The following is a 72,089-nucleotide window of genomic DNA, read 5'->3' on the forward strand; positions in this document are numbered from 1 at the left end:
GCCCGACGCAGGTACTCTTGCGCCCGACCTGAGCTATTAGGGTATTGAGGTGTATTAGGGTATTGTTAGATGATTTTTGGGTTAACTTTATCTGCACATAATTGAATCAAAAAAGGAACCATTATATTGCAAGAGTGGGTGGAATTGTTAAATAATTTATATATGCAAATAAGTATAAATGAGACTTAACATATATATGTGTGTTGGAGGGACCAAACTACACTAGTGTAACTATAACAACTATTGTATCGTTTAATAACTTTCAATTCGATGATGTTTCCTCAAAATCCATTGTTAGATTGAAACTTCATTTTTCTCACATTATATATACAAAATTTATATGAATAAAAAATTATCAATACCTCATTCATGTATATCAAAATTGACGTAATAGATATTTTTGTTCATTTTTTTAAAAAAAAATTGGCTTGTTCAAGGTAATACAAAATTTCAATCTAACAGTAAGTTTTGAGAAAATATAATTGTGACACCCCTCTATACTAAATAATTAAATAAAGAGTTAATTAACTTAATATAAAAATTTATAAAATACTAATAATTTTTTTTGTCTCAACACTTTGTAAAAGAGTTCATAATACTTTTTCACAGCTTTAATAAATGAAATAGAATATAAAGAAAATAATGCTTGAATCAAAATAAGGCACAAACCGTCTAATAGAATAAACTCAAAAGTAAAACATAAGAAAATAAAATTTAAAACAACTTCAACTAATTACTAAAACTAAAACTTTGCCCTCATCTCACACTAATCAAAGCAAAACCCCCAAACAAGTGATGCTTTTTAAGCTTATCTTTCCATCAAATACTTATTCTTGTACCTGATCTATTCTTGCAAATAGTGATCAACCCAAACACAAGCAACACAAATATAGGGAGTGAAAATATATCTCATCTATACATAACATATATAAGGCATAAGGATAAACACACACATCAATAACATCTCACATCCATGTAAGTTTCCTTCCATATTTCTACAATATCCATTTTCATACATCCATTTATCATCCATAACCAGCAAGTCATACAATTTATCTCAATCATAAATTAAGACTTGTGTAATGAATGTTTCTATCTCTATATGCATGTGACATCAATCTTCTTATCATCATTGAGAACACAAAATAGCTTAGGAGTTCATAACTGAAGTTCTAGACCTCTTTTTTGGGTGATTCCAGTGTCATTGGAAAGATAAAATCCAAGGCTACAACTTTCATGAGAGATCAAGACCAAATTCGGTCATCTACCCTCACCGTTGCAATGCTCAAATCAGTGCTTTAGCACTGGACTTTTGCTATCTCAGTTTCTTTTCCATAAGCATAACTGTGAATCCATGGCCATGGCTGCAAGTTTCTGCCACTCCATTTTTCCCCACGGCCATGGCCGTGAATCCATGGCCATGGTTACAAGTTTCTGTCACTTCATTTTTCCCCCACGGCCATGGATGTTAGTTTCAGCCACTTCATTTTTCCCCCATGACCATGGCTGTGAGTTTCACCCACTTCATTTTCCCCCACGGCCATGGTTGTGAGTCTCAGAATTTTTGAAATTTCATGGTTTTCACATTCGATCGTCTTCTTCTCTTCACCAATCTTTCGTTTAAACATGATCTATACTCAAAATCTCTACCCAATTTGTTCATACAGCCTAGAAAGCGCAAGAAATTCAACAAGCATGCAGCCAAATCCAAAGAAAATCATCAATGTTCAAACCTTTCATCAAAAAACTAGAACCCCATTGTTCAATATGAAAATCACTTCGGATTCATCCCCCATTTACAAATTTCAGAATCAAATCTCAATTTATTCAAATAACCTAACATGTAAATCAAAAACTCAAGTTTTCTAGCTTCCCTTACCTCAATCTCAAGCTCTACGAGGAAGAAGAAGAGAAGAATGAAGATGAAGAATGGAGAAGGAGAATCTGTGCAACTCCGGTGCTCAATGTAACGTAATTAGTAGACTGGAACGGGCCGTTTCAAACTACTAAATGGACCTATAAATCCTAGTTGAGAACGGGGCATTCCCAAACTGGAACGGGGTGTTCCCAATCTGGAACGGGTCGTTCCAATAATGGTCGTTATGAGTAAAACTCAACTCCATAACGGGCCGTTCTAGTTTAAGAACGGGTCATTCTAGATGTGAAGTTTTACACATGATGAGTGAGTGCAGAACGGGTTATTCCGAATCCGAAACGGGCCGTTCTGGCCACTACTGAACTTCTATAAATAGGAATTGTGGGCAGTTGAGGAGAATGAGAGGTTTTAGAGAGAAGTTCTAGAGAGAAAGACTCTAGGTCTGTGAGCTCCTTTCTCTCTCAAATTTCTCTGTATGATTCTTCTCCTCCTCTAGATTACTAATGTCTTTTGTCTTCTGTTGAATTTCATACTAGAAAACTTGTTTTTGGAGGATTGAAGTTCAAGAGTCAAGCTTTGGAGGATATTTCTTCTTCTTCTCCTTCTTCTTCTTCTTCTCAGATTTTTGGCTTTTTAGAGCCAATCTTCAGGTGAGGGAAGCTAGAATGTAGGTTGTTTAATTTCAGGGGAGTTTAGGAACTCCATTGATGTATGAGTTTTGAGAAGTGGTTGAATTAAAGAAATTCCTCATTTTTGGGGTTTTGGGGAAAAATGGGGTTTTGATGATTTTGATGTGTTGATTCATTGCTTGTTGAATCTGAGATCATTTTTGAGTTGTATGAAGCTTATGTGTTGCGTAATTGTTGGAATTAAGTTTTTTACATGTTGTTAAAGTTATTAAAGTTGTATAGTTGTATAGTTGAATAGAAAGTTGTCAAGTTGGTATGTAATGTTTATTGTTGAATGTTGCTTTTAAGTTGTAAGTTGCCTTAAAGCTTCCTATTGTTGTATTGTTGTAAAGTTGTTTGTAAGATGCATATTGTTGTATTGTTGTAAAGATGCTTATTATTGTAAGATGCCTATTGTTGTATTATTGTAAAGTTGCTTATTGTTGTAAGATACATATTATTGCATTATTGTAAAGTTGAAAAGTTAGGGACATATGGTGAAGATATATGTTCTATATTGAGATACATAGTACTAAGGTGATAATTTGAAAGTTGTTTTAAAGTTGAACTCTTTTGTACTGTGTGGACGATGTGGAAGTAGTCGATCCATGTCATGGTTGAATGACCAAATTGAGTAAAGTATCTAGTTAGAGATGTAGTCTTTGACTAGGTACTGGAGGGTGCGTGGTACTTGGAGGGCAGTGGGTGGACTAACCCCATATGTGGATTGGTTATGCAGACCAAGGCTATGGTAGGTTCACACCCAAACCCTTTTGCCCTGACAGTAGTACTGGACCTCCGAGTCTAAGTGGCACACCTAAGCAATCGCCTATTGTTGTCCATACCTGGTTCTCTTCGGAGTTCTTAACGATGTCTTATACCTGACCTGGTTAAGATAGGTCAAACGTTGGATTCGGTAGGGTTTATGCCACCTAGACTACTCAACCTTAGTTGTTGGAGATCTCCTAATTGTATATGTGTGACGACGCATTAAATTTTAAGTTGTATATTGTTGTTGTTGTTGTATTAAAGTTGTTTCTAAGTTGTATGAATGAGTTGGGTTTTTATGTTGAACTGTGTGGTTGTGTTGTGATGACGATTGGATGAATGAGTAGTATAGTATTTCCATATACTTGTATGGTTGTTTATTGAACTCTAGCTTACCCTTCTATTTCCATATGGATGGACTGTCATGATCATAATGTGTATGAGAGAAAATCAGGGCTAAGTTGGAGCTGTTGGTTGCGTCCGTTGCTAGAAATAGAATTTTTGGTTCCTAGTGTCAGAGTTACCACCTTGGGTAACAGTTGTTGTGCTTGACCGACACTAGGAGATATTAGTTTTGGATAACTGTATAAATACCTTATATTTAAAAACTCAATTATTCTTATATATTTTCCATGTTTTTGTGTTTGAGTTATTCAATTTTATTATTTATCTTAGTTCACTATTAATAGTGCGATTCTACTAAGTGTAGGAACCACGGCGAGTCGTTAACTCAAAGCCCTCAACTTCTCCTATTGCTCAGTACCTTGGTGAATCAAAATGAGAGGAATGAGTTCAACAACAAAGAAACATCAAGAATGCCATGATTTTCCAACACAACGAGTGAAGGTAAGTGAGTGAAGGAAAAAAAATGGAAAGAGAAAGAAATAATAGAAGGAATAAAGAAGGGAATGAAGGTTTTGAGTCTCATATTAAACATTAATTTTTTTATAGATATTTACATGTATATGAAAATAAATATTAAATGTGAAAAATTATATTCAAAATATATTTAAGATTTTATTTTATTTATAATAGAAATCTTAATTAATATATAAAATTTGTAATCATTCAAAACTTTTAATTTACAAAATTGTATAAATTAGTTTTAATTGATGAAAAAATAATTATGATTTGAATTTATATCTCTATAATGTTAATTATAAAATTTTGAGTTTTAATTAGAACAATTTAAAAATTAAAAGATCATTAAAGATAAAAATAATCTACAACAAATTATAATGGTCCAAATTAAGGGTAATATGGTAATTTAAAGTTTACATAATTAAGGTAATTAAATTATCTTTTAAAAAAAATGGCCCATGGACGTATTATACAAAGTCTTCCAAATATAATAATAAATTATATTATTTTAACATCAAATTTGCCCTCTCAACACGCGTCTTTTATTAATTAAGTATTAGTTTAACACTGAATTAATAGTGTGTTAATTTAGGAAAATTGTAAAAATTATATTATTTCAATAATTAATTATATAAATAATCATAGTTATTAATATAATGGATTATAATCAAAATAAAAGTTTATTTTTAGTGAATTTGTTGATAATTGATTTTAAGGTGTTTAATTTCGTTTGAATTATAAGCACAAAAATCAATTTTATCTAATATATCAACTTTAAAGAAGAAAAGAAAAAACTATTGAGGAATAATTATAAGGTTCGAATTTTCAAGTTCATAAAAACAATTGATTGTAAGGTGTTTAATTTTGATTGAATATAACATTAAAATCAATTTTATGTAATAAATCAATTTTAAAGAAAAACTATTGAGAAATAATTATAAGGTTCAGATTTTCAACTTCATAAAAACAATTTATTTTTCAAAAAATTAGTTGTTTATGAATTTTAACTAATTTTTCAAACAATCAACTTTTTTTACAAACATATTTTATTTTCTATAAAAACAACTGAAAAATAGGAAAATAATGATTGTTGTTATAGTAGGTTATAATCAGGTTGAAACTTTGTTTGGATAAAATTACTAAAGAATATTTTAATATGTTTAATTTCATTTGGATACATGAAAAACAGTTTTAATGTGGTAAATCAACTTAAAAGGGAAAAAAAATTGTTGATAAATAATTATAAACGTCAATTTTTTAGTTTCTTAAAAACAACTTATTATTTTTATAAAAAAAAAACTATTTATAAATTTAAGTTATTATTCCAAAAATAAAATTTATTTTATAAACAATTAAAAAAACTAAAAATGGTAAATTTAATCTTTTCAATACATGTTATAAATATAACTAGAGCCTCTATATAATAAATAATTTAAATGTCAATTAATTAAATATATTAAACTTGAATTTAAGGAATGATATTCCATGACTACTGATCGGGTAGGGAGTTAATGACATACTAGAGATCTTCAAATCAAGTGTCATTGTCCACTCAATGGTTAACCAAAGTTTAATGGTGCCCAATTTAACTCAAGACTTTACTTGACGAACGAAGTACCAGTAGAGACCTACCAAATTAGGATTTTATGGTTGTAGAGGGTAATATGATCATGGAATGGCTAATCAAGGAAGAAACATAAGATACTTTTTGGATTGCTTTTGAAGACCTTGGAGGACTCTAATAAAGGAGGCTCAACCATTTCTTTTGCTTGAAGAAATGGAGCTAACTTGTAGAATACCTTTTAGGCACTATGGTGCTTTGTAATAATGTTGAGTTGATTTTGTATTTTAGTCAACTTAATATAGGATTTATTTTTGTCAGAAAAATACAGACAAAATTAGAGGAAAAAAAATTGGTTGTTAAATTCTAACTATGATGCTTTGTAATAATGTTGAGTTGATTTTGTATTTTAGTCAACTTAATATAGGATTTATTTTTGTCAGAAAAATACAGATAAAATTAGAGAGAAAAAAATTGGTTGTTAAATTTTAACTGAGTGACTAGTTCACGACTAAGCAAGAATTTTTCACTGTGGCTATTTTAGCAAAGCAACCAAATCATGGTTGAGCAAGCTTAGCTCTCTTTTTCTTCAAAGTGCATTCTTGCTAAGTGATAAGATTGTAGTAGAGCAAAAATTTCTCCTTGTGACTATTTTAGTTGAGCAAGAATTCAATGACTAAGCAAAAATGGTGCAACTGCAATTGTAGTTTGAATTTGTTTTGTGCGTCAAACCATGTTTGTTGTCATTTTAGTGAGCCGAAGAGTGTCTAATACACTTTTTAAGTGGGTTAAGTATAAATAGGCTTTTCCCACTAGTTTGTAAACACTTTTGAAAGTCATTGAATGATATTGTTATCTCTTGAGAGAATTCTTCTCTTGGTTCTTATCAAAGGGATAAACCTTTGTAATGAATCTTCTTTGACTCATCAATCAACTCGGATTATGGCATCCAACCATTTCTTTTCTATTTTGCGATCTTCCAATTTTGTGCACATTACAAACTATCTAGTCATATAGAATGATGAATCAAATGTAAAAAATAATTGTTATTTCTTTTCCTGTGGATAAGATCATATTTGAGGGTGTCGAACTCATGTCATGGAGAACACAAACTCATATTGGATCCTATACCATTTATGTCAACTCACAATTAAGGTTGTCAAAACGGTTTGGCCCAAAGTGAGTTGACCCAACCTAGTCCACCAACTTAAATGTTCAAAATCTCTTAACCCAGCTCAGCCCACCACAAGTTGGTGGGCTAAATGGGTCAGCTCACCAACCCACCTATTTTTTTTTAAGTTAATTCTAATTTAAAATAAATTTTAATATAAAATAACCTCCAATTTAAAATAAAAATTTTCAACCTAATCATCATGCATACGACATTAAACTTAATTAAAAAAGTGTACAATTTTAAATAATAATAAAAAAGTCATATGAGTAATTGTCCATCAATATTAAACTTCATTGGTACCTCAACAAATGGTATAACAATTTTATGTTGTTTAATATCAATTTTATTTTCTTCTAAAAAAATGGTACCTTATTAAAACAATAAATATATACATATATATAATAATAATAATAATCTATACTAATAGATAAAAGGAATACTTATTTTCGTAACTGTTTTTTGTCTCCACGATTGTGGAAGATTATACCCTTAATTTTTTTTAAGAGATAAATATTTTTAGTAACTATTAACCAACTCTAAATAACCGTTTACACTATTATATTTTTTATTTTATTTTTAAAATATTTAAAGGCACAAAATGTCTCTTTCCCCCAATAATAATAATAATAATAATAATAATAATAATAATAATAATAATAATAATAATAATAATAATAATAATAATAATAATAAATGATTAAATAAGATATCGGTGGATTGAATTTATGGATGGAAAATGTAAGTGAATTAAGTAAAGAGTATGATTCATCACGAGTTCAACACAAATGGATCAAGTCAAAAGTTAATCAAATTAAACTTTTTGACCAATTAATTTTTTTTTACCTAATCCAACTCATAATCAAAGTGGGCTAAATAGCCTACGGATTGGAGCATTCTTTGAGAACTCTATCCATGACGCATTTGGAAATGAATGGCAATACACAAAGGTAAATAATTAAATATGTCTCTATACCTGAAGAAAAATTCAAGGACGGGCCGGCTAAGTTTTACAAGCTTGTCTAGATTTTTTTTTTGTTGCAAAAATCATTTTTGTATTATATTCAAATATGTTAATTAGATTGATATCATAACCACATCAGAAAATGAAGTGTTCAGGCGGGAGAAAGTTTTGAAGTTTTTCATTGTTTTTAAAATCCATTTCGGTTATCAAATCGTGCATCCTGTCTACGAAGTCGTATTCATTTTAAAATAACGTTAAAATATGTCAAAATATATAGGGCCCAATTTTCTCATACTAAGACGTGATTGATTAATTTAATTTATGTATACAAATAATAATGTTACAATACGCGTAAAACTCAACACCAACATTACAAGATTTGTTTTTTACAGGACCACTAACACCAAGTTATGAGAGAAATAACCAGAATAATAAAAATTATTATTATATAATAAAGAATACTCATTAATGCATTCCAGAATCTGATACGCAGACATTGCTCGACATGAAACGACAAACAGAAGCTAGAAAGATTGAGAGGATTGGATTGGAAACGAATCCACGCGATCGAAGTCTGGGTTCCGAAACTAGAACTAGAAGATGATAACTAGAGAAACAATATAAGAAAGAAAGAAAGCAAAACAGTAAGAATGAGGGTGAGCAGTGATCGCAGTATAGGTACCAGGTACCACGTACCAGGAATGAATGAATCAAGCTCTACCCTGCTTCAAGAAAGCGACAAACTGCGACATGAGGGACAGAGAGTTTTCCTTAGTGGGATCGAACAAGTGAAAGACGTGATCCTCTCCGGAGAACTCCACGATGTCGACCTTGCCACTCCAGTTGCTGTTCTTGAGGGCCTCGTAGTAGTTGCACCCTCTCTCCCTCAGAAAGTCCTTCTCGGAGACGAAGATCAGAACCCTGGGGCAGGCCAAAGTGGAAAGCTTTGGATCCATGGGGGAGTGAATCTTGGGGTTGCTGGGTCCATCGTAAGCGGGGTAGAGAAACGCCACAAGCTCGTCCTTTTTGTCGGCACCAAAGTAAGGGTGAAGCAGCACCATCCCTTCAACCTTCAACCCGCCGAAGCCCTCCTCGGTGCCCTGCATCACCATGTTGTGGGCGATGTTGCCGCCGGCGCTGTCGCCGGCGAAGAAGACGGTGGAGGGATCGGCGTGGTCGTTCAGCCAGGGCTCGGGGCCGGCGCCGCTGGCGTGGGAGGCGGCCCACTTGACGGCCTCCCAGGAGTCGTCGTAGGCGGCGGGGAGGGGGTCCTCCGGGGCGAGGCGGTAGTGGACGGAGACGACGACGACGTTGGCGGAGGCGGAGACGGCGTTGAGGTGGTGGTGGTAGGCGGGGTTGAAGGGGGTGCAGACGCAGAAGGCGCCGCCGTGGATGTAGATGAGGAGGGGGAGCTTCTTTCCGGCGGCGTTGGGGGGGATGTAGAGGCGGACGGCGGCGCCGGTGTTGGCATTGATGGTGAGGTCCTTGGATTGGACGGAGGTTGGGGGGTCGGTGCCGGCAGGGGTGGTTTCGGTGCCGAGGAAGCGCTCTACGCGGCCGTCTTTGTAGATGCGGAAGAGGCGAGGGAACTCGTGGAGAACCTCTGAGGCGTTTGGGTTTGGGTCCATGGTAATTATGATGAGAGAAGAGAGACGATGATGTGTTTGTGAGTTGATAGAGAGTGGGGTTTGGTTATGAATATGAGAGAAGGATTAGGCTGAAGCGATGGATACGGTTGTTGAGCCAAGACAAGACCATAATGAACGGTTTAACTCTCTACCTTTTTTTTCTCTCTCCTCGCCTTCGCCTTCTTCCGCGTCACCACTCTTAATTTTAACCCTAAACCTAGAAATAGATACAAACAAGGAAAATTTGCGCCCTACCTTTTTTCTCTAGTTTTTAAGGTAACATTCAACTCTTTTATTTATTTATTTAAGTGATATATATAGTCTTTTTTAATAAGATAATATTATTTATGTAATATTAAAACAATAAAAATTATTAATGTAAATATTAATAATTGAATGAGATTTATCTTTTACTCAATTTTAATTTTTAAATATTATGTATGTCGTGATTTAAAAAATATATCAACTTTAAGAAATAATTTTAAACAAGTCAAGAAAATATTATTTTTTAATTGAATTATGAAAATTTTTATAAAAAATATAACATTATACGTGGTTTAAAAGTGAAGGATAATACATGATTAATATAATATGAATTCATTTTTATCTTTTTTCTTCTCCCACTTTGTCTGACGATGTTATTTTGAGAAAGCTGAATAATTTTAAATTATATATATATATATATGACATTTAAACATACCTCATAAAAATTGAATACAATTTTTTCTAGAAAGAAAATGTGAATGTGTGTGTAGACACACTATACATATGCATGCACATTCTTTATAATAATATTTTATTTTAATATTATTATATAACTTCATATTTAATAGAAGTGAAATTATTTTGTTTATGGGTTCCACTTCCTTCAAGTACATATTTTAACTATGGTACAACAATTCATCTAATTAAGAATTGAATAATTAGGTTATGTATTATTTCTTTTTGAAAAAATGTTCAATAGAAAAAGATAGTATCTCAATTAAAACCTTTCATCTTTCAATAAATCCAATGATCTTTTCTTTATCGTGCATTTTAATTCTAGTTTATTGTGCTAAATAAATAACTTTTTTCTTCTTAATTTTGTGAAAATAACTTTCATACCCTACATCTTTAAACCTTTTAGAGGTAGATATAGGATTGTGATGAAATCAGACTCTCGAAAGTCATTTAAGTTGCTTCAAACATATTAGAGGTAGATAGAATTGAAACAATCTTTCAAAAAAGAAAAAAAAAGACTCTCAAAAGTCATTTAAGTTGCTTCAACTATAATCCACATCAAATTTAAAGACTTCAACATTTTCCAAAAGGTTTACATGAATTTTGGAAAAATTCATTTTTACATCAATATTTTTATTTGTTATTTAAAATATTAATATTAATTGAATTTTATATGAAATATTAAGAATTAATATAAATATTTTACATGAATTTTTAATGCATTAAAGTGAAATATTAACGTAATAATTAGTATTTTTTACATATTTTATGTGAAATATTAAGAATTGATATAAATATTATACATGAATTTTTAACGTATTAATGTTTAATTTTAATGTAATAATTAATTTTATATGATTTTTTTGCACATTTACATTAAAACTCCAACAATTAATTGTAATAATTAATAGTTTTATGGTGTCATTATTTTTTTTTATTTTAAGACTCAATATAAAATAATAATAATAATAATAATAATAATAATAATATTGTTATTATTATTATTATTGACAATAAGTTATTAGCTTTATATTTGCTTAAATTTTAAGCAAAATTTTTTGCATGAATTTTTTAATTACTATTATTTTTTGGCATGTAATTATTTGTACTTTGAAGTGGAGAATTTTCTATTTTAGATTTTTAATTATATTTTATATATTGATTATTTTAAATTTCTAAAAGAAAAAGATTGTATTAGAAAATATTGCAGAACTCTTTCCTTTATATTATTATATATTAGTTTATATATTATATGATTAAATTTTATTAAACAGTGGAATTCAATTATATGCAAAGAATAAAAAAAGTATAAATTGTAGTTCTCATAAGATACATGAAATTTATAATTTAGGATGAAATAAAGGAGTATTAGATAATAAAGATGAAATGAGGAAAAATTACCGTAGTATTAAAATATGATTTTAAAATATCATTCAAATTTTAAATGACATGGATTTGTAAGAAAAATTATTAAGAAAAGTAAAAATATTAAAAAGGCATAAAGAGAAGAAAAAAAAAAGAAGAAATAAAATGTTAAAGAAGAAACTAATTCAAGTCAAATATTAGCAAGTATCATATTAACTTCATCGATTATTTCTAGAGAGTATATATCAACATATAATATTTAGACCCAAAATTTAATTTAAAAAATTAAATTAATTCAAAATTATAACTATAAAGTTGATATACCTTGATTTTAAACCTTGTAATAGAGAAGTAGGTCTATTTTAATGTATGATATCACAAATCATGTGATAATAAAAGGGAAAAAAATGAAGAAGATAAAGATAAAGAGAAAGAAAACTTTGAGTTTCATTATTTTTAATTACATAATCTATAACATTCAAGCAAAAACTTTAAAATAAAAAAATTTACCATATTCAATCAAAGAAAACATAAGGGCAAATATGACCAAACAAACATATTAGAAGAAAATGAGATATATACTCTTTACGTGTTCTAACACATCTTTTTGTAATTTTATTTTCTAATTATTTATACCTTTATATGTTAAGTAATTAAGGCTAGTTTAAATGGAGCATTAATATTATTTTGAGTGGCATGGATAGGTAGTTGAGAATATTGTAGAAATTTATAAATTACAAAATTAGAGTAATTTAGTTCAAATATGTATAAATTAATTTGTGTATAAATGGCTAAAACAACTTAAAGTTTTAAAACATAGGGAGTACTAAACAAGATATTTGAATCCTTAAACCTTAATTCAAACAAAACTTAACCACTAAGCAAGTGATTTTGTTAATATATGAAGGAAAGATAATACACCCACAGACACATATACACACACTATAACACTAGTTGTGAAAACGTTATAATTATTCCTAATCGTTTTATGTTGTTAAGTTGAGTTGTTATTCAATGTTAAAGAGTATGAGGATCCCTTAGGAGTTTCAATGGTGTTGGAAGGATTTCTCTAGGCAAAAATCGAGTTTGACCCGAGAGAAATAGTATATAAGGTTTCTATTTTGAACAAAGCCTCATAAACGTTTTTCCTCAACACTTTGGAGAGAAAGAACTCTAGAGAGAAGGTCTTTGATCCGTGGATTCCTTTCCCTTAATCAACTATTCTTCTAGATTTCTTCTCTTCTCTAGCTAATTTTAAGTTGCTTGTGGTGATTTAGGTTGTGTAGATTCTGAATCAAATCTGAGAAGTGTGGAAAGCCTATTTTTCTTCTCTTCTACCTTGGTGCCGAGCTACCTGAGGTAAAGGAAGCTGAAAAATTGTTAACATAGTGAAGCAGTTGAATTGTTGTGATTGATGTTAATTGGATTTGCTAGTGAGCTGCATGATTTGAAGTACAATGACCTAAGTTAGGATTGAGATTTTTGAAGCATGTTGGTTCGGATATGGTAAATTAAATTCTTGTTGTTGCATGTTGAGTTGGAGTACATTTTTTGTGTTGGTTATGATGTATATAGTTGGTTTGTAGTGATGCATATGTTGGCTCCTTGTTGAGTTTTAGTTTGTGGGTCAAAATTAGGTTTTGTAAAAGTAGAATTCTAACATTGCATCGGACACATCTCTGTGGCATCGAGCGTCATTTTAGTTTGAGGCTATTCTGGATTATTAGTGGTGTCAAGTGTAAGAGAGAGACTCATCTCTAGTTAGAATGGAGTTGGACGTGGTTTGAATGGCATTGAGCATGAGAATGTAGGAAAGTCTATAACTTGGTGATGTCAGGCCTAAGGTTAAGTGGTGCCCAACGTGACCAAGACAAAGCTCTCTATTTGGATGACATTAGACACCAATATGGTGATGTTGGACATGAGTCAGCCAAAGACTCTTTGTTTGAGATGGGATCAGGCATGGTACATTTACCACGCCAGGCATGAGGTCTTAAGGGCCTCTTCCTTAGCCATGCGGGGTGCGGGTTGTGTAGCGTTAGGCATGGGCAAGGTAGATAGTTCCCTACTTATTCTTTGAATTTTCTTATATAGTAACTTGGAGAAGATGACTGTTACAACACTTTGAGTTCAACTCACAAGTTTATTTTGTCTATCTTCATTGTCTTCCCTTGTGGTGGCAGATAACCATTTGACACATTTAATGCGATCATTAAATTCATTTTTACCAAATAATACCTCTTATCTGATCAAAAAGACTACTTATCATCTTTCCATAGTAAAAATAGCTTGTAAAAATAATGTTTGTGCAAAGTAGTTATGTGATATTAGGGGATCTACAACATAGTTATTTTGTCTTACTTAGTATTATTTGACGAGTTAATCACCTATACATTTTTTTTACACCGGCAACTAATTAGATCTTTTAATTATGACATGTTACTGTTAAAAGTAAATGTATTTATATTGACATGACACAATTAAAAAATCTAATTGGTTGTCTATGTAAAAAATTTTCATTAATAGTGTATAGGTGATTAACTCTTATTTGACAGGTAGGTGATAGTTTGTATGTTAACTTTTGGCTGGATCACTAACTTTTTGAAGATTAAGTCTACTCTCGATGTTGCAATCCTCTATATCCCTCTAGAGGAGTTAAAAAATAGTGCAATAATATACTAACTGATTGGAATATTGACCATATATGATGTTTATTACTCAAGGTGTTTGGTATGAGGTTAGTGGTCATCCTCCTCCTTACCTGGATGCTGAAAATGATATTATTGGTTGGGTTAAATCTGTGGATGGTTCATTATCCTTTAAGGAAGCATATGATGTTATTCGTACACGACATGGGAGAACGAGTGACGAAATTTTCTAGCCGATTTGAAGTTTGCAATTCGGTGTTTTTTGTGAAGGGTGGCTCATGGAAGCCTATGCACAAATGCATGGAGGGAGAGATGGGGTTTAACCACTATTTCATTTTGTCCATTTTTCACAAGAGAAATTGAAGATTCCTTGCATGTATTAAGTGATTGTACTGCACCTCAAGAAATGTGGATAAATGTCATAGGGGGCAGAATGCTATTGCTTTTTCAGTAGTGATTTAGTAACTTTGCTTGCACGTGAATCTTCCTCACAATTCACTTTATTGCAAGAGTTGGAACATATTTTTTATTGTAGGGCTTGAACCAATTTGGCATATGCGAAATTTGTTTATCTTCAAAAATGTGATGCCTCAATCCACGTGTGTGGCAAATGAAATAAAGGCTCGGGCTTTGGAGATTTCACACCTTGTTGACAAGGGATTTATTTCCAATATTCGTGTTCAACATGTGGTGCATAGAATTAGATGGGTTTTGCCTCGGCCTGATTTTATTAGTTAAATTGTGATGGAGTTGTTTCAAGCGACCAAGTGGCATCCTATGGTGGGATAGTTTATAATACCTTTATTATTGTATTTTAATGTGTAAGCTAGGATCTTGTTTGTTTGGTGATCGAATTCAAAATATGGGTCATTTATCATGTATTGAAGACTATAAGCGATAAAGGGTTTTCAAGTAATTTTATTGTTGAATCATATTCTAATTTAACGGTCAAGTTGTTAAATGAGGAAGGTAACCAAAAGCATTATTATTATATACTTGTGAATAAAGTGGTTAGTATAACATATCAAAATTATACTATGAAGTGCAAACACATTTTATAAGAACTAAGAAATAAACCAAGTAGTTGATAAGTTTGTTAAATGTAGACTATAACTTTTTAAGCACGTGCATATTTTTATTCTCTCTTAACTAAATTCATTTTTCTTTACTTATAGATAATTATGTTGCTTCTTTCTTTCATAGTTTTTAATTAAGACTTTTAGCTCCCAATTGTATAAAACAAAATAGGTACGAATTATGTAAAAAGAAAAATCCTATTGGCCTCATTTTTATTTATTTTTGTATATGTTCCAAACAAACAATGAAGGCCCATTTCAATATAACAAATTTACAAGGCTGATGATAAACACACCTCCACTCTCGTATAAATACACCCCCTTTTTAAAAAAAAAATATATAAAATGTCTAAATTACCCTTTAAAAAAAATGAAATTCCTAAATTTACACCTCCCTTCCCCGCACCCCACACCCCTCTTCTTCCCAAAGTCTCTTTCCGCTCAATGTCATTAAGTAATATACTTTTACAGTCATTCTGAATAGAAAAAAAGGACTAGCCCCACCATAACCAGCATAAGAAAGGCTCTTTTACAATCATTAGCATTCCGGAAAGTACTTTTACAGTCATTAGCATTCCGGAAAGTACTTTCCGGAATAGTAAAATTATTGTTCATATAATTCCGGAAAGAACTTTCCATAATAGTAACTTTAATATTATGGAAAGTACTTTCCGGAATTATGTAACAAAACATTTCCGGAAAATACTTTCCGGAATAAGAATTTAATATTATGGAAAGTATTTTCCGAAACATTTTTATATAATTCCGGAAAGAACTTTTCGTAACAGTAAGAAGAAGAAGAGGAGTGCCAGAAAGAGAAAGAAGAGGGGTGTGCGAGGTGCGGGAAAAAAAAAGAAGAAGAAGAGGAGTGCCACAAAGAGAAAGAAGAGGGGTGCGCAATGTCAGCAGGTGATCTTGTAAGAGAAAGACTCTTACTTGTTCTATGGAAAGAAACACTAGTACAAAAATGACTTTTAAAATCATAGTTTTAAAATCAGTCATAAAGTAGCCATTTTAAAAGTGACGCGGTGGCCTGTATTGCAACAGAACGGCCCGTTCTGCCCGTACTGCAAGCAGAACGGCCCGTACTGCAAGCAGAACGGCCCGTACTGCTTGCAGAACGGCCGTTCTTCTTGCAGAACGGCCCGTTCTAGTGTCGTTCCAGACTAAAGTTTACATGCTTATACAGGATAAGGGGGGTGCGGGGAAGGGAGGTGTAAATTTAGGAATTTCATTTTTTTTAAAGGGTAATTTAGACATTTTATATATTTTTTTTTAAAAAAAGGGGTGTGTTAATACGAGAGTGGAGGTGTGTTTAACATCTGCCAATTTACAATATAGAACCATGGAAGGCGATTCAGCCTAGACAAAACAAATTGGGCTATCTCATTCTTGTCTGGACTGAATTAGTTCACCTACTCTTTTCTTGCCTAAAACAGTTTCGGCTTTAACGTATTTATAAAAAATTATTTGAATAATTTTTTTCAAAAATACTTTTAATTTTTAAAAAAAAAATCAAAATATTCTTTTATAAATTAAAACTAACTTACACATAAGTTAAAAAATAAAACTTTTTACCAATTATTAAATCAAGTTTAGTTTTAAGATGATTCTTTATCTCATTACATATATTTCACAACAAACACAACCACACAAACATATTTTTATATGATTTTAAAATGATGAATTAAAGAAAAATTACTTATATAGTAAAAATTATATATTATAAAAAATTTCTAGAAGTCTAAAAGTAAAAAAAATAAAAATGTCTTACACTCTGTTTGGGAAGGACAAAATAGAGTGGATGAGAGGAGGGGGAGGGAAGCTGGAAAAATTCCAAATAACATGATTGTTTGTGACAATGGACTACTCTAGATTTGTGAGTAATTTGGGTGTGAATCTCATGTCATTTTCGATCTCCCCTAAATAGACATGATTGATTTGGAACTTGGAGGGAATTTGGTAGATACAATACAAGTTCAAAATATATACAAAACTTTCTTCAACAATTTAAAACAAACCTCCTATTTAGAGAACTTGCAAGCACACAACTATTCTTCCTTTTTTTTTTTTTCTCAAGGTCTCTCTCTCTTTATCTTTGTATAGTCCACCATAATTGATTATAGTAAGAATAATTGACTATGTGACAAGATGTTTATTATTATTTTTAATTCTCATATACATTTTAACTGTATTTAACAAAAATTAAAATTTTGTAATGAAATTCTAATTTATATATATTTTTAAAAAAATTAATTCATGTTCATATATACAAATGATATTTATATATTTATTTTAGTTAAAATATGTATATATTATTAAGAGCTAAAGTTAAAGGAGTAAAAGTGAAAATTGAAAAAAAAAAAAAAAGATTAAAGTTAGTAAAAAAATGCTCAAGAATTAAAAATAAAAATTAACAAAAATTTAAAAAATAAAAACATATATAATCTTATATTATTTTAATACAAGATTTTTTTTAAAAAAAATGTCAATATAACACCAACTATGCAAATAACATAATCAATTATGTGCCTATTTTTTCATAATCGAGTTAAACATATATGAATGAGAATTCAAGAAGTAAATTAAAATATAAAATATGTTATATGCATAATTGCCATAAACTTATTTTACCACATGCATGCATTAATATTATATAATTAATTATGCTACTCCTTTATAGATAAATAAATAAAATACCAAATGCATCCATCACAAATAAATAAAAATAAAAATAAATACATCCATCAACAAAAGTGAGATGAGAATACAAGTATTATTTTTAAATAATTTATATTTACTTTATTTTTAACTATATAAAATATAATTAAAATTCTAATTTTTTTTACTTTTTATTTAATTTTATTCTATCAAATAATTACGACCCCACCATAATTATTTTATCTATTATTCATTAAATCAATTCTCTCACATTTCTCCTATCGATTCAAATTATTTCCCTCTCATATTTATTATTTATCAAATCAATTCTCTCACATTTCTTCTATCTTTCAAATCATTTCCCTCCTCTAAACACAATATATTAATATCCTAAAGAAATTCCAAACGTGTGGTTCAGCGGTAGGGTTGATCCACGCTTAAGCAAGGTTAGAGATTTGAATCCTGTCTTGTGTATGCAACCGCATTAAATCTTGGAGCCAGCTATCTCTCCCTTGTAACGAGGAGATTAGTCATTGTTATCGGCGGTAGATACTCCAGGAATGAATAAAAAAATTAATTTCCTAAAGAAGAAAAATGGCCTAGCTTTTGAAAAACATTTCCTTTTAAATTGTGTTCATTATTTATTTATAAACATTATAATTGATTAATATAATCCCGACAACTAGGCTTGGGGAATCATGGTTCACCACTCTCAAGTGTGCTACTGCAGACGGTAATTCTCGGAATAAATAATAATGCACTGTGTAATTTGCTCCACTTTCTGCACATAATTTTGTTTACATAGTGAGACTCTCTTCTTTCTTTTTCCTTCCTTCACTCTCAACTCTCTTTCATTTTTCTACTCACTCAAATTCTCTCTTCTCCTCACAAACCCTGCTGATTTTGGAATTCCTTTTCTCTTCTTCAAGTTGAAGCCGTGAGTGATCCAGGAGGTGTAATTTCTCCAACTTGAAAGCCATTCGGAGCCAATCGTGTGCGGGTTCTCTTTATCTTCTCCGTTCTTCTTCCCGGAGCTCGGATTTCTCTTCACCGAGGTAAGGAAAGCTAGTTTTCTTAGCAGATTTTGTTGGAAATGAGTTCTTAAACTCATGGTGTGGTTGATTCCTTGAAGATTGTTGGCTGTATGTGATGAAAATGGGTTTTCGGGGTTTTCGGGGTTTTGATGAAAAATTTGGGGTTTTTGATGATTGGTGGATGCATGTTGAAAAAGCTGGTGTTTTCAGGTTGTATGATGAAAATGTGATGTTTTGGACCGATTGCATGTGCCTGGGATGTTGATTTTGCAGGTTTTGGGTGAAATTTTCGAACTGGGGAGAGTTACTGTTTGAATTTGCGCCGGGCGTAGTTCTTCGTTGATTTGAAATGGGGAATCCCTGTGTGAATCACGCCGGGCGTGGGGAGAACCACGCCGGGCGCACTATCAAACTCGAATCTTATGTTTTTGTTACTGATATCGCGCCGGCGCAGGTTGATTGCACCGGGCGCAATAGACCTCTGTGGGTCTCTGGTTGAGAATTGATTCGGGCGCGGTTTTAACTCGCCGGGCGTGCATTTTATTTTCAGAATTTGATTTTATAGTCTTCGTGAAAGTTGTATCCTTGGATGTTAGCTTTCCAATGGCGCTGGAATCACTCAAAAGGGAGTTTTAGAACTCTAGATATGGCTGTTTTAGTGAAGAGGGGTCGAGTTGCTAACTTTGTTTATAGCTGTTGCGGTTTTTATCATTTTTAACATGGTAGATGAAGGAATTAGGACTTGGTGTCTTCATGAGAGTTGTAGTAAATCTTCTTATCTTTCATATGAGATAAGGATGAGTATGGTAGGAGTAGTGTAACTCCTGATACGCTGTTTTCTGTGAAGGTTGCCATTTCACATTTAGTGATTTGGTTAAGTTGAAGATTGTTTTAGGTGCTTAGGTTGATTGGTGTTGTTTGGATGGGTAATTTGACAAGATATATGAGTTGTAAACAAGGTGGATGAGCCGTATTATGTGTAGAATATGTTGTATGTTGTATATGCTGTTAATGATGTAATACTACGCTGTAATAGATAATATATATATATATATATTGTTGTGCTGCACTGAGCGTGGCCCTTGTCGCACTGGGCGTGAGACTCCTTGGGAGTCTCTGCTTTGTGGGCGTTGGACGCAATTGGTATTGCGCCAGGCGCGAGTGAGCCTTGGGCTTTCTGGCTGGGTCCCGCTGGGCGCGGAGATGAAATATTACTATATGCTGGTTAATGTTGTTTTATGCTGAGTTGAGTTGAAATGGATGAATAAAATGTGATGACTAGTAGATGATGTTGGTTGATTGATGTTGAGTTGTAAAAGTTGTGTTGTGTTGCAAGTTGATGTTGAGTTGTAAAGTTATGTTGAGTTTTAAAGTTGTGTTGTGTTGCAAGTTGATGTTGAGTTGTACAGTTGTGTTGTATTGCAAGTTGATATGTTGAGTTGTAAAAGTTGTGTTGTGTTGAATGTTGATATGAATTGTTGTAGGCCATAATGGCTGAGTTGTTGTTGGCCATAAAGGCTGAGTTGTTGTAGGCCGAAAGGCTGAGTTGTTGTAGGCCGAAAGGCTGAGTTGTTGATCACTAAGGCTAGAGGAAATGTTTTTCGAAACTTCCTCATCCCATTGTGTGGATTGAGTGGCTGTGGTGCTCTTGGAGCCCAATTTGTTGAAAACCCTCCCTGGAAAGCTGACCCTTGGAGTGGTAACTTGCTATTCTCCTCTAAGTCTTAGTGGTCCCGTGTGTGGGCAAGGTCGAGGCACACGTGTACAAAGCGACCACGGTATAGGGGCCAGGTCGAGCTATACCGATTACAAGCAACCAATACTAACTTATATGCGTGACGACACATTGTATGTTTTATTGCTGTTATGCTGTATGGCTGATGAGTTGTATGCTGATGATGTGAGATGTGTGCTGTTATTGTTGAACGTTGTGGTATTTTAAGTTGATATTGTTAAGCTGGTTGATGTGCTGATATCTGTAGCTGTCTTCTATTCACATATTTATATATGTATGTTGTTTCCTTTCACTAGCTTACCCTTTGTTGTTCCATGTGGTTTGGACTGCAATGATCATACTATGTATGGGAGCAGAGCAAGGATAGGTTGGTGGCTAGTGGTGAGTCTGCAGCTGGCAGGCGGAGCTGATCCTTGTTGATGTTTTATTGTTTCAGCTACTTGGTGTAGTAGCTTTGGATGTATTTTTGTACATTTTGAATCTAGTCAGACTTGGACATGTATATATGTATATTCTAGACACTATATGTATACACTTGTTCCTTTCTGTCTGGTTTCAGGTGTACGGTGTAGTGTGTAGTGACCAGCCGGGTCGTTACATACATCCCATTTGTTCTTGTGAGACCCGCTCTTATTTTCCTCCTCTTCCCCTATACTCATTTTCATTCTCACTCTCTCATTCACTCATTCTTCCTCAAACTCTTCCTACACACTTGCTGATTCTTTCTTCTTGGGTGAGCATAGGTGCTGTTTAGTGGTGTTTGGAGCTAGTTGTGGGCGTGGAGCTTCTTTCCTTCTCCATTTTCTTCTTCGTTCCTCTTCCCGGAAGCTCGGATTCTTCACCGAGGTAAGGGAAACTAGTTTTGTTTGCCGTTTTTGGTTGAGAATGAGTCTTAGAAACTCATTAGCTGGTTGTTGATGAATGATTTTTGGCTGAGATCGAAGAGGATTCATTTTCGAGTTTTCGGGGTTTTGGGTGAAAATTTGGGTTTTCTTGATTTAATGGTTGCATGCTGAAAATGAGGGGTTTTTCGTGATGTTTGATGAAAATGTGGCACTTTGGATGGTTTGCATGTGAAATTCCTATTGATTTATGCAGGTTTTGAGCAAAATTTTCGAAGTAGGAGAGTTTCTGATTGAGAGCACGCCGAGCGTTGTTCTTGGCGCCGGGCGCGTGACTAACAGAGGGTTTCATTGGTCGAGCACGCCGGGCGCGGAGTTGTGTGCGCCGGACGAGCTTGAAGATGGATGCCCCTAGATGGCTCACGTCGGGCGTGGTTGGACCACGCAGGGCGCGTTATCAGTCAGTGACCCACTCTTTTTGGTTTATGGTGTGGCGTCGGGCGTGACTATGTCTCGCTGGGCGTGGAGGCTCCTTGGGAGTCTCTGCCATAGGTGGCGCCGGGCGCAATCTATATTGCGCCGGGCGTGAGACCCTGGGAAGGTCTCTGCTTTCTTGCGCCAAGCGCGGGATTATCACGCCGGGCTTATGAGACCTCGTGAGATCTCTGCCTTCCCTCACGCCGGGCGCAATAGGAATTGTGCCGGGCGCGCTGGTTCCCTGGTACTCTCTGGTTGTGCCACGTCGGGCGCGACCATGAGTGCGCCGGGCGCGTATGATGATGTTGAATTATATGCTGATAGTTGTTGAATTATGTTGTAATTGCTGAGCTGAGATGTAATTGATGAATATGCTGTGCTGACTAGATGGTCATGCTGAATAATGATGTTAAGCTGTTATAGATGTATATTACCGTGCTGAGCTGTGCTGTAAGCCTTTATTGCTTATGATGAATTGTTGTGCTGTGTTGTATGCTGATATAAACTGTTGTAGGCCGTAAGACTGAGCTGTTGTAGGCCGTAAGGCTGAGCTGTTGTAAGAGATCTCCGAGCTGATATGTGTGACGACGCATTGTGTGCTTATTGCTGTGTATGCTGTATAGCTGATGAGATGTATGATGATGATGTGCTGATAGCTGTAGCTGTTCATATTACTTAAATATGTTTTATATGCTGATTCTTTATACTAGTTTACCCTTTGTTGTTTCTATGTGTTTGGACTGCGATGATCATACGTTGTATGGGAGCAGAGCAGGGTTAGGTTGGTGAGTTGAGACAGGTCTGCAGCTGGCAGATGGAACATTATTTTGTTGATGTTTTGATGTTTTGGCCACTAGTTTGGCTACTTTGAGCTGTATTTATATATTCTGATGTAGCTCAGATTGGACCTTGTATATATGTATATATTCTAGACACTATATGTATATACTTGTTCTTTTCTGTGTGCATGTCGTCTTGTTGTTGGGTAGTGTGTGGTGACTAGCCGGGTCGTTACAGTTCCATTTCTAAATTATTTCTTGTTGGATCTCTAAAAAATATATAATTTTAGAATTTTAGTGTGTGATATTTTTGTTCACGCATCGAAGATATCTTTTATTAATATATTTTCTTCTCTCTTTTAATTACTAATAATCAATTAATAAAAACATTTTAATTATAGAAAAAAATAGTATTTTACTTTATAAATAATCTGTGTACATTAACCTATTTCAAACAGAGGAAATCGGGATTCAAAATTGCAGACCATAACATCTATTGTATTTGTGGCAACGATGTTTTGTTGATTCCTACAATCTCAACAGCCCGCAACTGCACTGGAAATTTCGCTATGTAATTGTAACATATCCACAACACTAATTTATTTTACTTTTTTTTTTTAAATTCAAAACTATAATATTTTATTATAATAAGTGTGGTTAAATGGGATGTTAAGAAAGAGAAAGAGTCAACAAATAATGGTTAATTGAAGTGTTAAAAAATTATATAATGAAAGGGAAAAAGAGGTGTGGAGTGAAAAATTGTGAATGAGAGGTTTGACAGATTCTTATCATTATAGAATTATTTGTTTATGTTTAATACAAATATATAATAATTTTATATTGCAACAATTGCAATCAACATCGTCATAACCATAAACACAACCTCAATTTAGAGTTATGAGTGATTTAAAAAAACAATTAAAAAAATAATTTTATATTTAATACATCTTTTACTACTATTTTTATGCTTCTATAATTCTCTCTATATAAATTAGAATAATTATATCCAAAATATTAAATAAAACATGTAGAAATGTTTTTAACTATTTTTCTTTGACAAGAGCATTTTATGAATTTTTTAACATTTATTTATTTATAATATTTTTATATTAAATTTCAATATTTTTAAAATAAAATATCAATAATTAAAAATAATCTTGTATCATAATACAATATATTTATTTGTTGTAAATCTATAAAAAAGGGATGACCTTTATTTTAATTTTTACTTTTCTGAAGGCAATAATATCTTTAATTGATTATAAATATGTAATCACTCACGAAAAAAAGGTAACTACTCTTTTTTTGTTTTTGTTTTATTCCTTTAATTATTTGTCACTTATAACATCTATGACACATTGAAATAAGCATGTGTGAGACTGAATAGTTGATGATGGTTTAAATTAAATTAATTAATATTATATATACTAACAAGATGTGTCTATTTTTTGGTAGCTTGTCATTTAAGAACTCCACAGTTAACCCTAAAGGTGGTCAAACATCTCAGAAAGGGTTATTGTGTGAAGTTTCGTAGAGTGGAGCCATTGAGACATCAAATTTAAGGAATGTTACAAATGGTATAAAAGTAGGTTTTCTCTCCCAAAATAGTGTGGTTTGGCGAGAAACCAAACAAAAGCTAGTGGGTTTGTAACATCCTTGACACACCAAAAGGAGAAGGATACAGAGGTCGTATGTGTGAGATTATACAGTAGATGATGACTTAAAAGGAATTGATTAGTACTACCTATACCAACAAAATACATCCACTTTTCAGTAATTTGTCACTTAAGAACTCTATAATTAAACACACATCATTTGGAGCAATTTAGAGATGAGTGATGATACCTGTCTACTCCAAAATGTTTATTATGAAAATACATCTCATTAAAAAGATTAAGATAAAGCAAAGCTCTTTAGTCACATTGTAAAAGGGTTCACATGTCTCCTTAACCCATAATAACCTTTAATTATTAACAAGAGAATAAAATGGAATTAAGTTTGCAACCAGAGGCAAAAAGAAACCTTTACAAATCCTCAATGAAAACATAAAGCAATGAAATAAATACTAAGTCTAAAACATGATTTTCGAAATGACATAAACAAAGCAACAAATTTTCTCTAGCTTTGATGTCACACTAATCATAATAAGGTCATAAAAGTAAAACTAAAGCCTTGACCTTCATTTCCTTTAGGCTTAACCTCATCTATCTAACCAACTCTTGTACGACATTTAATCCAAACAAGAAAAACAACAACAAAAACACAAGAGGAGTGAGAGTTGAGACTATACCTCACAAATGTATAAGCACATATGAAGAATAAAAATAGTATCTAAGAACAACACACACCATCATTCATGTCAACTCAAACATCAATAAATCATTTTTATTCAATACACCAACTTAAACATCCACTAAAATTCCTTAAGGACTTGTGCAAACTCATGCTCCTAATTTTATGTACATGTGGTGCCAATTTACAAAATTGTTAAAGACACTCTAAATATGAGGTAGCCTAGGAGTAAGGGTGGGAAAAATTAACTACATTGAACTAAAATGCCACTTAACTGCACACTATTGAACTAAGAAAAGCTAAACTATTTTAATTAAAAACAAACTAAATTGCTTTATAGTTCAAATTTTTAAAATTGAACTTTTAAAAATGTAGTTTAGTGCATTATAAACTAACTTAAAATAACTTGCATTTTTTTTTTTTCTACTTTGTTCGGTGCACTAGGGCTAACTCTGTCTTTTTCTTTTATGAATTTCACTTGTAACTTTAAAATCCTAAGGCTAATATGCTTTTGTTATTTATGAGGAATCTTGCAAACATACTTTCTCTTGGGATTATTAAAAAAACTTATGCTACTAGAGGCCAAATTCATGTGCCAATATTTGTCACTAACATTATTAAAATCAACAAAGCAAAAATTGCAGTTCTTGATGGTGATCTTGGAAATGTATAATTTTTTTTTGTTTATTTTTTTCAGATATATTTAGAACCAGAATACTCATGCTTTTACTCATATACCAGTCCAGTGTAGTCCAATAAAATTAAAAAAAAAGTTCAGTTCACGCCTAAACTAGTTTACAACTTAATTTAGTTTATGCAAACTATTTTTTGGTTAAGTGAAATTCTTAACAGCTTAGTGCAATATAGTTCATTTTTCCCACCCCTACATAAGAGCACTTGAATTGGATCACCACTCTCTGGTGACCCACTCAATCTACTCTTAACTAGGAGAAGATATATGGGGCATGGCCACCTCCTATACTTGTTAAAGGATCCTTACCAAAACACTTCCAAGGACAAGGTAGAAGATCATAGAGATCCTCATGCATATATTTACTATCACTTCCAAAAGAAAGTATGCATGAACATATGAACTCCAAACAACTTCACTAATCACAAACAACAATAGTGTAGATGTTCATCACCAACGTGATCGTGTTATCAAACCTCTAATTGGACTTTCCCAAAAGACCAAGTCTTTGCCTGAACTTCTTATATCATCATCATCATTGTCATCGATCATCACCTCGAATACGCCAAATGCCTTAAATGCCGCACAAGACTCCTCAAATAAAATATAACGATTTTTGTATCATCACATTTCATAATTCTTAGTTATCTCTATTCATCATTATCGCCATTAACTTATCATTCCTATATCCTCTTTACTCTTATATATTCATTAAATCTTTATTTTTATTAGTCCCCTTTCATTACTCAATTATATTTATATTTTATCTCTTCACATATTTTCAATTATGATTATTGTGCTCATCTCTTACCCTTTATCATTTTTCTTCATTACTAATATCTCATGATTTCTCATATCTTTACTAGTCATTATCCTCCTACGACACATGTTTTAATTATAAGGTTTTCTGCAAATCAGTAATTTTCCTATTAATCAACCTATATATATTAAGCATGAGCTTCTATCTTGCGCGAAAGTATTTTTAGGGATTTTTCTTCGATGATATAATTTTTAGAGATTTTTTTAACTTCTTATTTAATTTAATTTTCATTTATCATAATTATTTATGAATTAAATTTTAACTTTTAAAAATAAATTATTAATAAATAAAGCAGGCGAATATAAGTGTAATGGAAATATAAAAAATATTGTTAATTTGGTTTTATATTATAAATTTATTTATTTAATTATATTATTAATAATATTATATGTATATGTATATAATTTGTTATTATATAAAAAATAAATAGATTGATCTATTAGACTTAACAACTTTTTTTAATAAGCTTAAGTCCAGTAAGTTTTAAAAAATAGGTTTTTTTTTTTTTTAGTTTAAACTTGACCTTTTTATTAAATAGGTCAAGTCATAGGTTCCTAATTAAAATATGGCCTACTCTCATCCCTACTTAGGACAAACAAGATCTCTATACACTTAGCTTCCGATTGGACAATAACTATTTCTTCCACCAAAAAGTCTCATTGCTTGAAAATAAGGTTAAGAGGAATTTATAAATGCCTCACCCCTTAACATAATAAGACACATTTTAAGGACAAAAATGTAAAAATTCATGAAATTCACAATAAATAATATTTCATATGACGAGTCAAACAATATAGTAAATTTAAAGTTATAACAAATTTATAGATTCCAACCTCATTTTTATTATTATAAACAAAATATATTCTTGAATATGTAAAAACTCTCAAATGTAATGAATATAACAATATAACATACTTAAGATAAAAAGAATCTATATTCAAATTTATACTTAATTTTTTTGAACCATGAGTTTATGTAATTTTAAAAAGGATTATAAGTATATATATAAGGTTATAATTTATGGGAAAAAAAACTTGTAGGGAAAGAAAGTGGACGAATATTAATAAAAAAAATGAAAAAAATTATCAATTGTCATCATTAAAAATTGGTAAAGTTATTAATGGGCATGAAAAAGGTAGCTAATTAAAGCATATGGTTGGTTGGTTTGATTGAAATAAAGAAACCTGACCTTTGTCTCAATAATCAAAAGGTCGATTAGTCATTTTGGTTAAAGTCATCATTTGTCGAGTAATATTATACCTATCTTATTCTATCTTTTTAGTGATAATTATACAAGTTGAGTTTCATTTAAAAATCTGATCAATAATTATTTAGCATATAAATTAACAATGCTAAAATAAGAAAAATTTCCTTTTATCTTCAACTTTTATTCTCTATGAAAAAATCAATATCTTAAGAAGTAACTGGTTATGATAGCTTCATTAAATGAAAAACGAAAAAACACGTGTTGTAATTAAATTTATTAATTTTTCCAAAGTCAAGAAAAAAATGTCAATACTTATAAATTTCAAGCATGCTTATCAATAACCCATACTCATGTAATTGAATTGTTTAAGCAAGATTGTATTTGACACGTGGGCGAAATCTACAAAATTGTCAACTTTATGGTTTTAATTTCTCCATAATTTTCTTTTAGTACAGACATGTGGTGGATCTATGGATTACAAAGTCACAATCATGTCATTTTAAGAGACAAAGTAGTGCACCCACAATGTCGTTTTTCTTTGGTCGTACTCTATCTCCTTACTCCGAAAGATACTCAAAATTTCTCCCAAACCATGAACGAGTATGTCATAGCCAAGTGCAGATTACCAAAAATATAGCAACGGTCCATGATTAGAAGTCTCAAATTATTTTATTCCCCACAGACTAAAAAGTAAAAAAAAAAATTAAAAAGGAAAAATAAAAATAAAAAAGAAAGCAAAAAAGTTCAGTGTCACACACCCTCATCAGCGAACCCCCTTTTGCTTTTTCCTTCATTGCTGGCTGTAGCAACATGAGTTGAAATAAGAGCTTTATAATAAAAGAACGAAGAAATATATTCAAAAGGGTACCCAGAAAATGCCTTTTCATCCGCATTCCTTTTGAGCTTGTCAACAATGGCCGATGATCTCTCTTCCTTCACCAAAGTAAGTGTATTTTTTTTACCTTTCAATGTGTCAACTTGTCTTGTTACCTTCAAATCTCCCAACACTTGGGGTAAAATATTGTATTTTTTTATTTTGTTTTTTCATGGGTGGCACGTGAAATTGTCCGATTTGGTTCCTTAAAATAACCCCAACGAATATGTGTGGTTTTGAGGTTGATGGGTCTTAGGAATTTGATTGGTAGTTTCCTCAAAATGTAGATTCTGTGGGGTTTTAATCTATTGCTTTGGATCAGTCATATTGGGCTCTTTGTTTTATGTGCTTTGATATGATTAAATCGATTTAAAATCTTATAGCTCATGGTTACATGATGTTTTGCTTGTGAAGGGTTTGAAGAGTTCTACGTTTGTGTGGAGGTTGGTTGTGTTGACCTTTGCAATGGTCTGTGGCGTGTATATATGTTCTATTTGTCTGAAGCAGATAGGCACTAGCAGCAAGATTGGTTTTCTAGATATCAACGTTATTCAAAAGCCATGCCCAGAACCTAAAATTGAACCTTGGGATATTCCTTATGTGCACTACCCTAATCCCAAAACTTACAGCAGGTGAAATTATTAATATAATGCTTAAATCCAAGGTTTTGTTGTAGATTTTGTCTGAATTTTACTAATATTGCTTTCTTTGTATGTCTTTGTTAGGGCGGAATGTGCTTGCCACCCTGTCCGCTATTTTACTATTCTGTCAATGCAGAGATCTGGGAGTGGATGGTTCGAGACGTTTTTAAACAGTCATACTAACATAAGCTCAAATGGGGAAATCTTTTCGGTGAAGGTGAGAAGGAGTAATATGTCAACAATTACAGAGACTCTAGATACAATTTATAATCTAGATTGGTTAAGTAGTGCTTCAAAGAATGAATGCACTACTGCTGTTGGCTTAAAGTGGATGCTTAATCAGGTAAATGTTGTTTTATTTATGGATGCCCTTTTATTATAATAAATATTTGTCTTGCATGATAGTCATTTTTTATCCCTTTTGTCTGCTAACAACAACTATTTCTGAAACCAAAGGGCAGATATACACCACATTAAGTTAGAGTTAATACATAATTTGGTCTGTGAAGGTGACAACTTGTGTTGCTTGAGTCCCAGAGTATGCTCGTCTATACAAATATCTCCAAAAGTGTCAACTTACTTGCAATTTTACCTTATCAAGCTATCAAATTGTAAACAATTTTCACCCCTCAAACGTCTAATTTGTTTATATGAAAATATTCAAGGATCAAAGCAACACAAGTTGTCATTTTTAAGGACCAATTTTTTCGTATATTAACTCCATTATATTATTTGCATGTATTAGCAAATTTTCATGAAGGTCGTGATTGCTACCTGGGTTGATGACTTCCCTTGTTCCTCTTAAGATTGATCGTTGTCTTGTTAGGGGTGGTCTAGCTAAACTAGTGTGCAATAAGTAGGTGTGTTGTGTAAATGTAATGATCATGCACAGATAGAATAACATTCAATCTTATTTAAACAATTTACTTGGAATAAGTCTAATGAAATATGGAACTTTAATTTAGAGTAATGCTATCTCTAAATGTTGTTAAAAAAGCTTAAGAGATATAGGAAGCTTCCTCTTACTTTTGTTGAATATTTGGTATATATAGTTTTTCAAGATGAAGTCTAATTTGGATTTGATTACTAAATTTGTTAGTTATCATCTGGGCATGAAATTCAATGCATAGGATGAATAATTAATGTTTCATTTCCTTGTGTTATGTTTTTGATGAAGCCTTCAAAAAGGAAAATCAATTTTTTAGATATTTTGTTAATAAGTTCAAGGGTTGGTATCTTTTTGTCTCTAAAATGAGCAAATTTTAGTTTTGGTTCATATAAAATTTTTTCTCTGTTTTCATCTCTAAAATCTAGAATCAATATTTTTGGTCCCTACTAACTATTGTCATATGACATCAATTAATTGTTTATTTATCTAAAGAAAGGTCATGAGATCAGACTAATGCTCTCTTTGTCCCTATTTATCATACTTGTTTCAGAAATTTGTTTGTCCCTTTTTATACAGTCATTTTCTAATTTCTAGATGCATTAATTAGTTTTTCTGAAGTATCCTTAATTAATTATTCTCTTTAAACATTAATTACTTACATGAGAAGCAATTAAGTGGAGAGAGATGATTAAATTAAAAAAAGGTATTTTTGGAAGAACAATATACATTATTGACAAATTTAATGTGATTAATTAAATTAACTACTTTTTTTAAAGGGTATGAATTAGTTGAAAGAGTGAAGGAGGAAGTAATACATATATGGTGTCATGCTAACGGGTAACTCCCAAATTTTTTTAATTCCCAAAATAAATGTCATTTATCTATCATAAAATGAATGCTAGGCATTAAAACACCAACTTCAAATTTTGGAGGGATGGAAACCAAAGATTTTTTTTACATGAACCAAAACTAGAATTTGTTTAGTTTAGAGGACTATAAACATATTTAGCCATAAAATTAAATACCTGACATTATTATTCCGAAATACCAAAAATTTAGTGGGCTTTATGAAGAATATTATGATGTTTTCAAATTCAAATCATTTTTTGCATGCCTGCTAGAACAGTAAAACCCAACAATATCTTCAAACTAATAGTTGGCCAATCACCAATGTATATGTCGACTCATGAGATTAAGGGGGAGGTAATACATTATTACGTTTTCTTGAGGTCTAAATTGTTGCTTATGATTTCTGAGAGATGAAGGTATGTGTTTGCTATTTATTCTAAGCCATAAGAGTACAAAACTATGACATAAGTGGAGAAGAAGGATCAATTCTCTCTATCACACCCTCACAAACACAAACACTGACATGAGTTATGATGTAGAAGATACATTCATGGAATTACACTTGTTATTTTTCATGTTGTTAACAACTTATCATTTTTCTAATTGTTCTTGTCAAGTTGTTGCTTTTAAAAAGGATCAACTCAAGTTGACTGGTTGAATTTTTCAGTACCATTTTTTAATTGTATATTTGCCATGTTTTTTTTACTGCTTCCCAAATAATTTACGTGTTTACAAATGTGGATGCGAAATCTGTTAACGAAGGTTCAATGAAAATTAGATTGGTATTCTTCTCTGTAGTGGAATGCTTTTGCATAAAATGGATGCAATGCATACGATGATGAGTAGTTTTTTAATTTTTGTATTTGCAATTTTTTTGTATTGCTTCCCAGATGATGTGTTTATAAATGTGGATGGAACATATGTCGATGAAGGTTGAATGGACATTTGTGTGTTATTTTCAGTAGTGGAATGCGTTTGCATAAGATGGATGGTTCTTGGAGTTTCTTTGAGATTTGGTAGAAAGCTGATGAGCAAATAAGCCATCCTACAGCAGTAGCGTTAAAAGAAAGTATAATAATGGAACTTGGTTAAGAATGAAGTTCAAGCATGTCTCTTGCATAGGAAATTGTCCTTCATTACTCATTAAGTACCTCTAAAAATGTAGAAGTTCCTTACTGCAAGTTGATTTCAAATAAGCTCATATCTTTGAACACAGGTATCACCAAAGTTCCTTAATACAGTTCGGTGAAAACAAAGTTCTTATGTTACATCAATCCCTACTGATACAATTTCTTTACATTTTCACTTACCTATTGTACATATGTTGCCCATTCTTTGAAAAGTTACTTGATAATGCTTAATTAAATTTTAATGTGCGAGGCTAATTGTTGTGGTTCCCGATATTTGTCTTTCCTTTCTTGCAATTGTTGAGAACTTTTTGGTATATAAATGGGACTAATGCCATGAAGACAAAAAAAAAACAACCTAGAAACAAGCCTATCAAAAGCATTCACAGCAATATAATGCATATTGCATTTATTTATTTTGTACACTCTCAATATCTAATGTGTTGGTGTACACATACACACTCCATCTAATGTGTTGGTTTTGACTTTTGTTCTATACATTATTGTTTTAATCTTACAAGGATCTGATGATATCATAATGTTTGTAATTTAACACAGGGATTGATGCAACATCATGAGGAAATTGTTGAGTACTTCAAAGTACATGGTGTTTCGGTCGTATTTCTTTTTAGAAGGAATCTTTTGCGCCGGATGATTTCTGTACTTGCAAATGAATATGATAGGAATACTAAGATATTAAATGGAACTCACAAATCCCATGTTCATTCACCCAAGGAGGTCTCTATTTTTATTCTTTATGCATTTTACCTATTTGAGTTGAATGTTCATAGTTGGACATTTGCATGAGTGCTTCATTGTGATACAAGATGTCAAGTTGGTTGATGTATTATCCTACTAATGACACTTTATAATTCAAGTTACTGGATTCTAACTATGCTTTCAGGCAGAAATACTTGCAAAATACAAGCCCACAATCAATACAACATTGATGATTCAACAACTTAGACAAGTGAATGAAACTACCACCAAAGCTTTGGAATATTTCAAGAGCACTAGGCACATTATCCTGTACTATGAAGATGTTGTAAAGAACCGCACCGTAAGTCACACAACATGTTGTTGTATGATATATTGTTGTAAAGGGCTCTTGACATTTGAATTGTGTTTCAGAAATTAATGGAGGTACAAGATTTTTTGAAGGTTCCTATAATGGATTTAAAGAGTCGTCAGGTGAAGATACATAAAGGATCCTTATCTAGCCAAGTTGAAAATTGGAATGATGTAAGCAAGGCACTAACAGGGACACCATTCGAAAATTACCTCCGTGAAGATTATCGTAGGTAAATTGCTGGGTATGTACATACCACGTTTTGCCTTTTTTTTTTTCCCTCCCTTCTTCCTATGCTTTTAACATTCCTCTAATCTCCGTTCACAAGTCGCAACAAGACAAACACCTCGTTGAAATTTTGGCCTTGACCCTCCCTCATTTTTGTACTCAGTTCATGTTGTTATTTTTGTCTTCCTATTCAATTGATTTAATTCATTCTTTGTACTTTTTCAACTTTGAACACTTTGTATTGCAGCCATCTAGGAATTTGCAATTTCAATTTCCTAACTGTTTGTCAGATATAAATGTTTCCTGTTATTGATGGATAAATAGGCTTTCCAAGTGAATTGAAAAAAGTTATTAGCAAGTTGTTCAACCATGATCACTATTCAGATTCTTATGTTAATATTGCTTAGCCACGAACAACTTGAGCTGAAAACATTCATGTGTGCACATGGTTATTAGATGGGACATACTAATACTATTATGCTTTGTTTCAAAGTGGGAAATGGAAGAAAATAGGAAATAATTTTTTTTTGATAAAAAATAAGTAAGAAATAACGTAAAATTTGTAGTTGTTTGATAGAGTAGAATTAGATGAGAAATAAAGAGAAATTGATATTTTTAAAAATGAATTTTACATAGTTAAATTTTTATGTAAAAATATATTATTTAAATAATTATATTTTTATCATTTATTAACTAACTATTTTTAAAATAGTATTTGATTTCAAATAGTCGCGTACTTTGGGCACGTTGGTGCTAAACTAAGATCAGAATCACTCAGTTGTATTTGTATTTATATCTCTCAGATATCGTGGTATAATCTACGAGTTTTCCTATCTGGCTATTTGGTACAGTAATTTTATGCATGTTAGTCGGAAAAAAAAATGTTGCTAGGTAGATGGTGTTGACTATTGAGTGTGGTAAGTAATTAAGATATTTTTATAATATAAATCATCGTAATATACATTAATGTATATTATTTCATTTTGTTTAATAAAGATGTTTAAAAATGAGAATAAAATTTTTAAAAAATTATTTGAAATATATTAACTAATGATAATTATTTGACAGTAAATATAATTATTAAATTTTAGGTTATGACTAAGTAATTTAATTTTTTTTTAATCTTCAATGAATTTGATATCAAGAAGCTTAAAACAGTTTATTGTATTATTCAGCCAAGTTAAATCTCCTGATTAAGTAATTTTTTATGTTTGTTATATCAATTTATATTGGTTTACTTTTCTTTTTGAGATGATAATTTTATATTAGTTAATTACATAATTCATTTTTTCAAGCACTTTTCATTTAATTAATTAGATTATCAGTTTTAAGTTTACCAGCTCTAGTTTTCAAGTAGTTTCTAAAACCCAAGCTTCGTAGTTTGCCTGATAATTTTGTTACACACACCCATTAAATCCAATCTTCAAATTGGTTTTTTTCTTAAATAAGAAACGTTAAATAAATGATATTTTGATTATTATTTACACATGGAGAAAATTTAAAAGCTAGTTATATTTTGTGAGTTATTTATTTTATTTTATTTTCAATCATTTTTTTTATACAATAAAAGTCAAATTAGGAAAAGACATATATCCTTGCAAGGTCAGGAAATTTACATATTTCCTACCAAGGAGAGAAATTTGATAATCAAACTTAAATTATAACATGAGCAGAAAACTCGCTTGGTTGCATTAATTCCTATTCACATTGATTTTACACACACACATAATTACTTATATTTTTTTTTTTTGCTTTTATCAATTTTTATATGAGGAAACTCAAGTATCATTTATTCTATATCATTAAAAAATGAGTCATTTAACATTTATCTATACACCAAATTTAATAATGTTGGACATAGGAGTGTTTGAGAAAAATTTAAATTTCACATCGACTAAAAATATGATAAACAATGAGCTAATAAGTGAAGACAATCCTCATCTTATAAGTCAATTTTATAGACTAAGTTAAGCTCAAACTCACATTCTAAATTAGGGGAAAAATTCAGGTCTCACATCTCTTTGAAATAAGGCAAACAAGAACTTTATAAGTAAGTAACTCGAATAATCTTTACCTTACAAATTGATTTTGCAAGTTTGATTTAGTTTCAAACCTACATTCTAAGACATTAATACTATCCTACATATCTAAAAGGGCCACCCATCATTTATATATGCACCAAGTCTAATAGTATTGGATGTGAAGGAGTATGTTAGAAAAATCTAAAGTTTCACATATCTTAAATCATTAAAAATTGTTAATCATCATTTATTCACACAACAGGCTCAATATTACTTGGTGTGAAAGGATTTTTGGGAAGAATTCTAGTTTTACATCGACTACATATAAGACAATATACAAGTAAATGACAACCGTTACGTTATAAGTTGATTTTGTAAGTTATGTTATATCAAAACCTATATTCTAAGATGATATTAGCACTATCCTAAATATGTTAAAAAGAATTGGTCACAATTTATATATGCACCAAGTTCAATAGTGTTTAGCGTGAGAGTGTATTGAAAAAAAATCAAAATTTCGTTATCTTAAATCATTAAAAAAGGTTTACGTACCATTTTATTTATGCATCAAATCTAATAATATTAAGTTGAAAGAACGGACCGAGAAAAATTTAAATCTTACATCAATTAAAAATAAGACATAAAAAAATTTATTAGCGAAAAATAATTTCCATCTTACAAATTAATTTTATATAATTCAATTAGATCCAAACTCATATTTTAATATATCTTAAATTATTGATTGTTAAAGCTTGTACAACTCTACTTTCTCTCCCTCGTTCCAGTAACATTCCCGTAATAGAAAAGCCAGTCAAATTTCCGCGTCAGGGGGAGGCACCTAAAAGTCTAAAATTTCATTCTGGAAGTACGAAGTTGACTGGCAAAGCGTGACATGGTGGCTTCAATATCTCAGTTTTTGACCTGGTCACGTTCTTAAACAACATGCAAGTATGCAAATGCAAAGTTCCAAGCCACCAAACACAACTACTTCTTTTAAAAAGCATGGATTATTATACTATTATGGACCTTGCACCAAGATTTGCATGGCACCCCTTTCTCTTGAATTAAAAGATGCAAACTGAACCCTTAATCAGAGCCACTTTTAAATTTTTTTGATAAATGCAAGTGGTATTGATATCATTCACGGGCAAGGATATATGCAGTTATATATCCTTTGTGGAATATTAACTGGATAGTATTTTAAATTGCAGAAGTCGTGTTGTATATAACAAGCTTTTTGTTTGGAATATAGCCACTAGCCAATGAATTGTGTGGAGTAGGAAGAAAAGTGAAGACTAATTATGGATATTTTAACTTATTTGACTTATTAAATTTTGTCAACAAATTATCATTAATTGGATTTATTCATGGCGTTTACATCTTTCATTTAAACAGAATTTTATTAACTTATTAAGCTATTAATTAGTCTTTGAAATTGAAATGAAATTTACTAATTATTGTACTATTACATACTCCATCTTGCATGGTATAGAGACGTGTTTTGCTTGTAAGGTTTGGAATTTGAATTTAATTAGAATGCATCGTAACTATTAGTATTTGCCATGGTATGAGATTGTTAAATTTTGTAATAAGAGTTTAATTTTTGTAAAGTATGGTGTACAAAATTTTTCAATATCAATTAGTTAAAAATTTCTTGACTATGACTCTTAAAATAATTAAGAAAATCAATTTTATTATATATATGATAAATTTTAATTAAATAATACTATATAAAAGGTGCCTTTGATAAAACTAATTTATAACTTGACCAAAAATTTATAAACTATAAGTTAGGAGGTGAAATTAAAAGTAAAACTTTATAAACGAATTGATTGAATTGAAATTATTTAGTAAAATTAGTTAATAAATATAAAATAACACAAAAAAATTTATAATGAGAGTGAAGAAATGACATCTTAGAAAAAATATTTCTAAAAAAATATTTTTTTTTAAATAATGAAGGTAAAAAAGAAAAAGAAAAAACAATAAAAAATTTAAAAATTATAAATTACAAACTACTTCAATTAGTTTATGAAAATAAATTATAACACTACAAGAAAAATTCAAATTACTGATGGATAATTTTTGACGGATACAAATTTGTCGAAAAATTTATATTTTTGATGAAAAAAATTTGTAAGAAAAATTATATTACCGACTAATAATTTCTGACGGATACAAATCTATTAAAAAATTTATATTTATGACAGATTTTACCGAAGAATACAAATCTATCAAAAAATTTATATTTCTGACAGATATATTCGTCGAAAATTTCCGACAAATACAAATTTGTCGAAAAATTTATACTTCTGACAAATAATTTTTAACGGATACAAATTTATCAAAAAATTTATATTTTCGATAGATATATCCGTCGTTAATTCCCGACAGATACAAATCTATCAAAAAAATTATATTTTTTATGGAAAAAAATTCGTAGAAAAAGTTATATTACTGATGTAATATTTTCGATGAATTTATATTTGTCAAAAATATAAGAATTTCTTATGAAATTTTTTTATAGATGCTTAAGTCAAAATTTTACTAACAAATAATGGTTTGTCAAAAATTTTATCTATAAAAAATGTTTAATATTCTATCAGAAATTGCATTCATCGGAAATATTTAATATTTCATTCGATAACAATAAATATGATTAAAATTTACAATCATATATTAAAAAAGATCAATAAAATTTTAAATATCTATATATATATATATATATTAATAAATTGTTATCTAAAAAAGACTAGTAAATTATATATATATATATATATATATATAGAGAGAGAGAGAGAGAGAGGAGGAATCAATTGACTCACAAAGTAACTCTTGATAAAGTTACTTCACTGAATAACTTATGGTGTAAGTTGAATTTCATCGATCCAACTGTTAAATTAAAAATAATTAAATTTTACTGATAATTAATATAAAGAAAAAATGATTAACTTTGGAATAAATTATTTACTAACAATATAGTTGAAAAATTAATTATTTTAAATTACTTAACTATAATCTTATTGACAATTTACTATATGATCTTGATATTTTTGTATAACTAATACCTGATTTTAAATTTGATATGAAAATATTATGATATAATTAGATAAGATTTTAAATTAGTATTTTATTAATGATTGATAATTAGAAAATAAAACAAACATAAATATATTTTTTGAATTTTATATCTTAGATTAAGATAAATAAATATATTAAGTTAATTAATAATTTATTTAAAATATTAAAATTTAATTTATAAATATGCAATAAATAAATATTTATAATTTTATAAATTATATTATCATTATAAATTATAAAAACAATATTTTAAAATATATAAATTATTATTTAAACTTTTAAATTTATAATAAATAATTTAAATTATATCATAATATTAATTTTAAATAGAAATAAATAGATTGTTAATTATAAAAGTAAGTATATATACAAATAAAGATGAATTAAATATAATATAATAATTGTTACTTGTTAATATAATTAAATATAATATAATTATTATATATTATTATATTTTTTATAACAGTCCAGACACATGGGAATGAGAGGAATCCATAGATGGTACAAGTATGAGATTGTATAGTTGAAGATGACTTAAATGAATTAATTTGTACTACCTGTTGAATATGGTGTGGCAAATTTAGTCCCACATCGAATAAGTTTTTTTTGATGTGGCCAAATTAGTCCCACATTGGATAGGTTTGGGAATGTGTAGTGCCTTAGGTTCTATATATAGAAACCCTTCCCTTCACTTTGAGATCATCCCAACTACAAGTTCATTTGTAACTTCTAAGGCTTGTAGTTTTCTCTTCTCTCTCTATTGTAATATTTCTTAGTGAAATATATTTGGTAGTGTCCGAGGAAGTAGGCATAATTGGCTGAACCTTGTTAAATTCTTGGTGTTCTTTCTTTCTTGTTTTGCTTTTGGTGTAAAATTTGCTAGACGTTTCCACAACAATTGGTATCAAGAGCCAGGTTATTTTAAGGAAAAAACACTATGCTCTGTGTGAGCTGTAAGTATTCTATAGTCGACACATCAGAAAATTTTTCCTTAATCCTGGACCTATTTTTATTATTTGACATTTAGCAAATTTTAAACACTCTTTTCGAATTGAGCTGAGATGGCAAACGAAGAAAATCCACTTAGAATTACATCATCAACTTTGAATGCTTCTTCAAGCATTTTGCAAAGAGCTGTTGGTGGGAATCCAAGGTTGATGGTAGAGATTTTCGATGGCAGCGGTCATTTCGGCATGTGGCAAAGTGAGGTTCTAGATGCTCTTTTTCAGCAAGGTCTAGACATTACAATTGAAGGAAAGAAACCAGAAAGTATGGGAGAGGAAGATTGGAAGACCCTCAATCGATTGGCATGTGGTACAATAAGGTCATGCTTATCAAGAGAGCAGAAGTATGCATTCTGCAAAGAGACCTCTGCTAGTAAGTTGATGACGGAGTTGGAGGAAAAGTTCTTGAAGAAAAGCAGTCAGAATAAACTTCACATGAAGAAAAGGCTGTTTCGGTTCACTTACATTCCTGGTGCCACAATGAATGATCACATCACTAGTTTTAATCAGCTTGTTGCTGATTTGTTAAACCTGGACGTGACTTTTGAAGATGAGGATCTTGCCCTAATGTTGTTGGGATCACTTCCTGAAGAGTTTGAGTTTCTGGAAACAACTCTACTCCATGGGAAGGTTGCTGTGTCTCTAAATGAAGTTTGTGGAGCCCTATACAGCTATGAACTGAGGAGAAAAGACAAAAAAGATAGCTCAGAGAAGGCTAATGAAGCTTTGGTTGCAAGAGGACGTCCGGTGATCCAGGCGAAAGGAAAGAAGAAGCGATCGAAGTCGAAGGCTAAAGTTGGGAAAGATGAGTGTGCCTTTTGTCGAGAAAAGGGGCATTGGAAGAAAGATTGTCCTAAACTAAAAAACAAAGGTCAATCTAAGACTGTTGCAGATTCAAATGTAGCTGAGTATGTTGATGACTCAGATTGTTCACTTGCTGTTTCTGGTTCAACCAGCTCTTCTAGTGCTTGGCTTCTTGATTCGGGATGCAGCAATCATATGTGTCCTAATCGAGAATGGTTCTATGATTTCAGAGAACTAGAAGAAGGAGTTGTTTATACAGCAAATGATGTTCCTCTTACCACACATGGGATTGGTTCTATTCGATTGAAGAATCGTGATGGAGCAATCAGAACTTTGAAGGATGTTCGTTTTGTCCCGAGTTTATCAAGAAATCTCATTTCTGTGGGAGCGTTAGAAGAGAAGGGTTTCACGGTGCACGCAGAAGGTGGAGTAATGAAGATAATCTCTGGAGCTCTGGTGGTAATGAAAGGAGTTCGGAAAAATAATAGGTTGTACTATTACCAAGGTACTACTATTATTGGAACTGCAGCAGTGGCATCCAGTGACGAGAAGGAGTTGGAGTCGACCAAGTTATGGCATATGCGGCAGGAACAAGATGGTCAAAATGTGGTTGGATATTGTGATTCCAACTATGCTGGAGATCTGGATAATCGTCGATCAACTACTGGCTATGTTTTTACTTTGGCAAAAGCACCGGTATGTTGGAGGTCTACTTTACAGTCAACTGTAGCTTTGTCTACAACAGAGGCAGAGTATATGGCTTTGACAGAGGCTGTGAAGGAAGCAATTTGGCTTCAAGGGTTGCTTGGTGAATTAGGAATTCTACAAAAGCATGTGAAGGTGCATTGTGATAGTCAAAGTGCAATCATGTTGGCAAAGAATCAAACTTACCATGCAAGGACGAAGCATATTGATGTTCGTTACCACTTCATAAGAGAGATTATCGAAGAAGGTGGAGTGGCTATCCAGAAGATAAGGACCACAGAGAATCCAGCTGATATGTTGACAAAGGTAGTAGATTCAATCAAATTCCAACACTATTTGGACTTGATTAATATTATCAAAATTTGAAGACTGCATTGGTAGACACTATCAAAGATGAGAGATTTGAAAATATGAAATTTGCCAAGGTGGAGATTTGTTGAATATGGTGTGGCAAATTTAGTCCTACATCGAATAAGTTTTTTTTGATGTGGCCAAATTAGTCCCACATTGGATAGGTTTGAGAATGTGTAGTGCCTTAGGTTCTATATATAGAAACCCTTCCCTTCACTTTGAGATTATCCCAACTACAAGTTCATTTGTAACTTCTAAGGCTTGTAGTTTTCTCTTCTCTCTCTATTGTAATATTTCTTAGTGAAATATATTTGGTAGTGTCCGAGGAAGTAGGCATAATTGGCTGAACCTCGTTAAATTCTTGGTGTTCTTTCTTTCTTGTTTTGCTTTTGGTTTAAAATTTGCTAGACGTTTCCGCAACACTACCTATATTAACAAGATGCATCTACTTTTCGGTAGCTTATCTCAATAGAACTCCACAGTTAAGTGTGTTTTACTTGGAGTAATTTAGGGATAGGTGATCTTTTGAGAAGTTTTCAGAAAGTGTGCGAGTAAGGACCCATCTGGGAAGTTTCCCAAAAAATGTATGAGTAAGGACAAAACACTTAAAAGTGAAGTGTCGTGAAATAAAGCCCTTGAGATATCAAATATGAGGGGTGTTACATTAATAAATTTATTAAAATTAAACAAAAAAATTTTGACGGATTTTTTTTTCTGATGGATATGCATCTGTCAAAAATTTGTCAAAAATTATCTTTTTCTGACATTATTTCTTTTTATTGACGGATTATATTCGTAAAAAATTTACATCTTTCTTGTATTCTTAAATAAGTTCATGTATCAAACAAGCTTATTTATGTCAAATTAGCTTAAAAGTTAGTTAAATGAGCTTATAAATTACTCAAATGTCTTACTAAACATATTTGAACAATTTTTTTAGACACTAATTTATTGGCCTAACCTAACTAGCCCTTTTAGTGAATTTTTTTCCTCCAAATTATATACTCCCTTTGTTCCATTTTAATTGTTACTTTTCATCAATTATACTCTTAAATTTCACCTAATTTTTAATTAATTTATACTTTGACAACCAATATACATTTATTAAAAATAAAAATAAAAATAAAAGAATGTATAACAAAAAACAAAACAAAATTATTACATTCTTAGTTTGTGTATAATAACATTAAACGATTGATTCTTTACTTTGACTATTAAAAACAATGCTAGCTTTAAAAGAATCATGTGAGGTTGATTCTTTAATGACATACAATTTAATCTAACAAGGTTATGTAATAATTTAATGACATACAATTTAATCTAACAAGGTTATGATAGGCAAACTTGACAAGTTTCCTTTCATCATACTTTTAAAAAAGAAAATCAATGTGCAAATTACTTCGTTAAATAATATTTTTCTTGTTCATATTTATTTTGTAACATGGGAGGTTGGTCCTCTAGAATTAAATTTTATTGCTTTGGCGAATAATGTCAATGCAATTTTTGTTAAACCTTAATTTATTATGTATTTTTCTTAATAATAAAAAACTACTATTAAAGTAGTAATTTTTATCTACAAATCTCAAGCATTTCTTAAAAAATTTAAACTCAATTTCAATCGAATTAACAATATTATATCAGTTAATATAAAATCATTTTAATTAAATTATTATAATAATTACTTCAAAAGTTTATTTTTCATATTATTTACACTTCTGACTTATTAGAATTTACTTTAAATATGGTTTATAAAGTAACTAGCATTTTAATCAATGTATAAGATAATTGATACATTTTTTTTATAATCGATTAATTTTTTTCAAAAATATTGAAATAAATAGGAAAGATAATATATTTAAAGAGATAAGAAGTTAAAAAATATTAAAGTAAATATAAAGATAATATAAAGAGATAACATTTAATTTTAAATATAAAATATACATTTCATTTTGGTATTCAATTAATGCATTTATATAATAAATGATTAATCTGATAAAAAAAAATATAAAAACCAATTGCATCTTACGACAATGAAGTTCACATCTTCATGCGATAAGAATTAGAATAGAAGTGAATGTGAGAAAAAATAATCAAAGTGAAATGTTTAAAAAAAAAAAAAAAATTATTCAAATTTATATATTGAGAATGATTATTATAAAATTTCACAACATTAACATTTTTTCAATGAATAATATTATCATATATGATATCAATTAGTGATTAATTTTAATCACCTTTTTGACTCATTAAGTATTACAATTGTGAAATTTTAGTTTTTAAAGTTTTAATTTGACAATTTTTGTCTATCAAATATTACAATTATATAATTTAGTTTCTCAAATATCATAATTGTATAATTTTATAATCCATTTCATTAAAATTCTAATAATTTTAAAATAATATATATATATATATATATATATATTTATATAACTAAAGTTTATAATAAATTATATAATTAAATATTATATTTAAATATATAAATTATATTTAAAATTAATATAAATAGATATTTTTAAATATATAAATTATATTTTAGATGTAAGTGTTAAGGATAGTAAAGTTAGCTAGATTAAAACTAATTCTGTTATGATAAAATCATTTAATTAGCTGTGATTAGTTACCTTAGCTGTCATTGGTTATGATAAGATTATTCTGTTACGGGTAGCCTATATAAAGCCTTTAAATCATTCTCTATAATTCATGCTTATTATAATAATTCAATATATCTTTCGACATCTATTTCCATTCCTTTCGCTTATCTTTTCATGGTATCACGAGCACAGTGAGATCCATCAAACATGTCTTCCGCTACACAAAAATCATTTAACCTGCAAACTTTCCATACTCCAATTGCAATCAAATTAGATGATGAAAATTTTTTGTTATGGCAACAACAAGTTCTTTCCAGTATTCGTGGAATGAAGCTTCAGAAATTCATCACTAGTAATGATGTTCTAGCAAAACTCGCGACAACAGAGGATGCAACAAGAAACACCCTAAGTCAAGATTACAAGCACCATGTGCAGCAAAATCAACTATTGATGGCATGACTTCTGGCTTCAATGTCCACCCCAATCTTGACGAAGATGGTTGGTTTAGAAACCACTTTTCAGATCTGGAAGCATTTGGAGGTTTACTATTCGTCTCATACACGAGCCACGATCAAGAAATTGAAGCTTTAGTTACGCACGATTAAGAAAGAAAAAGAAATTAATGATTACCTATTAGAAATCAAGAAAATTATTGATTCACTCGCTGCAGTAGGAGTCAAAATTTCAGAAGAAGATCACATAGATGTGATTCTTGATGGTTTGCCTGATGATTTCGATAGTTTTGTGACCTCCAATACATCATCATCACCATACCAGAATTGTCCTTTTCCATTAATAAAGTCTGTCAATTTATGCATAATCCTCAAGAACATCATTGGAAGGCTGTGAAACAGATACTAAGATACCTACAAGGGACTATCACTCATGGTCTTCACTTCAGAAGACTAACTAATCTGACCTTAATGGCCTTCTTGGATTCCGATTGGCATTCTGACTTGGATGATCAAAAGTCTACAACTAAATATTGTGTGTACTTTGGGAACAATCTTGTGTCTTGGTCATCACGAAAGCAACGTGTTGTCTCTAGGAGCAGTACCGAAGTTGAGTATCAAGGTTTAGCTACTGTTACTACTGAAATTGTATGGGTCAAATCACTTCTTAGTGAACTTCAAGTGAATATTGCTGCCCTAACAATCTACTACGACAATCTTGGTGCTGTGATGTTGGCTGCTAACCTCATAATGCACTCCCAAACTAAACATTTTGAACTTGATCTATACTTTGTAAGAGATAAGGTGCTTATTGGAGCCATTCAGGTTTTTCATCTACCATCACAATTTCAGGTTGCAGACATTCTTACAAAGTCCATCACTGGCCCTCCATTTGAGAGCTTTCGACGCAAACTTATGGTCACTTCATCATGTGACATAAGTTTGAGGGGGGATGTTAAGGATAGTAAAGTTAGCTAGATTAAAACTAATTATGTTATGATAAAATCATTTGTTTAGATGTGATTAGTTACCTTAACTGTCATTGGTTATGATAAGATTATTCTGTTACGTGTAGCCTATATAAGGCCTTGAAATCATTCTCTGTAATTCATGCTTATTATAATAATTCAATATATTTTTTAGCATCTATTTCCATTCCTTTCGCTTATCTTTTCAGTAAGATAAATAAATTTTTTTTAATAATCCATCGTATATTAATCAAAAATAAAATAAATTTTTAATTATTGATAATTTATTTTAAAAATATTAAAATCTAATTCATAAATAAATATAAAAAATAAAAAATTGAATTATATAAAAATTAAAATAATATTTCAAAATACTCTTGTTGAAGAATACCTCTTAGAAATTTTTGTGTAAGATAGTCGTTCACATTTAATATATAAGGGTTGATTAAATATAATAAATATTTAGTCTATTTTATTATAAAATACTAGTATTTTCAAACTATTAGTTGAATAAAATTATGAAACAGAAGATAGAGTTTAGTATTTAACTAAAATACGTTTAGTTTGTTAAAAAAATATAAATAAAAGTTTCACAACATAAAATTCTTTCGCGACGTTTTGACTTGAAAAGTATTGTGAGATAAAACAAAACGAAATATAAAATTACAATATAGAAGTCTAAATATTTTTATACAATAAACAGAGGGTAAATCTTGAATTTTTGACTAAAATATTATTTTAAAAAAAAAAAACCCAAATAACATCTTAGCGATATATATATATATATATTTTTTATTTGCGTTTTTGGATTTAAAGTATGTGTAAATTTTGTATCTGGAACAACCCGTTCTGCATTTGGAACAACCCGTTCTTAAACCAGAATGGGCCGTTCTAGAGTTTTGTTTTAACACAAAACTTGAATTTTGGAAAATAGAACTCTAGAATGGCCTGTTCTGGTTTAAGAACGGGTCCTTCCAGATACAGAACGAGTCATTCCAGATGGAGCATTTACACATGCCTAAACCCAAAAACGCAAAAAAAAATATAAAAATATATAAAACCGAATTCTGAACATGAACAGTAAACAAGTCTACTTGGGTAAATAAATTGGTACAGGTGTTATTTGACTATTTTTTTAAAAAAAATAATATTTCAGTAAAAAATTCGTAAATCTTTCACTAAAAGAACAAATAAAAATTAGAGGATAAATCTGACACAAAACTCTAATAGAAAGTCAAATATACCGATTACAATGAGTATTAGTAACACATTCATTTTCATTGTTTTTTTTTTGGTACAGATTCATTTTCATTGTTTAAAACTTATTTGAAAATCATAAAATCAGAAAAGAGAGTCAATAAAATATGAATCTCATCAAAATTTATATTTTTTTAATAAATTTCAATCAATTAAAAATATATTAAAAAAAGTATATTACTGATACTTCTCTACTCTTCAATTTAATCTTGTTAACTTCAACCCAAAACAACCAGCAAGTTCAATGAGAATTGTAGTTGGTACAATCCCCTGTTTTTTACCCCTAAAATTACTTTGTAAATTAATCACTTAACTGATGCATAAAACAAAAAAGAAAAGCCTTGATTCAACTATTTATATCATGTTTCTCCTGTTTATATCGTCTTTTAATGTACATCAATGATCAAACACACTTTACAATTCAAAGAAATTAATTTCTGTTGTCTGTCTTAGTATTCACGCATATAGAATGACAAGACTAAACTCTAAATAAATATTAAAAAAATTAAGTAAGATATTTACTTATATTGATAACTCTAAAGATTAAATTGGTTATTTCATAAAACTAATAATTAATAACGATGACTTTAGAATTTCAACCCATGTAAAATTTGTCTGAGATTACGGTAAATCAAATCAAATCAAATCCACTTCCTCCGTGGTTTGACCATGTTGAGATCAACCTAGGTCACTTCTCCAAAGAAACTATCCAAGTCCCAACATTTCTCATTTAGAAAACTAATTATTTTTCTCTTTAGAAAGAAAACAAAAGTTTGGGCATCCTTGATTTTTATGAACACAAAAAAGAAAGAGTGAGCCTTAAATGCGTACACGCACATGGGGTGATAAGCATGAACAATAATAATAATTTATGAAAAACGGAATTCAAATTAGGTACTAGACAATTAGTTTGCTACATAGTAATAATAATAGTTAGTTACATAAATAGGTTAATATAATTGATCTAAAGAATTTGATGAACCGCAGAATTAGATTAGATCTGAGCATAGAAGAAAATATATAAGCAAAAAAAAGTGAAGCGTGTATAAAAATAATGAGTGCAGTGGAAGGGTTTTGCAAGTGGGAGGGTTAAGAAGAGGAGTGGGGCCCAGAGCGGGAGAGATAATCACGGACGGCGAAGGAGTTAGGAGTTAGGGTTGCAAATGCAATTGCAAAGTTGGAAGGGTGGGGTGTGATATTACGATTTAAACCCTGGATCCAAACCCAAGGCGGTTAAGGGTTAACCCAAGGCAAACCCATGTTAAGGGTAGGGGTGGGGTTATAAAAGACCAACCCTACAATGAGCGTCTTCTCTTTCTTTCTCTTTCTCTGGGGCTGCCTGGTCTTGGCATCTCCGCACTCGCGTGGACCAGGTCATTCTCTTCTCTGCTCTCACCGTTGCGAGTTGAGAAAAGAGAGAAAGAGAAACCAACTAACTAAACGAAGCCATGGCTCAGCCTTCCACCAACGGCGATCTGAATCAGCAGGCTCAGCAGCCGCAGCAGCAGTGGCCGCAGCCGCATCAGTATCAGCACCAATGGATGGCCATGCAGTACCCGGCCACCGCCATGGCCATGATGCAGCAGCAGATGATGATGTACCCTCAGCATTACATGCCCTATGTCCACCACCAGTACCCGCCCCCGCCCCCGCCGCCCCAGCACCACCACCACCACAACACCAAGCAGCTCTCCGCCGCCGCCTCCTCCTCCGACGAGATCAGGACCATCTGGCTCGGCGACCTTCACCATTGGATGGACGAGAACTACCTCCATAACTGCTTCGCTCACACCGGCGAGGTATCTTCCAATTCTTCTCTTCCTTAATTGCTGTTCAAAGCTACAGATTGTTTCAATGAGCTTGATTTGTGACCGCGTGTTGTTCTGATGATTGAAATTAAATATTTCTCGAACTTCGGTTACTTCGGGTTCCTTGATCTTACTTTTTGTGTGTGATTAGGATTGTTTGAGGTGAATTTTCCGTTTCAATCCTTGGGATTGCGAATCCAAGGGGATGTGCTTTTGGCGGCCTCAGTGGTCCCTTAATCTGAGGGTTTTGCTTTGTTGGCATAAGTTTTCATCAAACTGATACATCCAAGATCTCTTAATTGCACTATGGAAAAAGTGCCTAATTAAACCCAACCTTTTAGTTTTAGTTTTTTTTCTTTCTAAAATATCCGCATCTGGAAGATCCTTGGTAGAAAATCAACCGTTGGAATTTTATGAGCATTTGTCAATGTAGTTTGTCTTCTTTTCTAATTTTGAAGATCCTTGGTTGACAATTAATGTTGCAATTTATGAGCATTTGTGAATTGTGAACCTTTTTGCTTGTGAGAGTCCCCATTGGTTTTAGAATGGCTCTAAGTGCATTGATTAGCAAGGATTTTTTGATGGTGTGGTGTCTTACATGCAGGTTGTGTCAGCCAAGGTCATACGGAATAAGCAAACTGGTCAGTCTGAGGGATATGGATTTGTGGAGTTCTATTCGCGGGTGACAGCGGAGAAAGTCTTGCAGAACTATAATGGCACCATGATGCCAAATACGGATCAGGCGTTTCGTCTGAATTGGGCCACGTTCAGTGCCGGCGATAGGCGTTCTTCTGATGCTACTTCTGATCTCTCTATATTTGTGGGAGACTTGGCCATAGATGTTACTGATGCAATGCTGCAAGAGACTTTTGCTAGCAGATTTTCGTCCATTAAGGGAGCAAAAGTTGTCATTGATTCTAATACTGGCCGTTCAAAAGGCTACGGTTTTGTTAGGTTTGGTGATGAAAATGAGAGAACAAGGGCAATGACTGAGATGAATGGTGTTTATTGTTCTAGTAGGCCCATGAGAATAGGTGTTGCTACTCCCAAGAAAACATATGGCTATCAACAACAATATTCTTCTCAAGGTTTGTTATTTATAATTCTCATTGTGCATGCTTGTGAAGTAGTTTTACGTGATTATGCTATCTTAATGATCATTTTGTAATTTCTTTCAATGTCTCACTTAGGGTCTGTTTAGATAAACTTATACAGAAGCACTCCTAGGAGAGAAAAGTTGGAAGAAAAAGTGAAATGAACTTCTTCACAAGTTAAAATTAGCTTATGCACTATCTAATTTGATGAAACTTTCTCATATTACCTTTTTCAAAAAATTATTTTTTAATTTGTGCATAAGTTAGTTTTAGCTTATGGAGAAGTTTATTTCATTTTTCCTATCTATTTTTTTTTTCTTCTAGAAGTTCTTCTGGATAAGTTCATCCAAACAAACCCTTAAACCAGTATCTGTGTTTTCTTCTGCATATACCTCTAATATTTTGCATTAACTGAAAGGAAATCCAAAAAATTATTTTCCCTGTTCACTTTTAGAAGCTAAGATTTTTTTTCCAGCCAATGTGTTTCCAGGTTTAATCATCACTGCTGTTGTCATTATTATTATTATTATTATTATTATTATTATTATTATTTGTGTGCACTTCCATCCTTAACTGGTTAAAATTTGGATATTAACATATGTGATGAATAAGTTGCAAGTAATGTGTTTTATCTATTAGTAATCATATGTTGTAAATGTGCTTTGCGCTATCGGTAATCATAACTTCTACAATTGCTTATCAATAGATATATGCATAGGTTATTTGCCATATGTTGTTTCAGCTTGAATGGACCTTTTTCTATTGTTGCTTATTGCAGATTTGTCTTGCTTTTGCTCTTGGTTTCTATTCCCTTGCCCATTTCATGTCATATTATATATATTCCCCAATGCTAAATTTATCATGGAATTTCACTATGTGTAGATATATTTTCACAATTTAGAAACTTGAATCCATAATCAGGCAGTAATGTTCTTTGTTCATTGTTCTAAAATTCATCTATATTACCAGACTTGCTGTTTATGTTTATAACACCAGAAGCTTTTCACTGGAATGAGTTATATCATATATCATGCTTTTAATTAGAAACTTCAAAATCTGATATTGTATTTCTTTAACTAGCTGTAGTGTTAGCTGGTGGACACCCAGCTAATGGTGCTGTTGCCCAAGGTTCCCACTCTGAAGGGGATTTTAACAACACTACCGTGAGTTGGATTTTGTAATTTTTTTACATGTTAATCATCTTCCGTTGTTCATATCTCAGCAACTGGTCTCTGTTGTAGATATTTGTTGGAGGGCTTGATTCTGATATCAGTGATGAGGAACTCAGACAACCATTTTTGCAATTCGGTGAGGTTGTCTCTGTGAAAATTCCAGTGGGTAAAGGGTGTGGATTTGTTCAATTTGCTGACAGGTACTCTTGTAGTCTCTTAACATGTTGACACTTGACATATATAACTTGCATGTTTGTGAAACCCCTGCCCCTGTATATTAGTTAGTTTCCTGTGAAATTGGATATGCCAACTTCTATTGCTTTTGAAATCCTCTAATGATACGAATATCTAAGCAAGTTTCTGAGGACTAGTGCATATAATGTTTTGATTCTGTTTACCATTGCCAACATAATTAGTGGTCTTATTTTTGCCCTAGTGAATTAACTATGTTTTATGCTGTCTCTGTAATAGAAAGAATGCTGAGGAAGCAATTCAGACATTGAATGGGACAGTAATTGGGAAGCAAACAGTGCGTCTTTCTTGGGGTCGCAGTCCAGGAAATAAGCATGTAAGTTTGTTTTTTTTTTGGATTCAGTCGATTTTCAATGTATTTTATCTTAGGATATATGATGGGAAAATAGGTTGAGTGGCATTCTCTTTTTAGCATTATACTTTCCAATTCTATATTTAGATATGGAAGGCCCAAAAATCAATTCTCGCATTATTCAAGGCTGAAAAATTGCAATTTCTAATAAAATTTCTCATTTTTTTTTACTGAAATCCATCACTAATTCAATTCCCTTGGGATAACAGTGGAGAACTGATTCCAATGGAAGCCATTATGGTGGTCAGGGTTATGGAGGGCATGGATTTGCTGCGAGACAGAATCAGGATATTGCCATGCAGCCTGCTGCTGCAGTTCAAGGGGCTTCCTAACGGGGCTTAGCGGAACTCTATTGAAGTAGGATGGATTTTATTGCTCTCCACTAAGCTGTAGTATTATTTTTAAATTTGTAGCTGGGTTATACGGTATGCGAGGTTCTAAAGATTGTATTAAAATGACTGAAATTTTGGATTGAACCCGACCATATATAATATGCCTCGGGTATTTTTGTTTTTTAAACCATTAAAACATATTGGTAGCAGACAGCTAAAATTATTTTAAATACTTATCTTTACAGTACATTGTTGCTGTTTGCAAAATTTCCATGTAGAGGCCTAATCTGAATCTGACGTCAATTCCGAGTTTTCTCACTGACTTCTAATAATACGAGGGAAATATATATAATTATGAAATGATTTAAATCATAATTTGATATAAAAGATTATAAATTTAAAAATTGTTGAGTCAAAGATAACAACTGTGTATGCTGTCCTCGACCGTAGAAAAATGGTAGTATTTTCTTGTGTCTGTTTTTTCATTCAATAACAATGGTGCCCTTTTTATATTATTTTTTTTAATGGAAGTTCACTCCAAGATTTTGAACTCTCTAGTGTTTGGTTTTATAAAGTTGTGGTCGGGGTGACGTGTAGCTTAAAGTTTTCGTATGATATTATTAGTCTTCTTGTGGAGGATGATGAGGTAAAGGCTAAATACATGACCAAGATCTGAGAGATGGGTGGAGACGAAGATGCTTGCAGAAGAGGAGCCAACTATCTTGACCATGAGGCCACGTGTCCTTGTATCAGGTGCCTTAAGAACAAAAACAAAAATATCCTTGCTCTATCACTTTTGCATCAATTTCCAATGGACACTACTTGGATATTGTGTTTGGTATCATCAATGTTCAAAATTTTAACAATTGGACTAACAAAGGGGCAAAAATGTTTGAAGAGGGTAAACTTGGAAGAAACCTAAGGCCTAAGTATTCTTTTTGCCGTGAAATCAAGTGCAACAACTGTAGAGCATTGAGAACCACATAAATGGCAAGATGCTTGACCATCTTGAATCTACATTACTATTAAAGCTAGTGAAGGGATAAAAGTTTGACCACTTGCACAGCAACGTCATCACTGCAAGAGGATACAGGAGTAGCCTCCTTGTTGTCAACGCTATGATGAATAACAAATTCCTTGTGTGCTAATCAAGATCATAATCAAGATCTATACTTTCCATCTACCCTTTAATCATGTTATCCATTTGTTGGTAGCACTACCTTGGTTTTTTGCTCAAACTTCTCAACTTTCCCTCTCCTTGTTTTGGTGTTATGTCATAAGAGACCTAGACTCGGGAACTTTTAATCAATTATCCTTAGGTATTGGCATGTTTGAGATGAAGAACGTGAAATTTGGAAGCCAATATGATGTAATAACTTACGCTAGTGATGTGTCAAGATAACAACGTGAGATTGAGTTGAAGCAAGCATTCCACCTAAGAAAGTATATCACATCTTGCTCATTATACCGTATTTAGTTGAATGGAAACATGACATCTCTCTTAGCAAACTCCAGCAACAACATTATCAAACGCCACGTGAATGGTATTCCCCAAGGATTGGATGAAAACCTTTATTGTTTCAAGACAGTAGATCACATATGCTATGCTGGCTTTTATGGTGTATGTGGGACTACAAATTTCGGCATAGGCAATGGTCATTCCAAGATGTGTTTGTTACTTCACATGGCATGTTATTGCTTGTGCAGAAGCAAAATTCAGATCTAATACTAATGCAACTAGGTTTTTTCCCTAGCTAGTTTTGTTTTTTGTTGCTAATCGAATTTAGTTTCGATGCTTCTAACATCTTCAAATTTGTATCCATTCCTTCATCATGGCCATGATTTAAATTCTAAGCTAGTTCGTAACTAAATGAGCAAAGCGGTTAGGCATTCAACTATGTTGCCAGGGAAGTTAGATTTAGATTATAAGGATCATTTAGTTCTCATACCCATCTCTTACAAATATATTTTGTATTCAATATCTTCCCATTCGGTAAATACATGTCTTAGCTCTCACTAAGTTAGGATCACATTCATCTTTTATAAAAGTTGTTACTTATTTTGTTGGTTTTGCACCAAAAATATCCTTCGATTGATAGTCAGAAACTACTTTCCTTTGAAACGAAGAGATTATTGAAGTAAGTTTTATCTTTTTTAATAAAGTTTTCTTCATACTCACTAACCATTTATCAATTATGTTGGACCTTGGTAAAATTTTGTTACTTAGTTATCTGCAACTAATTGAATACTTGTTTCAACAAAATATCTATAGTAAGTTTGACAAAAGTGGAGGAAAGAAAAAGACAAAAGGAAAGGTTAGTGAAAATAAAGTTTATGTTCTTTTATCTTTTGATTTTTTTTCCTTTTTTTTTTCTTGTTGGCATATTAAATAATTTACTTGAGTACATAATTTTAGCATGTCCAACTAGTCTTTTTAGTTTGAGTGGTGATATCAAATGATTGAATAACTAAGAACAACTTACTTATGATTCTTAGTTAACATTCTTAAAAATTATTTAATGATTTATGAGTTAAATACATATTATTTAGTAGAAAGATGAGTATTTCTTGTTGATCATTAGACAATTGCTTATTCACATACTCTATGAGGGGTAATGATTTTCATTTCTCATTTATGTGCATGCTTCTTTTGTCGAATTATTTGGTTCTTAACACATGATTTATTTGTATGAGTATTTATTTGCCATACTCATTTAAATGAATATGGAGAATAAATACATATCCAAAGGTATTCTAGATTATCATACATATTTTCTTTTATACATTTAGATATTTGTAATGACCCGCCATGTTCCTTACACTTAGAAGAATTGTGTTAACGATACTAATCATCTAAGACAAAATATTAAGTTGGATAACAGAATATACACATAAAGGAAGTGATAAAAGAAATTAAATATTTATGTACGAAATATAGTACTATGTATATACAATCATCCAAAATAATACTGCCTTAGTGTCGGTCAAACACAAACAAAACAATTACCCAAAATGGTAACTCTAACACGAGGACAAAACTTTACATCTTGCAGCGGTCACAGCAACCAACTCCAACCTAACCTTGACACTTTCTCATATACAGTATGATCATCGTAGTCCATCCACATGGAAACAAAAGGGTAAGCTAGAGTTCAAAAATCAACCATGTAAGCATACAAATAAATGTCTATGCTACACCATTATCAAGTTACCAATCATACTCACAAAGCCATACCATACTCTATCCAATACTACTCATGCATAAAATGCAACTCAACAATCATGAAGTCAAACACCATAACTTCATCATAACAGAATTCATGCAATAATAGCAACATCATGACAGATATCAATACATATCAATTATCTAATGCATCGTTCATCATTGGATCGGGCTGAAAATTTGTTAGCAGGTTCAGGACATCTGTTCTTCATTTTGAACATTTGGATCGTTGATACGATGTCTGAGTTGAGAGATCTTTAGTGCGTACTGTAGCTGTGTATTTGGAATTTTTCATCTTCCTTGTTCTCTATTTGTAAGCTTTATTATTTTGTTGTTTGGCTGGGTGTTAGCACTATTTTGTGCAGTTGATTGAGATTTCTTTGTACTCTTTGTTGATCATAGTGAAACTATTTCTTTGATCTGGACGACTCGTGGTTTTTATCCTTACTTTGAAGGGTTTTTCACGTTAAAAATCTTGGTGTTTTTGTTTGGTGATTCATTATTGTTATTCATTAGTTGTTGCTCCTCATAAATTCTTGCAAGTTAGGAAAATTTATTTTTGTTGCGTTAACAGTTTGAATTTGCTCTGAGTTGTTTCCCATCATCACATTTTGGCCAGATCCTATTCTAACCGCACTGGGAGATGATTTTCATAACCAACATGGCACCAATTAGCTTTGCATGAAGGGTAGATGAAATTCCCAAGAACTTAGAGAAACAACCCAAAATAGCCCCACTTCTATCTTGAAAGAAACCACTGCAAATGTTTCTCAGGATAATATGTAATGCTCCAAATGATTGATGTATATTTATGGAGCATAAAAGGAGGAGGAGGTTTATCTACGAGAAAATGCTTTAAGATTAGTCTGATTAGCAAACCATCTTATTAGATTTCGCCTATTAATCTGTTTACGGTGGAATATGTTTTATGAGTCCTTGTTATTTAGACTAGCACACAACGTGTTTCAATTTAGGTACTTCACTGTGTTATTGCAGTATTGAGAACAAAAAGTAGAGTAAGAAGTCTCAGTAATTACTTGTTTCGAAATGTTCTTCTATTAATACTAACAAGCAATGTTCATGCACGCAAATAATAATGTGAACAGAATGAACAATACATATATTAGCAATGCAAATCATAGTTCATTTCGTACAATGATCAAACTACATTACACATGAGAACATATTGATCTAAGTATATGAATACACTAAGTGATTAAACAAAGAACAAGAAGACTATTCTACTTCTACTCCTAAAAAGAGAAAAGAAAAGTGGTCGAGAGTCAGTCATACCCAAAACCGATCTTGTGCACGCAAGCCATATGTGTGTTTAGGCAGAGAGTGCTTCAGAGTTCAATTCTAGTATGAGTTTTTCGACCTCTGTGAAGGTCCGTAATCCTTGTATTTATAAAGCACTCAAGAGAGGTTAATTCTGTGCATGTACGCCTCTAACTCATAACCGCTGTCCACTATATTTGCTACGTGGTCTTGAATTATAACTTCCTTTAACCGTTCTTCCCACGTTTCTTGTTTCTTCGATTGATTTTTTGGCGACCGTTTTGGCTTAACTTCCATGTTCTGAGAGTTTCAACTTTTCAATTATTCTCGAGTAACACTTGTTTGTTCGATTCTATCTCGAGTGCTCTCACGTCCCACGTGAGATTTGTCATAAGTACTCAGCATGTGTTGATTTTACTTCTCGAGCAGCGCTATCAATCTTTTTTGAGTCCCATAATTTCGAGTGGATCCAACAAATGCCCCCCTAGGAATTCGATCGCGTTATGTGTATCGATATAAAGAGAGTCAAATTCCTATATATTGACTCGAAGCATGTTTGCCTGAAACGCCTATCTCGAGGTTACCCTATTTCTGGATTCGTATTAAATGTATATGATCGTTGCAGCGATATTAATGGCAACAACGGCGCGTGCTTCTTGTTTTTACTGTTACCAAAGTGTTTTTGGTGGTTGTTACATTTATCCAACGATCATTTCATTTTAAAAAAAATTTCCTGTGGGTTTAGTTACCTTAGGCCCATAAAAACTCTTTTTTACCTCGCGTGAAATTCATTTTACCATTATTTTCCTTCGCGCCCAAGTTTCTTCTGCTTTCCCTCTGGCTTGTCTTCTCCGGTGACTCCTGCGTTCCTTGATTCTCCATCCTTCCTTCCTCTTTGCTTGAATGGCTTCTTCTGCTGCATCCACCTCCGCTGCCGTGGCTTCTACTACCTTTTTCATTGTTACTTCTACCTCATCGCCAACCTTGGTTGTCCCTACCGCGACGCCCTCTACCATGACGACTACACCACAGACCACCATGGCTACGACCACCACTACTCAGAGCACTCCTCTGTTCATCACTAATGCCCAAGTCTGTAAGGTTAAAGATGGCGACGATACTTTTATCCCTATTCCTGGCATGGAAGAGGCCAGTTTAAAGATATACCAATCTCAGGTACTTCTTCCTTTCTCTTTAGAGGATGGTTCTATTCATGCTTTTCTTGGTCCATTTGCTGGTCAAAACACTAAAAAATTTGGTAATACCCTTCTTCCTGAAGATGCCTCCACCATTCCCTTTATTTACTCACCCCAGATAGACTTGAGCCTTTTTACTGATACCACAAAGATTTTTAGAGCCTTTCCCCCCTTAAAGAACGACATCTATCTTGGGTAGCTCGCGTAGAATCTTCTATGTCCTCCGTGTGGAAAGAAACGGGTATTTTTGAATTTATCCAATTAGCCAAGTATGACCTTCATCTTTTCGATCCTCAAATGATTCTTTCTGCTATTTTCTTCTGGAATCGAGAGACTAGGGCCTTCGAGTTTCCTTGTGGTTTTGTTTGCCCTACCTTACTTGATGTTGCTGCTATAACCGGGTTAATGCCTCTTGGGGAGAGGTTTTATCCTGATGCATTTGAGGAAGATATTTCGATCAAAGATGTTTCGATCTCCTGGGACAAAAAAACTTATTTGGCCTTCATTACTGCACACATGGGTCAGCCTGGTACAACAGTTTCCCCTTCTGAGCATATTGCTTTTTTAATGTATTGGTTATCAGCCTGTGTTTTTTGTACTCCTTCCCTTCAAGTTCCTAAATATTACTATGCCTTGGCTCAAGCTCTTCACTCGAAGAAAAAAATATGTTTGAGCAAGTTGCTTCTAGCTTCTCTATATACGTGTCTGGATGAAGCTTCTGAAAGTTTTACCCGAGAGACGGGGCCTCGAAATCTCTCCGGTCCATTATGGTTATTGCAACTATGGCTTAATGCTATCCTCGAGAAGAAACTTCGCCTACCTGCCAACCCAATTCCGCTTTGTGAACTCGAAGGCGCTCGTTTGACTACCCTTACTCCTCGGAAGCGTCTAGTGGATAATTTTGAAAAATATATTCGAGCAATTCTTAGCTTCACAGAGTTCACCGAAGATTTGGCTCCTTTTCTTCGATCAAATCTAATAGGCCCGGTTTGGTTGCGTCAGAACAATCAAGTTGGGAATATTAATCCTTCTTCGACTGATATTTGGTTTAGATTCTTAGCGTGGGATATCATTTTCTCGGGTATGAGACAGAAGGATGTGAGATTATATCCTTATCAACCTCAACTCTTTGCTCGTCAGTTTGGTCTTTGCCAGATGAAACCCCTCCCTCTTCGACGTAAGGAAGGTATTGATGCAGATATTTGTGTCGAAGCAGGGAATTATGAGGAAATCCTCAACTTCATTCTACGGCCTGACAAAAAACTCCAACTTACGCCTTCCACTTTTTCTCCTTCTTTTCTGGCTTCAAAATGCTACCTTCGATGGTGGTGTTACTATATTGTAGATAAACTCATCGATTTTGATGGCTTTCTGAAAAAGCTGATTAATTCTCCTCTTTCTTGTTCGCAGGGGCCTAAGCAACCAGGTACTTTCAAGAACCAACTTATCATTTATCAATTCGAACAGTTTTTTGAGGTTTGTTATCGACCTGACAATGTGCACCGAACCATTTTTGACGCTTCGGTCTCATTATCGAAAATGGTACAACGGAACATTCGCTCAAAAAAGGTAATAAACCCTCAAGGTAAAACTGATTTCGAAAAATTTTGTCCAAAGCATATACCTCCTCTTCCAAATGCCCTTTTTGGTCTAGTTAAACATGTATCTCATCCTCCTTGGGTGAAAACACTCGACCCGTTTTACCTTGAGCGCAAAGAAGTTCCTGTAAAGAATAAAGTTACCTACGCGAGATGTTCCGTGTACGATTTTCCTCGAAACAAATGGTGGCCATTATGTTGGGTCAATAACATTAACCCTCCTCCTGGTAAATATTTTTCACTTACTTCTTCTTCGAGTATACCTTAAACTTGTCTCACTTCTTTGCTCGAACCTTGTAGCTGCCATCCCTCAGCATGTTCCTCGACATGCTGATCCAACTCCTGATTGGGAGAGTGACGATGACGAAGACAAAGAATCTTCGAAGAAAAGCCGAAAAAGAAAGACTGTAGCTGAGAAGGTTTCTCTTCGTTCTAAGGTATATTTCTTTTCGACTTTCATCTTCCTTACAATCAAAGTATTTTACCTTGCGTTCATTCATTGCTGATTCTTACCTTGCAGAGCATTGAAACCTCGAAAAAGCAAAAAGTAGGCTCAGACAGTACTAAAACTGTAAGTGAATTATCAATTTTGAGGTTATTTACTTACTCGAATTTTATAATCACATTCATTATTTCCAGTATCAGGTCTCAACTACAAAAAAGCAGGATAAAGGGAAGGCAAAGATGGTCATTCCCCTTTCCAAGAAACCTAACAAACCTTCTGACGAGAAACTGCTTAAAGATGCCATGAAGTCTGTTCCCAAGGTATTTCGATTCTTACTCTTGTCTATCTCGTCTAATACTTCTCTTATGCTTCTAACTCTTCTAGCATTACCTTAATAGGATGTTGAAATTATCCATCTTGATTCCTCTCGAGAGCTGTCTCGAGAAGTGCAAAAAGACACGTTCCCTGTTATTAAGGCAACCCAACAGGTTTACCATCTTATCGTCTCTTTAGATTCCTCCTTCCTTATCTTCTTTTTTGATGCTCAGCTTTACTTCTATTTCGTTTAGTTGTCTGCTCCGCAAGTAGATGCTACGATGCTTGCTTCTGTTATGGCTTCAATAGAAATTGCCCCTCAGGTCGAAGAGGATAGGGTTCTTCAATCAGGCCCTTTGATTAACGCGGAGACGCGACAAAATTCTGCTCAAGGTGAACCCTCTTTTGAGCTACAACCTCCTTCGAGTCAGAACAAGGGTATATTTCTTTCGACCTGACTATTTGTATGATGGCCTCTTATTGAAATCTTACAAATCTTCCATTGTGCAGGTTCGACTGAATCCCCTCGACCCTTTGCAACTTCCCCTTCAACTCAAGGCGGAGTCACTTCTTCTGTCCAAGGTCTTTCATCAATCCCTTCTCCGGACCTTGACTTGATGAGCTTTTTCGACGACGAAGATGAAGATATCAATAGTATCTTCGAGGTCTTGGATAACTGAACAAGTGGTCCTTCTGGGTCGGAGAAGGAGAAGGAAAAAACCGTCGAGCACATCTCTGAGGTTCCTTCATATCAACCTTTGCTTGATTCCTTTCGAGCAAAGGCATATGTTGATGATCTTGATCAGGCCTTCCTTATTCCTGAGTTCAAGACAGAAGTTGAACAAATGATGGACGATCTCTTATCCTACTCGAGTCTTCCTCCTGAGGTCCATTCTGAGTTACAAGAATTTGTCAAACCTTTTAGCCTCGCATGGGACCTTCGATCTCAATGGTCTACTTCCTTTCAAGAGGTGACCCATGTCGAGGTTGAAAGCGAAGAAGACCGTGCTAAACTCGAAAAGCTCCGAACTGACTTGCTTATGATCAAAGACTCAACGGCGGAAATGGTGTCTTCTTTGCAAAAATTACAACAAGACGAGAAAGATATAGAAACCACCATCAAGTCTCTCCAACATGAGTTAGAGAAGGCTCGCTCGAAGAAAGATGCTATTAAGGTTCAAAGTCAAGAGATCAAGCAACGTCAAACGGGTCTTAAAGAGGAAGGCAAGGTCATATCGTCTCGACTTGCGAAGACCTTAGAGAAGAAAAAGCATTTGGAAGCTCAATGTTCCTCTCGAAGGAAACGTTTAGACGAGGCTTACAAGGCTTTCGATGTTTTTAAATCGAAATTTTGTAATGATTAAATTTCTCTTCTTTTTATTTACCTTTGGCTTGTATCACAACTATTCTTTGACTTGTGTCGAACAATTAATATTCTACCCTCTAATGAAAATGTTTCAAGTGTTTTCCATTCATTACTTTCGTCACATTTGAATTTATCTCTTTAATGACGTATGCATTTTTTGAATATGCTTGTTCGACTATGAAGGGGCCTTCCCAGTTATAAGACCACTTACCTAGATATCGAGATTTTTGGTCCATGGGAAGAATTACTTTTAACACCAGATCTCCAACTTGGAAACGTTGGGCTTTAACCTTCTTATTATATGTTTTCTCGACTTTTTCTTTTTGTTGCACAAGATTTTGCAACGCAATTAACCTTTCTTCCTCTAAAGAAATCAACTCATCATACATTAAATCCCAATAATCCTCAACAGGTAATTCATTTTGTTTCTGTATGTGAATTGATTGTAAGTTAATGTCAATAGGAAGAATAGCTTCATGGCCATATACTAATTTATATGGAGTAGTTTTCGTGGCATCTCGAGGTGAATTCCTATAAGCCCATAGTACTTGAACAAGAGTCTCGTGCCAACTTCGAGGTCTGTTTGATGTATGTCTTTTGATTAAATTAATCACAACTTTATTAGCAGCCTCGACTTGACCGTTTGCTTGAGCATAATATGGTGTTGAAGTTATTAACTTAATCCCCCTCGACTCTGCATATCGAGCCATGTTTCGACCCGTAAAAACTGTGCCTTGATCAGTAGTGATTGTTTGAGGAATCCCAAACCTTGTAATAATATGATCCTCGATAAAATCAATTATGTCCTTTTGCTCGACTTCTTTTAAAGGAATAGCTTCAACCCATTTTGTAAAGTAATCTATGGCCACCAATATATATTTGTGATTTTTTGAAGAAGGTGGGTGTATTTGTCCAATTAAATCCATTGCCCATCCTCGAAATGGCCAAGGTTTGATGATCGAATGCAACTCACTCGCTGGTGCTTTTTGTATGGGTCCATGTTTCTGGCATTCTTCACAGCTTTTTGCGAATTCGATACAATCCTTAATCATGGTTGGCCAATATAAACCTTTCCTCGATAAAACCCATCTCATTTTCTTCCCAGCCTGATGTGCTCCACATATACCTTCATGTATCTCTGCCATAGCTATATAACTCTCATGACTTCCAAGACACTTAAACAGAATTCCATCAAAACCTCTTCTATATAATTCGTTATCTAGCAGCACATAATTGAGGGCTTGGAATTTAATTTTTCTTTCAACTTTTATATTGGGATTCTGTAAATACTTAATCAACTTGTTCCTCCAATCTGGTTGACTCGAAGACGGAGAACCCACATTCAATGTTTCTCGATGATCTGCCCATACACTTTGTACGTGTGATAGTTTCTCCAAACACTTCTTACTTACCCTATATCCTGAAGCGATTTGAGCTAACTTGTTGGCAATAGTATTCGAATCTCGAGAAATATGTTGTAATTCGACTTCGTCAAAAGTGTTAAGTGATCGTTCAACTCGATTTTTTAATTCAATTAACCTTTCATTCAGGCACTTATATTCTTGTGTTAATTGTTTGATGACTAATTGTGAATCACCTCGGATCAATATATTTCGAGCGCCCAAATCCATTAATATTTCGAGTCCAGTTATCAACGCTTGGTACTCGGTTTCATTGTTCGAGTACCTTTTGTCCATTTCAAGTGACACCTTAGTTGGCAATCCTTGGGGGTTTATGATTAGAAGACCTATTCCAGCACCTGACTCATGCTTGGACCCATCAAAATATAGCTGCCAAGGTTTATGGTTAAGTATAAATTATCTTTTGTTTCTTTCGAGTGATCAGCAAGAAAATCCGCAAGTATCTGACCTTTAATTGCTTTTAGTGGTTCGAAAGTGAGCGAATATTCAGTTAATGCAAGTGCCCATTTACCAACTCGAGAATGTAAAACAGGTTTACACAACATATACTTAATCACATTACTTTGACAAAATATTATAACATCACGAGTCCTAATATAGTACTTCAACTTTATACAAGCAACATATAAACTTAAACATAATTTCTCTAAAGAAGAATATCGGATTTCTGCTCCTACTAACATTCGACTTAGATAATAGATGACCCTCTCAATGCCATTATCATCATCTTGCGCCAGCATGCCTGCAATAGTCGAATCGCTAGCTGAGATATACAACTTGAGTTGCTTCTCTTTAGAGATTGGTGCAAGTACTGGAGGATGAGCCAAGTAAGCTTTAATTTCCTCGAATGCTCTCTGGTGCTCTTCATCCCATCGAAATTCTTGCTCCTTTCTTAAACGCAACAAAGGAGAGAATACTTTAGTTTTACCAGACAAATTCGAAATAAATCTCCTCAGAAAGTTCACCTTACCTAAGAGAGATTGAAGCTCTTTCTTGTCCGATGGAGGCCTGGTCTCCATGATAGCCTTGGTTTTGTTCTTATCTACCTCGATCCCCTTCTGGTGTATAATAAATCCCAGAAATTCACCTGCTATGACACCAAAAGCACATTTTAGTGGATTCATTTTCAAACCATATTTCCTCATTCTCTCGAAGGCTAGTTTCAAATGATATAAATGGTCTTTCTTTTGTTTTGAGCCAACAATTATGTCATCAATATAAACTTGCACGAACTTACCAATCAAATCATGAAATATTAAGTTCATTGCTCTTTGATAAGTCGCACTAGCGTTTTTAAGTCCAAATGGCATCATCACCCATTCGTAGACGCCTAAGGCACCTGGGCATCGAAAGGCAGTTTTCGACACGTCATTAGCTGCAATATAAATTTGATTATATCCATAATAACCATCCAACAAACTCATAATTTCATTACCTGCAGCGACATCTATCATATTTTCAGCAACGGGCATAGGGTACTCATCCTTGGGAGTTGCCATGTTGAGATCTCGAAAGTCAATGCAAACTCTGAGTTTCCCATTTTTCTTTATAACCGGCACTATATTCGAGATCCAGTCAGGGTATCTCGAAGTTCTGATGAACTTTGCCTTCAGCAATCTCTCAATTTCCCCCTTGATTTTCTCGATCACTTCAGGAGCAAATCTTCGAGGACTTTGTTTCACGGGTTTCCTTCCTGGGATCATTGGTAGCCTATGTTCCACCAATTCTCGATCTAGACCTGACATTTCATCATAATCCCATGCAAAGCAATCTTTGTATTCATGCAAAACTTTAATTATCTCCTCTTTCAGCTCCCCTTGCAAGAACTTGCTAATGTAAGTGATTCGCTTATTTTCGATAGTTCCCAGATTAACCTCTTCGAGCAGATCTTGGGATTCTAACTTATGCTCTTCATTAGTAGCCCTCTCGAACCCTAAAGGTGAATCATCGAAAATGCAATCCAGTTTGAGTTCTAGCTCTTGCTTACCTTCTTTTGTCCTTTCGATCTCTAGGTCTGTTTTTTCCTTTTGCTTTTCATTTTTATCTGAGACTCCATGGTCCCTTTGATTTTCTGTTTTTTGTTTTTCTTCATTCTTCTTTTCGATTTCGAAGTCCTTTTCTTTTTTTTTTTGTTTTTCTTTTTTCTTTATTGACTCGAAATCCATCTCTTCTTTCTTTTTTTGTTTTTCTTCGGCCAATATGGCCGTGCTAACCTCATTGTCAAATTGATCTTTATCGGCCAAGTTGGCCGTTTGATCGGCCACGTAGGCCGATATTCGAGCTAAGAAGCTCGAGTAAGGATCTTCGTCCTTCATGCATCCAGTGGAGCCGAATTCTTTTCGGCTCGAATCACGAATCCTCTCTTTACATCCCAACAAAAGGTTTTCTTGACACCTTCCTCTTCATCCATCACCCCAGAATTGTAGGCGTCGAAAGGTTTGGTCTTGACAAATGCTGTCAGTTGTTGATCAGCAAAATACATGCCAACTTCATAAGTCTTCTGATCAGCTTCGAGGACCTCTAACCCTTCATCATCGTTCCAGAAGAAAACCTTCTGGTGTATGGTCGAAGGAACAACACCTACACCATGGATCCACTCTCGACCTAGCAACACGTTGAAGTTTGCCTTGGAAGGCGTCACTATAAACATGGTAGTCCTCTTCACACTTCCGATCTGTACATCGAACAAAATCATACCCTCAGGATGTGAAGACTTGCCTGCATAGTCGGAGATCATGATGTTGTGGGGTTTCAAATCAGCCAAGGATTTCCCAAACCTTTTTAGCATTGTCTTAGGCAAGATATTCACAGCTACGCCTCCGTCGATCAGCACCTTGTTCACCTCTTGTCCTTCGATCATCAAGGTCAGCAAGAGGGGTTTAAGGTGCCCTTTCATTTCTTCTGTGGGAGAGTCGAACACCGCCGAGTTGAACTTGGGGAGAACCCTGGAGATTTGATTCACCCATATAACTTTCGACTCATAGTTAGGATCCTCAAAATAATCTTCTTGATGACTGTCCTCTTGTTCATTGACGGACTCCATAGCCCCAGTGTACTCGGAAGGCAAAATGGAAACTACCCCACAAATGTCTTCCAGAGAATCCTTGAACCCGCTCTCAAAGCAATCAGTAATCATGTCCTCATCATCCTCGATATATTTTCGCATCCTCTGTTGTCTCCTCCACTGGGTCTTACTTAAATTATTAAATGGTTGTCGAAAACCCCGTCCATATCCTCCAGTCGAAATTTTGCCAGGTCCTGGGGACAAATTCGAGAATCTCCCAGCATTTCCCTGCATTGGGTTCTTAGGGTGAGTTACTATCTGTTTCCCTCGACCCATTCCACCAACCATGGACCTCGGAGGTGCATTCCACTTTCCAATCGGAACATTTGCATTTGGCACAAAAGTATTGCCAAACTTTGCAGAGTTGTACATCTCCATTTTCCCTACGGGAGCATTGTACTGAGGCATATGGACCTGCCTCATCATCACCCCAGTGTTTAATCCAGCGTTAAGCTTAGATTTCTCTCGAAGACTTCCTGCCTTATAACTTCTCATCATATCTGATTCTTCGAAGGCTTTGGCGGCAGCTCTGTCGAAGACGACACTACATCGGGGGCACAACATTACCTCCCTATCAGTCTCCTTCTTTTTCGACAGAAAGTCAACCAAGCTGTCCCCCTCTTTAGGATAGATGGATTCTTGCTCTTTGGCAAAATCCCCCATCAGTTCTTCGAGCTTCTCATCAGAAATGGGCTCGATGTTCTCCTCTTCTTCAATAGTAACGTCTACCATATTGATCCCCATTGTCACAGGTTCCACATATCCAGTATGGGCAGCGAATGGATCAGTATCCACTTTCATTTCCTTCTCTTCAAACGCCAGGCGACCATCAGTAATCGTCTTCTCGAAGAAATCCCTGAAACGCACACAACTGTTAGTCCAATGCCCATACATGTTATGATACTTACAAAAATTTTTTCCTTTCCTTAGCTTGAATGGTGGAATTTTATGGTTTTCTGGAAGTATAATTTGTTTATCTTTTAGTAAGATATCAAATATCTTTTCTGCTTTAGTTACGTCGAAACTATACTTCTTAGTTGAGGTTCCGTCTACATTCTCTCCTGGTTTTAACATTTGACATTGATAAGTAGGGCCAGGACGTAGTTCTGCTAAGTTAATCTCAAAATCTTCATTCGAAGCCTCACCGTTAGGATTTTCACTCGATTCGGGATTTTCTAAATAAGCAACCCTTTCTTTTCGAACAAACTTATCAAATTTTCTTAATCTTTCCTTCTCAATCTTGATCTGTTCGATCCTCCTCACTTTTTCGGCCAGTTGAGCCATATCCCTCAATTGTTCGTTTACTAATTTCTTGCGTATCGAGAAATCTAACCCTGTCGCCGCAATCCTAACTAATTCATGCTCAGGTATATTGGTATAGCATCGAGATTTTAATTGCCTGAATCTATTTAAATAGTCATCCAACGTTTCATTATCTTGTCTTTTAATATTCATCAGATCGACTATACTAACTTTCGTTTCTTCTCTAAAGAAATGTTCATGGAAATTACCCTCTAACTGTACCCAGGTGTGTATCGAATTAGGAGGTAAGGTAGTGAACCAAGTAAAAGCATGTTTAGTCAATGAACTAGGGAAATATTTCATTTTTAAATATTCATTATTTGCTAAATCCCTACATTCGACTCCATACCTAGCTATGTGTTCGACTGTTGACTCAGTCAATTCTCCTGCAAATTTTGAGAACTTGGGTACTTTTACTCCTCGGGGTAGTTCTGCTTGGGTAATATAATCAGGAAAGGCTGACACGAAATATGGGCGTTCGTTTCGACCTACATCGAATCCATGCCTATTTAATATTCTTTCCACCATCTGGTCTAAATGATCATTGGGATTCCCATTAGGTCGAATTACATTCTGAAAATTTCTATGCCCCCCAAGGTTTTCTCTGTCATTCAAGTTCGCACTCATGGCTCTCGAAGGTGTTCCCTCACCTAGTTTATCCCCTATTTTGTTTATCAATTCATACAGGGGAGTCATAATGTTATGCATTTGGGTCGACAACAAATTGACCATGTCATGATTACTATGGTCCATTTGCTGTCTAAGAGCCATCATAGCCTGGTTACTAATTCCAGTGGGTACGTAACTGCCTTGTCGAATTAATGAACCTTCCTGACTCGTTCCTATATGCTGATAAGGGTCTTGCATAACAAATCCCATGCCGTTTGGTCCAGGATTATATCCCTGTGGGGATATATGCATTTGGGGATTAGGCCCTATCAAGGGTACTGGCATATTAGCATGTAAAGGTTGGGTACTTCGCCAATTAGGTGGCATACCCCAAGGATACTCCCTCGTGACATCTACCAATTCCTGAGTTGCATTATTTGGCCTTGCATGTGTTTTCGAGTAACACAGGAGGAGACCTTGCCCCCCCGGTCACATTAGTAGCACTATCAGGATTGGGGTTAGGCTGTTCTACATTTGCATTATTATGGCTTGCATTCGGATTATTAGACGTAGACATAGTTTTCCCACTCCTTAATCTCATGCAATTCACACACCTAAACTAGTCCAATTATGTTCTGAATTAAACGCGTCCCACCGGGCGTGCCAATTTGTTTACGGTGGAATATGTTTTATGAGTCCTTGTTATTTAGACTAGCACACAACGTGTTTCAATTTAGGTACTTCACTGTGTTATTGCAGTATTGAGAACAAAAAGTAGAGTAAGAAGTCTTAGTAATTACTTGTTTCGAAATGTTCTTCTATTAATACTAACAAGCAATGTTCATGCACGCAAATAATAATGTGAACAGAATGAACAATACATATATTAGCAATGCAAATCATAGTTCATTTCGTACAATGATCAAACTACATTACACATGAGAACATATTGATCTAAGTATATGAATACACTAAGTGATTAAACAAAGAACAAGAAGACTGTTCTACTTCTACTCCTAAAAAGAGAAAAGAAAAGTGGCCGAGAGTCAGTCATACCCAAAAACGATCTTGTGCACGCAAGCCATATGTGTGTGTAGGCAGAGAGTGCTTCAGAGTTCAATTCTAGTATGAGTTTTTCGACCTCTGTGAAGGTCCGTAATCCTTGTATTTATAAAGCACTCAAGAGCGGTTAATTCTGTGCATGTACGCCTCTAACTCATAACCGCTGTCCACTATATTTGCTACGTGGTCTTGAATTATAACTTCCTTTAACCGTTCTTCCCACGTTTCTTGTTTCTTCGATTGATTTTTTGGCGACCGTTTTGGCTTAACTTCCATGTTCTGAGAGTTTCAACTTTTCAATTATTCTCGAGTAACACTTGTTTGTTCGATTCTATCTCGAGTGCTCCCACATCCCACGTGAGATTTGTCATAAGTACTCAGCATGTGTTGATTTTACTTCTCGAGCAGCGCTATCAATCTTTTTCGAGTCCCATAATTTCGAGTGGATCCAACATAATCCAATTGAATTCCATGTAAAATACTTGATATTTGATACCGTTACGTAAATGTAACTTAACCCCATTTATTTGTGTTAGCTTGTAATCTCCAAAAAAAATAAGGCATCAAAAGGATTTATCTCAATTCTTCGATCTTCTAATTCTTCTTTTTCAAAGGCAAAAAAATGTTTCTCAATAATATCTAATGCTACAAATGTTTGATATTTATTTATGGATCATAGAAGGAAGAGGAGAAGGACGATAATATAAGAGAAAATGCTTCCATTTGATCTCATTAATAAATCACTTTGCGAGATTTCATCTACTAATCCAATTGAATTTTATGTAAAATAGCTACATATATATTTAATATTTTGTTTCGCAGATATATTTGTACTTGCAATATCTAAAAATAATGAAGAAAAAAATGTTTCTCTCAATTCTTCCATCTTTTGGTTCTTTTTTTTTTTTTTTTTTCAATAATCTGTGATATATATATATATATATATGATAAGAAAAATTTACACTTTTTTACTGATGAGTTTATTCTTTAACTATTATCTAAGTTATTCATTATTTTTCTCTTTAACTACTCTCTAAACTATCCATATACCAACTTTTGTTTTTTTTTTAACTAAATGACTTTATCCTTTGACTATTATCAAAGTTACCCATTATTTTACTCTTTAACTACTCTCTAAACTAACCATATACTAAATTATTTTTTTGGACTATCATGTCAAGTTACTATATTATATTAAACTATTAATGTATATAGATTTTTAAAATAATCACCAGTAACGTAAATGCAAATGGATTTCTTTTCTATTTTGTTCATTTTTTCTAGCTAGTTTCTCATTATTTTGGAAAAAAAATATTTTCATTACCTCTAATTTTTAATTTGTGTATTTCATAAAATAAATGTTTATTTTGATACAACTAAAATTTATAATAAAAATATTTTAAATATATAAATTATATAACAATTTATTTATAATTGTTGATATTTTTAAAATATAATTATATTTAGATTTACAATAAATAATTTAAATTGTGATATAATATTTTTTTAACTATTATTTTAAAAAATAACCATTGAAATTAACTTTACAAATAAGATAATAGGACGGAATCAAATGGAAGATTAAGAATATCAAATATAAATATAAAAGGAGAGTAATTGAAGATGATTAAGTTTTTTTTTTCCTCATAATAGAAATAGTATTTGAAATGCATATTGAAGAGGAGAAAATATATAATATTAAAAATGTATAATTGAGAGAGTGTGAAGATTCTGAAAACATAATTATGACATAATCAAATTTGTTTTTAATTGAAAATAAATTTATGCATCTTACTTGACCATATACTACTCTCTAGAAATCCACCTATTCAAAGCACGTGTAAATACAATCCGCAAAATATTTGAAAAATTAAAAATGAAATAAATATAGTTTGAAATATATTATATAAATCGATCATCAGTCTAATAGTTTGTTCTGTTGAATTTGTTTGCACATTGCACACATTATGTTCGAAAACGAATAACACGACGGATTTACTATATAGTTTGAATTTTTTTTCTTCCAGAATTTGGATACTCGATAAAAAATAAAAATAAAAAAAGATCGACACCACTTGATAAAAAAATTTAAAACAAGAAATATTTTTGTTTAATGATAGTAACGAGATTTTCAACGTATATAACGCAAAATACCTAACCTTCTCACCTCACCTCACCAATAATCCAATTTAATGGCTTGATAAATAAATATTTAAATGTTTATTATGGAGATTTTATTTTTTATTTGAAATTTATAAGCATATAAGTGTAAACGCAAGAGCCAAAGTTCAAAGGAAATGGTCTAGCTTTTTTTTCTACATATATAAATTAGTCGAATGATTAATGCTTGCATTAGCCATGTGATTATGCATACGCAAATAAAAAATTGTAAAATGTTTGATATCAACAATTTTGTCGGCGTTGCATGTCTGCTAATAATCGCAAGTTTAGTGAGAATTGTATCTAATTAATGGTTCCTCCAGAAGCAATTTTAATAAACCGATCTACGATTTCTTTTGATGTATTATTTCTGGTCAACAGGAATCGAGAGGGGATGAATTTGACGTCATTTAATTAACACCCAATCTGCACTCTACTAATGTTGCCCAAGAACAAGATGACAAACCAGAATCCGTAATTTTCTGACCATGTGCGATTGTTTGTGACTGTCATCTAACAACTACGATGAACAAGTGTTACAACTATGTAACAGGGATATCCTTAATTAGATTTCATGTATACTGTGATATGTTCATGTGAACTTGTCTCTACTCTTGAATATTTCTTTTTTGTTTTTTCAGTTCCTCAAGTTATATGTTATTTTGTTTAGTTTGAAAACATTAACTCAAGATCACTCTTTGGAATTTCATGTATATTCTCTCTTTTCAATACTTTCCCAAATAAATGACTCATAAAATGGAAATGTATATTTTACTCAGCATAAAAGAGCGTATTTAACAAAAAGAACGTGTTGATTGACACAATATTTGAAGAAAAAAAAAAGGTTCCAAAATGCGCTAAATCATCAAGAAATAGTTTATTAGCAGACCAAATGTCATTATCAGTAGTTACAAGTTACAACTTGCCTTGCTAGTGGAAAATAAGGGCACGTGTTGGACAGCTATTTTCCCCAATTTTTTTTATTCATAAAACACTTCAAATCATAGATTATACAAATCAGTTTGCCATCAATTGATCAATTCTTGTAAAATCATAAGTGAAAATGGCTAAATATAATGGCATACTTCATGCATATTATTTCTATGCTAAAAGAACTCGTGCAAGTTTTTCCTATGAAAATCTTGTGGACTGGTCAAGGGCGTGTGCAAGTGGTCAAGTTGATACAAATATGTTTTTTGACAGAAATTGTATTGGGCTAGCCGCAATGTGATCCATAAACTGTTCTCTGCTAGCAGTTTGTCATTATAAAATTTCAAACAAA

General features: G+C 32.8%; 3 protein-coding genes across 4 annotated transcripts; 2 read left to right on the plus strand and 1 right to left on the minus strand.

Annotated features, from left to right (window-relative positions):
* Positions 1-8,289: 8,289 nt before the first annotated feature.
* LOC109799206 (putative carboxylesterase 5) lies at positions 8,290-9,711 on the minus strand. Its single transcript, XM_020359755.3, has one exon. The coding sequence runs from the start codon at positions 9,495-9,497 to the stop codon at positions 8,580-8,582; it is 918 nt and encodes a 305-aa protein (XP_020215344.1). The 5' UTR covers positions 9,498-9,711; the 3' UTR covers positions 8,290-8,579.
* Positions 9,712-28,384: 18,673 nt separating this feature from the next.
* On the plus strand, positions 28,385-33,888 carry LOC109799253 (uncharacterized). Its single transcript, XM_020359805.3, has 6 exons — positions 28,385-28,787; positions 29,133-29,350; positions 29,444-29,702; positions 32,783-32,962; positions 33,129-33,284; positions 33,356-33,888. Exons 1-6 carry the CDS (start codon positions 28,758-28,760, stop codon positions 33,527-33,529), a joined length of 1,017 nt encoding a protein of 338 aa, XP_020215394.1. The 5' UTR covers positions 28,385-28,757; the 3' UTR covers positions 33,530-33,888.
* Positions 33,889-48,064: 14,176 nt separating this feature from the next.
* LOC109796413 (polyadenylate-binding protein RBP47) lies at positions 48,065-52,015 on the plus strand. 2 transcript variants are annotated; one of them, XM_020356094.3, is made up of 6 exons: positions 48,065-48,557; positions 49,171-49,654; positions 50,747-50,823; positions 50,902-51,032; positions 51,304-51,400; positions 51,646-52,015. In XM_020356094.3, the coding sequence occupies exons 1-6, from the start codon at positions 48,207-48,209 to the stop codon at positions 51,766-51,768; spliced, it is 1,263 nt and encodes a 420-aa protein (XP_020211683.2). In that variant the 5' UTR covers positions 48,065-48,206; the 3' UTR covers positions 51,769-52,015. The 2 variants fall into 2 exon arrangements, with proteins under 2 accessions (XP_020211683.2, XP_020211679.2); XM_020356090.3 differs by having other exon boundaries at positions 48,066-48,557; positions 50,741-50,823.
* The last annotated feature ends 20,074 nt before the right edge of the window (positions 52,016-72,089 follow it).

Source organism: Cajanus cajan, chromosome 3, assembly GCF_000230855.2.
Source record: "Cajanus cajan strain Asha chromosome 3, NIPB_CcT2T_4, whole genome shotgun sequence".
NCBI lineage: Eukaryota > Viridiplantae > Streptophyta > Magnoliopsida > Fabales > Fabaceae > Cajanus > Cajanus cajan.

What these genes read in the sequence shown, in the direction of transcription:
- LOC109799206 (XM_020359755.3), bottom strand. Translation starts at nt 9,497, where the DNA reads ATGGACCCAAACCCAAACGCCTCAGAGGTTCTCCACGAGTTCCCTCGC.
- LOC109799253 (XM_020359805.3), top strand. Translation starts at nt 28,758, where the DNA reads ATGGCCGATGATCTCTCTTCCTTCACCAAA. An exon ending in ATCTCTCTTCCTTCACCAAA is followed by an intron (nt 28,788 to 29,132) that starts GTAAGTGTATTT and finishes TTGCTTGTGAAG; the next exon opens with GGTTTGAAGAGTTCTACGTT. An exon ending in ATGTTCATTCACCCAAGGAG is followed by an intron (nt 32,963 to 33,128) that starts GTCTCTATTTTT and finishes CTATGCTTTCAG; the next exon opens with GCAGAAATACTTGCAAAATA.
- LOC109796413 (XM_020356090.3), top strand. Translation starts at nt 48,207, where the DNA reads ATGGCTCAGCCTTCCACCAACGGCGATCTGAATCAGCAGGCTCAGCAG. An exon ending in ACAACAATATTCTTCTCAAG is followed by an intron (nt 49,655 to 50,740) that starts GTTTGTTATTTA and finishes TTCTTTAACTAG; the next exon opens with CTGTAGTGTTAGCTGGTGGA. An exon ending in TTTGTTCAATTTGCTGACAG is followed by an intron (nt 51,033 to 51,303) that starts GTACTCTTGTAG and finishes TCTCTGTAATAG; the next exon opens with AAAGAATGCTGAGGAAGCAA.